The sequence below is a fragment of the Nannobrachium achirus genome (genome assembly GCF_963921795.1).
Source record: "Nannobrachium achirus genome assembly, chromosome: 12".
NCBI lineage: Eukaryota > Metazoa > Chordata > Actinopteri > Myctophiformes > Myctophidae > Nannobrachium > Nannobrachium achirus.
The window spans coordinates 56,118,031-56,190,119 of NC_137832.1; the positions used below are offsets into that span (position 1 = coordinate 56,118,031).

At 43.3% G+C, this 72,089-nt stretch overlaps 2 protein-coding genes and 1 pseudogene across 6 annotated transcripts in view; 2 read left to right on the plus strand and 1 right to left on the minus strand.

The window, feature by feature from the left end:
• LOC308296408 (scavenger receptor cysteine-rich type 1 protein M130-like) overlaps positions 1 to 6,433 on the plus strand; it is a 19,702-nt gene extending 13,269 nt beyond the window's left edge. Inside the window, exons 10-17 of the mRNA XM_080739687.1 lie at positions 1,242 to 1,535; positions 2,463 to 2,768; positions 2,966 to 3,256; positions 3,395 to 3,700; positions 4,071 to 4,364; positions 4,544 to 4,849; positions 4,940 to 5,256; positions 5,403 to 6,433. Coding sequence (XP_080595813.1) covers positions 1,242 to 1,535; positions 2,463 to 2,768; positions 2,966 to 3,256; positions 3,395 to 3,700; positions 4,071 to 4,364; positions 4,544 to 4,849; positions 4,940 to 5,196 — 2,054 coding nt within the window. The 3' untranslated portion in view covers positions 5,197 to 5,256; positions 5,403 to 6,433. The remainder of the gene's footprint in view (positions 1 to 1,241; positions 1,536 to 2,462; positions 2,769 to 2,965; positions 3,257 to 3,394; positions 3,701 to 4,070; positions 4,365 to 4,543; positions 4,850 to 4,939; positions 5,257 to 5,402) is intronic.
• A 1,071-nt stretch (positions 6,434 to 7,504) lies between these two features.
• LOC308296409 (scavenger receptor cysteine-rich type 1 protein M160-like) lies at positions 7,505 to 25,535 on the plus strand. Of its 4 annotated transcripts, XM_080739688.1 has the most exons (15): positions 7,507 to 7,694; positions 9,180 to 9,473; positions 10,277 to 10,582; positions 11,603 to 11,902; positions 12,572 to 12,877; positions 13,096 to 13,305; positions 13,409 to 13,732; positions 19,746 to 20,048; positions 21,071 to 21,376; positions 22,110 to 22,388; positions 22,510 to 22,815; positions 23,203 to 23,496; positions 23,663 to 23,968; positions 24,054 to 24,371; positions 24,518 to 25,535. In XM_080739688.1, exons 1-15 carry the CDS (start codon positions 7,616 to 7,618, stop codon positions 24,529 to 24,531), a joined length of 3,945 nt encoding a protein of 1,314 aa, XP_080595814.1. In that variant the 5' UTR covers positions 7,507 to 7,615; the 3' UTR covers positions 24,532 to 25,535. The 4 variants fall into 4 exon arrangements, with proteins under 4 accessions (XP_080595817.1, XP_080595814.1, XP_080595815.1 ...); XM_080739689.1 differs by lacking the exon at positions 13,096 to 13,305 and having other exon boundaries at positions 7,508 to 7,694; XM_080739690.1 differs by lacking the exon at positions 9,180 to 9,473 and having other exon boundaries at positions 7,508 to 7,694.
• Positions 25,536 to 32,313: 6,778 nt separating this feature from the next.
• LOC308295183 (disabled homolog 2-interacting protein-like) lies at positions 32,314 to 57,001 on the minus strand (annotated as a pseudogene). Its single transcript has 18 exons — positions 56,936 to 57,001; positions 55,554 to 55,726; positions 52,850 to 53,121; positions 51,413 to 51,621; positions 50,807 to 50,951; positions 49,930 to 50,074; positions 48,814 to 49,050; positions 47,791 to 47,980; positions 46,940 to 47,181; positions 43,586 to 43,677; positions 41,383 to 41,733; positions 40,028 to 40,115; positions 39,178 to 39,465; positions 37,762 to 37,869; positions 37,509 to 37,631; positions 36,412 to 36,491; positions 33,272 to 33,359; positions 32,314 to 32,484 (listed from the first exon to the last, which is right to left on the minus strand). The product of its transcript is annotated as a disabled homolog 2-interacting protein-like (transcript).
• Positions 57,002 to 72,089: the final 15,088 nt, after the last annotated feature.

Genomic DNA, 72,089 nt, shown 5'->3' on the forward strand with positions numbered 1-72,089 from the left:
CTAAGGACATATTGAGGATACAAAATCAGTTGAGTTTGCTACTATTGCAATTTGTTTTAGGTTTAGCCTAATTTTGGCCTAAAATTACTGGACTATAAATGCACTTGAGTCCCCATCCGGGATCAACGGGGGTACATTCATTGTAATCAAATTATTGTCTTAGGAATGCAACTAAAAAATATTATTGAACTCAAGTCTACATGGCACGAGTAATCAATAGGGGGAAAAAGTCATTTTGGGGGTGAACTACTCCTTTAAGTAAAGAATGTGAATACCTTTTTTTCCACCGCTGGAAATAGTTCTGCATGCTGGTGAGTAGATGACCAGGCTGAACCTCTTGTGTTGATCTAACCACTCCAGACTACACCAGCTGGACTGGGACAGAGGCCAGACATCCTGTAGAGCAGCAGGGTTCACATTGTTCCATTAGGACCAAAGAGCCACAGCCTATAGTCTGAAAAGGGAGAAAGAAAAGGGAACATGGCCGATGCACGAGCTCACAATCTGTCATGCGACTGGTTGTGACTTGTGAGCTCGCAGATGGCTATTTTCACCATTTTTTAAATGCCTTTAACCATTTAAAAAAAAGTCTCTGTCGGATGGAAAATTTACTTTTCAGAATTCAAATTCAGCAAAAGCAGCAGATCGACAAGCTCAAAACGCGTTTTGCGTCACGTTTCGAGCTTGTCGATGTGCTACTTTTGATGCTTTTGGTGTGACGCTTTAGCAGAGTCCTGCAACGGGCCGGGTATCCACGGATATCCGACGGGGACCCACGTTTGACGCTCCACCTCGTATCTCCATGTAAAGGGCAAAACGGGGGGAATCTGCAAAACTTGTGATGTCATGGCTTATGTCGGCTCACGGTGCAGAGCCGTGGAGCCACGCTGCATTGGTGAATGCAAACACCCTGCTGTGGAAGTGTGTCACTGGTCTGTCTGGCACTGTGTCACGGCCAGCTAGCCACATGGCTTGCACTTAAGGTGTTTTCAATCACTGATGCGTCTCCGTGTAGTATAAAAAGTGACAACGCACCGGCACTTTGACGTTTTCTGTTCTGCTCATTGCCATGTAAATGAGCCGCTCTCTGTTAGTTTAAAACTATTGCTTGTCTTGAATATGTGAATTGCTGTATACATGCTGTGTTTTGATAATGAACAAACACACCAAAAAAAGAAATAAACAAAGAAATGAATACATCACAAAGTGCCCCGTCCCTCTCTACCCCTCTCTCTGTACAGAGCCTGATGAAGTCAGGTTGGTGGGAGGAACCAGTATGTGTGCTGGTAGACTGGAGCTGAAACACGAGGGAGAGTGGAGACGAGTGGATGGTCGCTGGAACAGAAAGAGTGCTTCTGTGGTGTGCAGACAGCTGGGCTGTGGCTCCGTTGCTTCAATAGAATGGATCCATAGTTCTGAAGATGTGGATAATTGGATGGTTAGATCTTCCTGTGACGGCTCCGAGTCTTCACTGAGCGAGTGTGCATACGCAATAGACGATGATTCCCAAAACAGTGTGCAGGTGAACTGTTCAGGTAACACAAACTATGACATTTTATTCTCATGTATCAATGGTGTTTTCAAAGCGGGGGCTGCCAGGGAGAAATATACAGATTGATTAACAGATCTGCTGCCGTTGACGATCCTCACCGGCATTTAAAGGGTTAAAATCATGGTGTCGTTGATGGTGAACACCGTCAATCTTACTGTATTTACAGTAAAAGTATTATTACTTACTGTACGTCGCTCCGGTCCCGCCCGCATCGGTAATGTCCGCGATTTGTTTACAGCGCACGTTGGACGTGCACGCGAAGTGAAGCTCCGCCATAGTAAATCCATTGAGAGGCCCATAAAGAGACTTCATTTACTCAAAAAGAGACATTTTGATCCAAAGGGTGGTCTGTTTACAGACACAAACTGCACTCGGCCGGGGCGCAGCCATGTTTCTTTTCTGGGCCCACACTGTCATGTGACTAGATGATAAACATTGACGTCAAGTGATAATCCATCTGCGCAAAAAAAACCCCCGCCCGGCCCTTCAAAATAATAGCTGCGGCCTACGGAGGAAGCGGCGCGGCACCAAGGCACCAAGCATCCCTTCAAATTAAAAGGCAGTAGTAGTGTTAATTAATAAATCATTGATTGATTGATTGATTCATTGAAATTGTGAGATTATTGTGCTAGTTTAACAACTTTCTATCTGGTGTGTCTATTTTGATCATGTTATTATTGTCAAGAAAATACAAAAAAATACAGTAGAAAAAATAGGAGACCTACAAGCTCGCAACACATCACACTGTTTTTGTTTAAGTTTACGTTTTTGTGATCGGAAGGCCACGTGCAGCCAGAGCCTATGGCTGTGTGTAAATACAGTATAATATTTGGTGTGTTATTTTCCTACAGTACTGTATGTACTAGGCTACTTCTAAACTGCGCCTCTCTCTCTCTCTCTCTCTCTCCAGAGTCTGTGAGGTTGGTGAATGGGACTAATTTGTGTTCAGGCAGAGTGGAGGTGAAGTCTGGTCAGTCGTGGGACTCGGCGTGTGAAGGTGACTTTGGTCAGCAGGATGCAGAGGTGGTGTGTAGGGAGCTTGGCTGTGGGGCTCACTCAGCCCTCCAGGTGGCGCTCTATGGAGAAACGACAGCACCAGTGTCGACCAAAGAGTTCCAGTGTAAAGGCAGCGAGTCTGCTCTCCAGGACTGTAGAACCTCAGACTCAACTAGAAACACCTGTTCAGCTGACAAGACTGTTGGACTCACCTGCTCAGGTAAAAGACACACTTTAGGTTTAGATTATTATGTTTATTATTGTGGTTCTTAAACGTTCTTCTTGTAGATCTGCTATTTTCAAATAGCCAATATATACAGTATATAGGGTTAACACATTTTACTGGAGAGTGGAGACCCCCAACGGGTTCCTCAGACCCCACTTTGAGAATTGGCTTATTCTATTGTCTCTGTACAGAGCCTGATGATGTCAGGTTGGTGGGAGGACCCAGCCACTGTACTGGTACACTGGAGATCAAACACCAGGGAGAGTGGAGACCGGTGAATGATTACAGCTGGGAAACGTCATCTGTAGCGTGCAGACAGCTCAACTGTGGCTCTGTTATCTCATCCAAAAGGACGTATGGTCCTACAAAACGACCTGTATGGTGGATCAGATCCTCCTGTGAAGGATCGGAAGCTTCATTGAGGGAGTGCAAAATAATTAGGTCCAGTGAAGAAGAAGACAAAGTGGAGGTGGTCTGTTCAGGTAACACAAACAATTACTTCAACGATGATGCATTTCCTTTCCTGCACTTCTTCAACGATGATGCATTTCCTTTCCTGCACTTATAAACTCTCTCCCTCTCTGCTGCCCTCTGCTGCCCCCCCCCCCCCCCCTCTTCAGAGTCTGTGAGGTTGGTGAATGGGACTAGTTTGTGTTCGGGCAGGGTGGAGGTGAAGTCTAGACAGTCGTGGGTCTCAGTGTGTGAAGGTGACTTTAACCATCAGGATGCAGAGGTGGTCTGTAGGGAGCTTGGCTGTGGGGCTCCTTCAGAAATCGACCGGGTGCTGTATGGAGAAGGGAAAGCTCCAATGTCGACTAAAGAGTTCCAGTGTAAAGGCACAGAGTCTGTTCTCCTGGACTGTGAAACCTCAGACTCGACTAGAAATACCTGCTCGCCTGCCAAGACGGTTGGACTCAGCTGCTCAGGTAAAAGACACTTTTGGTTTGAATTATTATTTTATAATGGCTGTAATATTACATTACATTACAGGGCGGCAGTGGCTCAGACCACTTGGGAATCGGAAGGTTACAGGTTCGATCCTAGACTCCCCCTATGTTGGTGTCAAAATGTCCTTGAGCAATACACTGAACTGCTCCTGATGAGCAGGTTGGTGCCTGGCATGGTATCCTCCACTATGAATGTGCAAATGTAATGCACATTGTAAAGTGCTTTGGATAAAAACAATATATCAGCGATTCCCAACTTTTGGGTCACAAAGAGATTTTCAAAACCGCTGCACGATTGAAATGTACTAGTATATGTATATTTTTACTGCTTACTCTTATTTCCGTACAGAGCCTGAGGATCTCAGGATGGTGGGAGGAACCAGTCACTGTTCTGGTATACTTGAGATGAACCATGAGCTAGACTGGAGACCAGTGGATGGTTCTGACTGGAACCTGAAGTCATCATTCTTAGTGTGTAGACAGCTGGGCTGTGGCTCCGCTCTTTCAAGTGAATTGATTCGGTCTACACTTACACCTGGGTTTAAGATGACATCTTCCTGTGACGGGTCAGAATCTGTACTGAGCGAGTGTGGTACAAAAATATCTATTCCTACCAGCCATAGACTGAAGGTGATCTGTTCAGGTAACAATGGCAATCTGTTCTGTCTGTCTGTCCTAATGTCTGCGTGATTCGTGTCTAGTCTGCTCTAGTTCTTATATATTATCTGCAATCAGTCTGTGTGTATAAAATATATAGTGTTATTTATCTTCTTACAGTAACTTAGAAACTTGAACTCTTTCCCGCTCTCTCTCTCTGTCCAGAGTCTGTGAGGTTGGTGAATGGGACTAGTTTGTGTTCAGGCAGAGTGGAGGTGAAGTCTAGTCAGTCGTGGGACTCGGTGTGTGAAGGTGACTTTAACCAGCAGGATGCAGAGGTGGTGTGTAGGGAGCTTGGCTGTGGGGCTCCTACAGCCCTCCAGGGGGCACTCTATGGAGACACGACGGCACCGATGTCGACCAAACAATTCCAGTGTAAAGGCAGCGAGTCTGTTCTCCGAGACTGTGGAACCTCAGACTCAACTAGAAACACCTGCTCAGCTGACAATGCCGTTGGACTCACCTGCTCAGGTATAAGACACACTTTAGGTTTGGATTATTATTTTATCACAACCTTATATTATGTTTCATTTCACTGCTTGCTCACTCACCTCTGTACAGAGCCTGCTGATGTCAGGTTGGTGGGAGGAACCAGTCACTGTGCTGGTAAGCTGGAGATGAAACACCAGGAAGAGTGGAGACCAGTGGATGGCTGGGTCTGGGAGCATTCTGAACTGGACCTGAGGTCCTCATCTGTGGTGTGTAGACAGCTGGGCTGTGGCTCTGCTGTTTCCATTAAGAAGAGTGAGTGGAAGTGGTTAAATGAAGTACCTGTATGGTGGTTCCACCGGCCTGCCGTGGGTCTGAGCCGGTGCTAAGGGAGTGTGGACTGAAGAAGGCTGATAATTCCTCATACACACTGGAGCTGATTTGTTCAGGTAACAAAAACATTGACAGTGATCTGTATCAATCAGTCTGCCTCTGTATCTCTGTCTATATAATGTTTTGCACAATTTTAGCCTTCACTCCAGACTTAATTTTAGAGGCTGAAATTCTTTTGGACTAATCTCTTTTTGAACACCAGGCATCACACGTTAACACGTCTCCCCCTGCATAAACGGGGCTTCTGAGGGCCAGCAGCATGGAGCTGCAGGGGTTGGAGGCTTCAAGCTCCCTCCAGCCACAGTACCCAGGAGGCTCCTCCCACCTTCACCAGATCCAATCACTCTGCCAGCTTCATTTTTCCTGCACCACCACTAACATCAAGGGAACTACAACTGTTTATCACATCCATGTATTTGATCGACAGAGAACGAGCTCCCTTCCTCCCTCCCTGTCTAGTCTCACAACGTGTTGCATCAGGAGTCAGGACACGTTGTGAGCACATAGTATATTGTGAGCTTATAGATCCGCTATTCTTGTGACACTGTAGTATGTCAAAGTAGGGCATTCATGTATGAAAGAATAAACTTTAGTTGACAATATTTTATCACTATACAGTATTTTGATTATGCACTGTATCAATCATTTGCATGACTGAGTTATACCCAGGGTTCCATTTGTGGACGGGATTTTCTTAACCACTTAGGCCTTATAATAATAATAGTTATTCATATGACAATGGTGAGAAATACGCAATCTACAAGCCCACAATATCATGATGCAGGTTTGTAGTATTTTTGAAAAAATAAAATAAATAAAATATTAACAGAGGGGGATATCAAATGGAGATGCATGGATTTATCCCCCCCCCCCCCCCCCCCCCAATGGACACCATGCTATATATGAGCCATGAGTGTTACTTTCTTTTGATTCACTGGGAATATTGAATGATGATGAAGATTAAAAAGGCTATTGAATGGCATGATGCTTTATTAGATCAGCCTTATAAATTATAACATTAAACTTGATAAATAACATCCCATAGTTTCATGTTGACAAGTATACAGAAGAACACAGGTTGTGGTACAGTACACAGCAATACAGTAGAGTTTTTTGGAAAACCTCCTTTGTGAAGTGCACTAATTTGCCCACAAGGTGTCTCTCTTTTACAGAATGAAGCTTCTCTAAAGCACAGAGATCCAGTTGTTTATAATAAATTGACCAGTTCTACAATGAGTTTCTGGAGTTTTCTCTGATGCGTCAAAGACACAAACATCCAACGTTCCAAAGTGAACTGATTGCAATAACGTTATCATTTTTCTTTAACAAATTATTCGATAATACAGTAAAATACAGTGTCTATAGCCAGCCTCTTCCGATCGCCTGGGTTTCCGAGGCTAATAGCCAGCAGGCCATCAGTCTGAATCAGTGGTTCTCAAACCTTTTGGGACCCCCAGTTTTGTTATTAGGCCACGGACCCCCATAAGCAAAAAGAACCAAATGGACCCATTAAGGTCCATTTGGTTCCATTTGTACACTCTCGGAGGACTTACAGAACTGTACGGGTCCATTTGCTTTCCCAGCTATCAATCATTTCGCTCAGGACCCCCTGGAACACCCTCAAGGACCCCCTGGGGGTCCCCAGACCCCACGTTGAGAACCATTGGTCTAAATGAACCACAGAGATGGTAGTAAACAGTTAGTCATAGTATAGTATGTCTTCCATAACATCTCAACTGGTTAACATGGACAACATTCTACAGGTAAACTACAAGGTAATCACTGGTTACTGAGGCCTTGCTCAGAGCAGACTGCCATCAACCAACAAGTTTGTGTCCAGGTCAGTCGGTAGAGCACTTGCCGTTGGACTGCAAGGTTCTGGGTTCGATCCTAGTCAGCGTATGAGTAGCACGGCTTGGGTAACTAAGTTGGGCGGTTAATACTACTGCTGGTAGGTGTTGTTGCAAGTAATGGGCGTGCTGATGGTAGGTGTTGTAGTAAGAACTGGTAGGTGTTGCTGTAGTGGGTGCCAATGGTCTGTGTAAGTGTAAGGACTGTGAGCTGATGGTAGGTGTTGCTGTAGGTATACTGGGAGCTGATTGATAAGTGTGAGAGTAAGAGCTGGGAGCTGATAGTATGTTGTTGTAAGCACTGGGAGCTAGCTGATGGTAGGTGTAGCGCTGCACCACAGGACTTTATCCCTCAGCCAATCCAAATATAGTTTGCAAACACATCACGTTCCCTTGGTCGAGGAGGGGACCATAACCCACTTGTATAAATCATTGAGCAACCATTGTCCTTGCCAAACATAATTTGCCAATACGTACATGTTCCCGTGGTCGAGGAGGGGACTAAACACACTTGTATAAATCGTTGAGTTTAAACCGCAGTGCAGTAACATTGCACTGCAGTTCAATGAAGAGCAAAATGCATGTAATAACGCTAAGCTTTCTCTTCCTATGGACGCATACTCTGAACTCAGTGCGAGCTGAAGGTAAGTGCATTCTTCATTTACACAGCACATTAGAGCAATAAGTATTTCTTTTCATGTCATGGGCCCACACAATTGGTATGTATTTGGCCACGGACCCACATAAGAAAACATTTTTTCTCCTAAATAATAATAAACAAATAAATAAATCACAAAGTTAGCGGTGCTATTTATATGACTTGGTTTCATTAAGCATCCGCAAATATTGGTCAATATGACCCTGGGCGTACAACACACTTTGGACAAAGCCAAATTTGGGCTTTCAGTAACCTTCAATAAAACTTTGAGAACCACTGGACCACATGTGATATGGTCTTTTTGACTTTTTCACCGTTTTGGAAAACAAACTTGACTAAAAAATACAAATTATCTTTTTTTTTTTAAACCAGTCCTTATGGTAAAATTTGGACCCACTGGGGATTGTAATATTATGGCGGGATTTTTCAAATGACTGTGTGGAATAAACAAACTAAAACAAAACAAGAAACCATTGCAGCTGGTGAGTAGATGACCAGGCTGAACCTCTTGTGTTGATCTAACCAATCCAGACCACCTGTTTCTGGACTCTGTACTGGGACAGAGGCCAGACCTCTTGTAGATCTGCAGGGTTCACATTGTTCCAAGGACAACCTAAGAGCCACAGCCAAAAAGGGATGAAGAAAAGGGAACATGGCAGATCTACAATAGATCTAAATAGCAGATCTATAAGCTCACAACGCGTCGCATTGCAACGCATTGTGAGCTTGTAGATCGGCTGTTTTCAAATAGCCTAGGTATGAAATAGGGCTAAAGTGGTTAATGTATGTTTTATAATATTATAATTTATATCTGAAAAGTAACTAGTAACTAAAGTACGATATTTGTATCCGAGATGTAGTGGAGTAGAAGTAAAAGTACAGAAAATTGGAAATATTCAAGTAAATACCTCAAAATTGTACTTAAGTACAGTACCTAAGTACATGTACTTAGGTACTGTACTTAAGTACAATTTTGAAGGGATGCTTGGTGCCTTGGTGCCGCGCCGCTTTCTCCGTAGGCCGCCGCTATTATTTTGAAGGGCCGGAAGGGGGTTGTTTTAGTTTTTTTGAATTATCACTTGACGGCAACGATTACGTCATCTAGTCACATGACAGTGTGGGTCCAGAAGAGAAACATGGCTGCGCCCAGCCGAGTGCATTGTGTACAGTATGCAGACCACCCTTTGTATAAAAATGGCCTCTCAATGGATTTACTATGGAGGATGTTCACTTCGCGTGCACGCCCGACGTGCGTTGTAAACAAATCGCGGACATTACCGATGCGGGCGGGACCGGAGCGACGTACTGTAAGTAATTATACCTTTACTGTAAATACAGTAAGATTGACAGTCCTCACCGTCAACGGCACCATGATTTTAACCCTTTCAATGACGGTGAAGATTGTCAACGGCAGCAGAACTGTTAAGTACTTTTACACAAGTTACTTTACACCACTGCCCTCTCTGTACAGAGCCTGATGAAGTCAGGTTGGTGGGAGGAACCAGTAAGTGTGCCGGTAGACTGGACGTGAAACACGAGGGAGAGTGGAGACCGTCGGCTGGTCACCTGTACAAAGAGCCCCACTCTGTGGTGTGCAGACAGCTGGGCTGTGGCTCCGTTGTTTCAGTACAATGGACCAGTGGTTCTGAATTTGAGGATAACTGGTGGGTTAAATCTTCCTGTGACGGCTCTGAGTCTTCACTGAGCGGCTGTGCACAACTACGACCACATCATTCCCGATTGAGTGTGCAAATGAACTGTTCAGGTAACACAGAAAATGTAATTTTCGCCCATTTTCATCCCATCTTCATATACCGGTAATTGGACCTCACTAATGCTCACTATAATATGGCACTATTTTAGTCTACTCGGTCTGTGTCTCAGAGGAGGGCTGCGGACATTTTAGGAACCTCCCTACCAATGACATCATCGATGGGGAATCCAAAGCTAATAGAGACTGCAGGCTTTCCATTCCCGGGAAAGTTGGCATGCTATAATGCGAAGCCATTGTTCTAGAGTTAATAAAAAATAAGAAAAAAATATAAAATCTTGTTTGAAAAGAAAAACCTGCCTAATGATAATGTCACTGGTAGTCATAAATTCTGAACTGTCTACAGACCAGGTAGGATTTATTTTGTATTTTTTATCATTTTATCACAAGCATAATGAGGACCAATTATACTATATGAAGATAGGTTAAAATGGGTGAAGTCGTCCACTAATGTACACCAGTTGTTTTCAAAGTGGGAGCTAGGGAGAAGGATTCTTATTTATTTATTTAAATAAATAAAATTCAATACGTGAGATTATGGCAGTTGAATCCCTTTCTACATTGTGTGCCTATTTTGGCCATGATGTTATTGTCAAACATTTTTCCGATTTGATACTAAATAAATGTCAAAAATGTTCCCAAAAGACAAAATAAAGTATAGCAAAAATAGGATCACTCTGCTTTTTTAAATATGTGTATTGTGTGTGTTATTTATTTTCATACAGTAGTAGGCTATTTACTTGCCTTTCTTTACTGTGCCTTTCTCTCGCTGTCTTTCTGTCTCTGTCTCTCTCCAGAGTTTGTGAGGTTGGTGAATGGGACTAGTTTCTGTTCAGGCAGAGTGGAGGTGAAGTCTGGTCAGTCGTGGGACTCGGTGTGTGAAGGTAACTTTGGTCAGCTGGACGCAGAGGTGGTGTGTAGGGAGCTTGACTGTGGGGCTCCCTCAGCCCTCCAGGTAGTGCTCTATGGAGAAACGACAGCGCCAGTGTCGACCAAAGAGTTCCAGTGTAAAGGCAGCGAATCTGTTCTCCAGGACTGTGGAATCTCAGAATCAACTAGAAACACCTGCTCAGCTGACCAGACTGTTGGACTCACCTGTTCAGGTAAAGGAACACACTTGGTTTGGAATATTATGTTTTAATGCTCACAGGGAATGTTTTGAACTGTGGTTCTCAAATGTTCTGCTTGTATATAGGATATTTCCAAATGTGGGTCCCAATGTATGGGGTTAACAGATTTTACTGGAGACCCCCTGGAACCCCCGAAAGACCCCTGGGGGTCCCCGGACCCCACTTTGAGAACTATAGTCTTATGCTATTGTCTCTGCACAGAGCGCGATCATGCCAGGTGGGTGAGAGGAACCAGCAGCTGTTCTGGTAGACTGGAGCTGAATATACAGGGAAACGTTATGGGAAAGTGGAGACCGATGAATAGCCCCATTTAGAACCTCACCCTCCACTGTAGAACTGAGATGGGGTCCTACGGTCCTCTATGCCGGCTGCAGTAGAATTCGTCCACAGCGGTGTAGATCACCCTTTGCGCCACATCTTATTCAAAAAGTAAAGGTGGTTCCACGCTCCTAGATTTTCCGAACACTGGCAGATACAAAATGAACGTTGGGGTGAAACAACCGCTTAAATCGCTTGTTTTGTCAGCCAGTGTCATGTTTTTAAGTCTTGCAGGAAGTTTCAGACAGAAAGGCAGCATTAGCGCCTCCCCTGGTTGAAGAAAGGCCAAAGTATTTTATGTTTTTAGTTCAAGAGTGGTGCTAGCTTGAGGATTGGTCAAGCAAGCTTCACATGACAATTTGGCTCTCCAGACAATAAATAGGCAAACACACTTGCAGTTGATTTCATTAAGCATCCGCAAATATTGGTCAATGTGAACCTGGGCGTCCAACAAACTTTGGACAAAGCCAGATGTTGGTGTTTAGCTCCTTCCAGGAGCACCGCTCAAAATGTGGGCTTTCAGTAATCTTCAATAAAAGTACAGAAAATTGGAAATATTCAAGTAAAGTACAAATACTTCAAAATTGTACTTAAGTACAGTACCTAAGTACATGTACTTAGGTACTGTACTTAAGTACTTTTACAGAAGTTACTTTACACCACTGCCCTCTACAGGTACAGAGCCTGATGAATTCAGGTTGGTGGGAGGAACCAGTAAGTGTGCCGGTAGAATGGACGTGAAACACGAGGGAGAGTGGAGACCGGTGGCTGGTCACCTGTACAAAGAGCCCCACTCTGTGGTGTGCAGACAGCTGGGCTGTGGCTCCGTTGTTTCAGTAGAATGGACCAGTGGTTCTGAATATGAGGATAACTGGTGGATTGACTCTTCCTGTGACGGATCTGAGTCTTCACTGAGCGGCTGTGCACAACTACGACCACATCATTCCCGATTGAGTGTGCAGATGAACTGTTCAGGTAACACAGAAAATGTAATTTTCGCCCATTTTCATCCCATCTTCATATACCGGTAATTGGACCTCACTAATGCTCACTATAATATGGCACTATTTTAGTCTACTCGGTCTGTGTCTCAGAGGAGGGCTGCGGACATTTTAGGAACCTCCCTATCAATGGCATCATCGATGGGGAATCCAAAGCTAATAGAGACTGCAGGCTTTCCATTCCCGGGAAAGTTGGCATGCTATAATGCGAAGCCATTGTTCTAGAGTTAATAAAAAATAAGAAAAAAATATAAAATCTTGTTTGAAAAGAAAAACCTGCCTAATGATAATGTCACTGGTAGTCGTAAATTCTGAACTGTCTACAGACCAGGTAGGATTTATTTTTATTTTTATCATTTTATCACAAGCATAATGAGGACCAATTATACTATATGAAGATAGGTTAAAATGGGCGAAGTCGTCCACTAATGTACACTTATTCTTATTTATTTATTTAAATAAATAAAATTCAATACGTGAGATTATGGCAGTTGAATCCCTTTCTACATTGTGTGCCTATTTTGGCCATGATGTTATTGTCAAACATTTTCCGATTTGATACTAAATGTCAAAAATGTTTATTTACTTGCCTTTCTTTACTGTGCCTTTCTCTCGCTGTCTTTCTGTCTCTGTCTCTCTCCAGAGTCTGTGAGGTTGGTGAATGGGACTAGTTTCTGTTCAGGCAGAGTGGAGGTGAAGTCTGGTCAGTCGTGGGACTCGGTGTGTGAAGGTAACTTTGGTCAGCTGGATGCAGAGGTGGTGTGTAGGGAGCTTGACTGTGGGGCTCCCTCAGCCCTCCAGGTAGCGCTCTATGGAGAAACGACAGCGCCAGTGTCGACCAAAGAGTTCCAGTGTAAAGGCAGCGAATCTGTTCTCCAGGACTGTGGAATCTCAGAATCAACTAGAAACACCTGCTCAGCTGACCAGACTGTTGGACTCACCTGTTCAGGTAAAAGAACACACTTGGTTTTATGTTTTACTGCTTACAGGGAATGTTTTGAACTGTGGTTCTAAAATGTTGTCTGCTTGTATATAGGCTATTTCCAAATAGTCAATGTATGGGGTTAACAGATTTTACTGGAGACCCCCTGGAACCCCCGAAAGACCCCTGGGGGTCCCCGGACCCCACGTTGAGAACTATAGTCTTATTCTATTGTCTCTGCACAGAGCGCGATCATGCCAGGTGGGTGAGAGGAACCAGCAGCTGTTCTGGTAGACTGGAGCTGAATATACGGGGAAACGTTATGGGAAAGTGGAGACCGATGAATGAGTACAGCTGGGCAACGTCCTCTAGATTGTGTAGAGAGCTTAACTGTGGCTCTGTTATCTCCACCAAACGGACATATGGTCAAGAACATGTACAGGTGGTCTGCTCAGGTAACACAAACAATTACTTCAACGATGGTTATGGTGGTGATGATGATTATGATGCATTTCCTTATAAACTCTCTCCCTCTCTGCGTCCCCCCACCCCCTCCAGAGTCTGTGAGGTTGGTGCAACAGTTGGTGAGTGGGAGTTATGGGAGCTTGTGTTCTGGCAGGGTGGAGGTGAAGTCCAGTCAGTCGTGGGTCTCGGTGTGTGAAGGTGACTTTGACCATCAGGATGCAGAGGTGGTCTGCAGGGAGCTGGGCTGTGGGGCTCCTTCAGAACTCAAGGGGGCGCTCTATGGAGAAGGGAAAGCTCCGATGTCGACTAAAGAGTTCCAGTGTAAAGGCACAGAGTCTGTTCTCCTGGACTGTGAAACCTCAAACTCGACTAGAAACACCTGCTCGTCTGCCAAGACGGTTGGACTCACCTGCTCAGGTAAAAGACAAACTACACATTTGGGTTGGATTATTATTTTATAATGCAAGTAATATTACATTGCGGGGCAGCAGTGGCTCTGTAGGCTGACCACTTGGGAATCGGTACCACAAGCTTATTAGATCTTAAAGGAGTAGTTCACCCCCAAAATGACTTTTTTTCTATTGATTACTCATGCCATGGAGAGTTCAATAATATTTTTTGTTTTTTGTCACATTCCTAAGACACAAATTTGATTCGAGTAAATTTACCCCCATTGATTCCAGATGGGGACCCGTTTCGAAACGGGTCCCCATCCGGAACGAATGGGGGTACATTTATTGTTATCACATTTTTTGTCTTAGGAATGCGACAAAAAACTAAAAATATTATTGAACTATAGTCTCCATGGTGTGACTAATCAATAGAAAAAAAGTCATTTTGGGGGTGAACTACTCCTTTAACACATTGACCGCCATTTTAACATACCTCCGTACTCCCACCTGCCATTCGTCTCCATAGACTTCCATGTAATTGGGTGTGCACGGATCATGCACACCCATGCCTAGATAATGCACCACGTGTGTCCACCTTGCTCACAGCTTTCAAACAAAAAAATCCGAATGGAAATCCGTTCAGGCATTCCTGAGATAACAGCCACTATGTTTAACAAAGATGGCTGCCAAAATGGCTGCCATGCTTGAAAGATGGGGTTGCTATGGGGGTTAAACATGAAATTTCGCGATTGCTATCATGCCTACTCCATTTTTTGGGGTCAAAATTTTTTTTTTTAATTCTCGGGACTATCGGGCCTGGCGGGGAAAGACATTGGAATAATCTCGGGACTATCGGGCCTGGCAGGGAATGAGTTAAGAGGTTAAGATAGTTCTTAACCACTTGAACCTCAGCATCCCCAGTCCGGGGCCAATTTACAAGCCCACAAAGCGTTGCAAATTCATATCCAGTTGACTAAGTAAGTATAGAGGGTTAAGTATGTGGTTTTAATTATGGGGTTCACTCTAGGGCAGTGGTTCTCAAAGTGGGGTCCGGGGACCAACAGGGGTCCTAGAGAGGGTAAAAGGGGGTCGTCCCTAGCAAAATGAGGAGCAGTTTAATTTCACTATTATTTAGACCACAGGGTAGAAGTTAGCCCAATGAGTGAATGACGTGTTTTTATACGAATTACTAATTCAGATCTTACATTTCTCCCCACCCACAGTTACAGTTATCTCCCCACCCACACCTACAGTATAGACCCGCGATACCCAAACTGTGTGTATGCCCAAGCATGCATATGGTTGAAGTGGTATGTTTTGTAATAATAATCAAAATCTACAAAGGAATAGTAGCTCAAGTTTTCAAATAATTGTAGTGGAGTAAAAGTACCAAAATATTTGCCACTGCACTGCAGACGCAGTGGAGTAGAAGTAACAATATTGAAAACGTTAAATATTACAGTAAAGTGAAAATACCAAAGAGCAGTCCTTGAGTAAATGCACGTAGTTACTTTACACCATTGCAGCTGGGTAAGTAAGCCGGAGTGGATTGTTGTCTGATTTACCCACTGTTTCAGGGTTGTGGCACAAGGCGCAGCCGAGGGTAAGATTTGACAACATATTGTTTCTGCTGAAAACTAAAAGTGTTAAGTTTGCCACTGGGGGACCCTCAATCCAACCATGTGCTATTCCACAGTTTTTGAAAACAAACTTGACAAACTTTTTGTTTAATTGTTTTTAACCATTATGATCAAATTTGGACCCACTGGGGATTGTAATTAGCCTGACACTCAGCCTGAATTGACATTTCGTTTCACTTCATTATTCAGTCTGAAAGTGGTTTCCCCCAAGGCGATTGCAGGGATGGGCGTTGCCAAAAAGAGGCAGTCTTCAGCGATTGGTTCACCGACCAACACATGACATAGACTATGTCATGTGTTGGTCGTTGAACCAATGTCACATAGTGTGGCTGGCTAGTGGCTAGCCTGTTGCTTGCTAGTGCTACTTGCTAACCAAAGAAACAGTCAGAATAGGAGCACTACGAACTAGTAATCAAACACAACATAACATGCCTGCTACTGGTGTTTAATAGCGAGATCGATACGATCGCATTTTACCGCAATTTACCACATTTTATCACGACGCGATGCGCGGTACGTACGGTACGGTGGCAGCGCTGGTGTACTTGGAAACACACATGAGTTCTGGGAAACCCCCACCCACGCTGATCACAAGACACCGATTCACGACGCTGATTCGCCGTACGGATTTTCAACCGAGGGAGGACTCTTCAATGAGAGCACTTCTAGACCCCTGAATCGCCAAAACAAAAAATTTAAAGGGGTGTGGCTAGCGATTCAGGGTCTGGAACTAGGCTAGATTGTAATATTATTGTGGGATCTTTCAAATTTCTGTGTGGAATACCTCAAAGGTTCTAAATTGTACTTTTTCATCGACTTTTGCATCGTGCAGCGACACGTTGTGAGCTATTCTCAGAGCTTGTACGGTAGATCTGCTATGTTCAGAGCACAACCCCAAATGTAAATCTGGCATTATGTCATCAAGACACTGTATTTCTACATTGCGGTATTGATACTTTTATTTAAGTAGTTCACCCCCAAAATAACTTTTTTTTCCTATTGATTAATCACTTTTTTTTCTCGCATTCCTAAGACAAAAAATTGACTATAGCAAATTTACCCCCATTGATTCTGTATGGGGACCTAAATGCACTTGAGTCCCCATCCGGAAGCAACGGGGGTACATTCATTGTAATCAAATTATTGTCTTAGGAATGCAAAAAAAAAAAGAAAAAAAGAAAAAAACAATATTATTGAACTCAAGTCTCCATGGCACGCAGTGGCGGCCCCAAGGGTGTGCTAGCGGGGCGATTGCACAGGGCGGCACTTTGCGGGGGCGCATGAAGAAGAAAAAGAAAAAAAAAAGTAGAGTGAACGCCGTGCAAAAACATAAGCTCAACCGTCCACTCCCTTGTCTGTTTAAATCAGACCGAATACAACAACACCACCTGGTGGTATGATAGAGGCTGGCAGCTCCAAGCAATACACTCCGCCCCCCCCCCCCCTCCCCTCCCCTCCTTGTGATGTTATATCCACGCGCCAGTATTGAAATATTGAAAACAACAACAGCATGGAGTTCCTCACATCTGTGGACATGACTAGATATTATAATATAGTTGCTTGCCCTGAAACATCACATGGAGAGGATTATTTTGTTCTTGAAAACATAGACCTCAGGCTCTATATCAGCCAGGATATAGGAACTCTTGTCTCACTGTGCGTGACTGTGAAACAACCATTTTTCCTGACCAGAACAAAGGTAAGACAGTCAGATCATAAACCCTATTATATTAAGCCCAAAATGGTTCTGCCGCCGTGTAGAACCGAACCGCTTTTAACTTAAAAAAATGCATAATTTGCCCGCGAATATCCGATTTTTCAGGGCGGCGCTATACTACCTGGCCCAGGGCGCAATATAGGTCAAAACCGCCACTGATGGCACGAGTAATCAATATCAAAATCAAAATTTTGGGGTGAACTACTCCTTTAAGTAAAGAATGTGAATACTTTTTTTCCACCCCTGGAAATAGGTCTGCAAGCTGGTGAGTAGATGACCAGGCTGAACCTCTTGTGTTGATCTGACATTTTGAGGAGGGGGTGCTCAAGTGAAAAAAAGGGCACCTTGTGCAGCACGTGGAACCATCAACTGCCTAGTAGTTAGGGATGGACAGTGTTGCATTGGTGATTCAATGTTTGGGGGGGACGCGATTTGAATGATGTCACATGGACGGTGCTTACACCTACGTTGACATGTTCAGACAATGGCTTATTGATATGCATACACATCCTGCTCTGACATATCTATTGATATGCATGAATCAATTAATTGAATAATCGATTAATCATTTATGAGATCAAAGTTAATTATCAAAAAACATTATTTGTTCTTGGTATCCAGAGACAAAACAAACTGATGAATGAAATGAAATATGAATTTTAACTTTTGGAAGAAAAAAAAAGAAGACTATATTGCATTACTTCTGCAAGTGGTAAATACACACACAGCTGTGCTGAGACTTTCTTCACAACATGAGATGAAATGAATGCAAGCAAGCAAGCAGCATGTATCTAAGAAAGACTCAGCACAGTTGTGTGTGTATTTACCACTTGCAGAAATAATGCCATAGTCACTTGAGTGGACATGAGTCTTTTTTTTTCTTCCAAAAGTTAAAATTCATTTCATTCAGCAGTTTGTTTTGTCTCTCCAGCAGAGTTTCTAGTGTCTCTCTACTCTAGAAGAGAGGTTATACATGAACTCTGCAGCCGCACTGAGGCGCTCCTGCACAACTCAATCAGTGGTTCTCAAACTTTGTTATGTCAAGGACCCCCAAAATGATATGTATTTGGCTGCAGATCTCAAAATATTTTGTTCCAGGGACCCTCAGAAACAAAGATTTTATATTAGTTCATTTGGGTCTTGCCTCAGGCTAGATGCAGAATAGATACATGTTGCTTTGATCACAGATAGCCTACGTGTGTGGCAAGAATCCAGAGCATTTTGGGGCATAAATATATATTAGAAGCTTTTAATCCAGAATTGTCTGATGTCACCGTGGGCCACATACTGAACACTGTACAAAACAAACAAACACTGTACAAAAAACGAACTTCATAAAAAGGGCACATTGATCCAGTAAGGGAAAAAGGCAGGTGCTCCCCTAGTGTCTATGTGGGCACGTCCCTGCCAGCTGGACTGGGACAGAGGCCAGACATCTTGTAGAGCAGCAGGGTTCACATTGTTGGCTATTTTCACAGTTTTTTAAATGCCTTTAACCATTTAAAAAAAAAGTCTCTGTCGGATGGAAAACGTACTTTTCAGAATTCAAATTCAAATGCAGCAAAAGCAGCAGATCGACAAGCTCAAATCGTGTTTTGCGTCACGTTTCGAGCTTGTCGATGTGCTACTTTTGATGCTTTGGTGTGACGCTTTAGCAGAGTCCTGCAACGGGCCGGGTATCCGCGGATATCAGACGGGGACCTGCGTTTGACGGGCGGAAATGGGTGGAAAATATACTTTTATACGTCCACAGGGACGGGCGGTAGGAGACTAAAAAACTTTGGTGCCATGTCATTGTTCCGACTTATGAAATGTCGAACTTATGTGCAGTCCCCAAAATATGTACCACTGAATGTACTACCGCTGAGACTATTGTTGAAGGCTGCTGATATCTTGTGTTAAAAAGTATAAAGTGACTGTAGGCTATTTACTTTTACTGCATGTAATCACGGGTAGTGGGCGGGAAACGGTTCCAGTTTTTGCCGGGCGGTGCGGGTCTGGTTTGGATGTTTTTATAATCATGGGTTGTGGGTCGGGTTGCGGATCTGATTATTGATGGGTGGGGCGGGCACGGGTTGGACAGGTGCAGGACTGATCAAGTAGGGCGTTCATTTACGAAGAAACACAAAGTTAGAATAAGGAGAAAGGAGGTTTCTGCCCGACAACAGCGAATACTAATCTTGATGAAACCTCGTTTTAGGGTAGAAATCTCTGAAGACGCTCCACCTCGCATCTCCATGTAAAGGGCAAAACAGGGGAATCCACAAAACTTGTGATGTCATGGCTTATGTCGGCTCACGGTGCAGAGCCGCGGAGCCACGCTGCATTGGTGAAACGAAACAAACTGCTGTGGAAGTGAGTCACTGGTCTGTCTGGCACTGTGTCACCGCCAGCTAGCCACATGGCTTGCACTTAAGGTGTTTTCAATCACTGATGCGTCTCTGTGTAAATGTAGTATAAAAAGTGACAACGCACTGGCACTTTGACATTTTCTGTTCTGCTCATTCCCATGTAAATGAGCCTCTCTCTGTTAGTTTAAAACTATTGCTTGTCTTGAATATGTGAATTGCTGTATACATGCTGTGTTTTGATAATGAACAAACACACCAAAACAAGGAATAAACAAAGAAATGAATACATCACAAAGTGCCCCGTCCCTTTCTACCCCTCTCTCTGTACAGAGCCTGATGAAGTCAGGTTGGTGGGAGGAACCAGTATGTGTGCTGGTAGACTGGAGCTGAAACACAAGGGAGTGCGGAGACCAGTGGTGGCAGTGGATGGTCGCTGGAGCAGAAAGAGTGCTTCTGTGGTGTGCAGACAGCTGGGCTGTGGCTCCGTTGCTTCAATAGAATGGATCCATGGTTCCAAAGATGAGCATAATTGGTTATTTAGATCTTCCTGTGACGGCCCTGAGTCTTCACTGAGCAAGTGTGCATACGCAATAGACAATGATTCCCAAAACAGTGTGCATGTGAACTGTTCAGGTAACACAAACTATGACATTTTATTCTCATGTATCAATGGTGTTTCAAAGTGGGGGCTGCCAGGGAGAAATATACAGATAGATTAATAAATAAATCATTGATTGATTGATTGATTCATTCATTGAAATTCAATACGTGAGATTATTGTGCTAGTTTAACAACTTTCTATTATTGTAAAGTGCTACCTGTCTATTTTGACCATGTTATTATTGTCAAGAAAATACAAAGAAATACAGTAGAAAAAATAGCAGACCTACAAGCTCGCAACACATCACACTGTTTTTGTTTTAGTTTAAGTTTATGTAATCGGAAGGCCACGCGCAGCCAGAGCTGTGTGTAAATATAATAATGCTCCTACAATCTTTGCCCTAAAATCACACAAATCGGTACACAGCATGTCTACACTCATGTCATCAACATGGATCTGTCCCATATAGCGCCACCTTTAGGCCGATTTTTTAAAACACATTTTTGGACACTGCTCCTACAGATTTTGCACAATAATCGCGCAAATCGGTACACAGTATGTCTACAGTCATGTCATCAACATGGATCTGACTCATATAGCGCCACCATCAGGCCAATTTTTTCAAACACATTTTTGGATACAGCTCCTACACATTTTGCCCTAAAATCACGCAAATCGGTACACAGTATGTCTACACTCATGTCATCAACATGGATCTGTCCCATATAGCGCCACCTTCAGGTTGCTTTTTTAAAACACATTTTTGGACACTGCTCCTACAGATTTTGCCCTAAAATCACGCAACTCCGTACACAGTATGTCTACACTCATCTCATCAATATGGATCTGTCCCATATAGCGCCACCACCAGGCCTATTTCTTCAAACACATTTTTGGACACTGCTCCTACACATTTTGCCCTAAAATCACGCTGCGACCTGACGGTCGCTTATCTCCCTATTAGGGAGTCTTACTGGTATTTGGTGTGTTATTTCCCTTCAGTACTGTAGCTGCGCCTCTCTCTCTCTCTCTCTCTCTCTCTCTCTCTCTCCAGAGTCTGTGAGGTTGGTGAATGGGACTAATTTGTGTTCAGGCAGAGTGGAGGTGAAGTCTAGTCAGTCATGGGACTCGGTGTGTGAAGGTGATTTTGGTCAGCAGGATGCAGAGGTGGTGTGTAGGGAGCTTGGCTGTGGGGCTCACTCAGCCCTCCAGGTGGCGCTCTATGGAGAAACGACAGCACCAGTGTCGACCAAAGAGTTCCAGTGTAAAGGCAGTGAGTCTGCTCTCCAGGACTGTAGAACCTCAGACTCAACTAGAAACACCTGTTCAGCTGACAAGACTGTTGGACTCACCTGCTCAGGTAAAAGACACACTTTAGGTTTAGATTATTATGTTTATTATTGTGGTTCTTAAACCTTCTTCTTGTAGATCTGCTATTTTCAAATAGCCAATGTATATAGGGTTAACACATTTTACTGGTGACCCCCCAGCGGGTTCCTCAGACCCCAAAAGCCCCTTTTCGACTGCAGCTTTAGCACCACACCACACCACACTACACCACACCACACCACAACGCACCACATAAAAATATCTACATTTTCCATTACACAAAAGTACCCCTATCGGTAAGAAACAAATTGACCCTTTTAACTGTGATTATAATACAATATAAATTCGTATTACAACGATCCTAAATTATAATACACTATAATGGATTATAACTGTGATTATAATACACTTTAAAGTATTAATGTATTACTATGATAATTATAATTCACTATAATAGATTATAATAGTGGTCACAACTCAATAGAACCTATTATCATGTATTACAACTATATCCTGGTGGTCTAAATGAAAAGTCAGTGAGTGATCAGTCATTATGAAGTGTTTGGCCCCGTTTGGCCTAGCTCAGACCTACTCTAGAGTGGATACTTTTTAGTACCACGTTTAGTACCACCTTCACACCACTCTACCCAGTTCCTTGTAGTGGAAAACCTGTCACAAGTGGGCGGTGTGGTGTGGAGTGGTGTGGTGTCGGGCCTGTGGAAAAGGGGCTACGGCCATTGGCTTATTCTATTGTCTCTGTACAGAGCCCGATGATGTCAGGTTGGTGGGAGGACCCAGCCACTGTACTGGTACACTGGAGATCAAACACCAGGGAGAGTGGAGACCGGTGAATGATTACAGCTGGGAATCGTCATCTGTAGCGTGCAGACACCTGAACTGTGGCTCTGTTATCTCATCCAAAAGGACGCATGGTCCTACAAAACGACCTGTATGGTGGATCAGATCCTCCTGTAAAGGATCGGAAGCTAGGGAGTGCGGAATAATTAGGTCCAGTGGAGACAAAGTGGAGTTGGTCTGTTCAGGTAACACAATTACTTCAACGATGATGCATTACCTTTCCTGCACTTCTTCAACGATGATGCATTTCCTTTCCTGCACTTATAAACTCTCTCCCTCTCTGCTGCCCCCCCCCCCCCTCTTCAGAGTCTGTGAGGTTGGTGAATGGGACTAGTTTGTGTTCAGGCAGGGTGGAGGTGAAGTCTAGACAGTCGTGGGTCTCTGTGTGTGAAGGTGATTTTGACCATCAGGATGCAGAGGTGGTCTGCAGGGAGCTTGGCTGTGGGGCTCCTTCAGAACTCAAGGGGGCGCTGTATGGGGAAGGGAAAGCTCCGATGTCGACTAAAGAGTTCCAGTGTAAAGGCACAGAGTCTGTTCTCCTGGACTGTGAAACCTCAAACTCGACTAGAAACACCTGCTCGCCTGCCAAGACGGTTGGACTCAGCTGCTCAGGTAAAAGACACTTTTGGTTTGAATTATTATTTTATAATGGATGTAATATTACATTACATTACGGGGCGGCAGTGGCTCAGACCACTTGGGAATCGGAAGGTTACAGGTTCGATCCTACACTCCTCCTATGTTGGTGTCAAAATGTCCTTGTGCAATAAAATACACTGAACTGCACCTGATGAGCAGGTTGGTGGCCTGGCATGGTATCCTCCACTGTGACTGTGTGAATGTAATGCACATTGTAAAGTGCTTTGGATAAACAATATATCAACAATTCCAAACCTGTGGGCCACAAAGAGCTTTGAGATTTTCAAAACGCTGCACGATTTAAATGTACCAATATATATACGTATATATTTAGTACTGCTTACTCTTATTTCCGTACAGAGCCTGATGATCTCAGGTTGGTGGGAGGAACCAGTCACTGTTCTGGTATACTTGAGATGAACCATGAGCAAGACTGGAGACCAGTGGTTGGTTATGAATGGAACCTCAAGTCATCATTCCTAGTGTGTAAACAGCTGGGCTGTGGCTCCTCTCTTTCAAGTGAATTGATTCGGTCTACCCTTACACCTGGGTTTATAATGACATCTTCCTGTGACGGATCAGAGTCTGTACTGAGCGAGTGTGGTACAAAAATGTCTAGTTCTACCAGACATAGACTGAAGGTGATCTGTTCAGGTAACAATGTCAATCTGTTCTGCTGTCTGCATGATTCATGTCTAGTCTGCTCTAGTTTGTATATATTATCTGCAATCAGTCTCTGTATAAAATATATAGTGTTATTTATCTTCTTACAGTAACTTAGAAACTTGAACTCTTTCTCTCTCTCTCTCTCTCTCTCCAGAGTCTGCGAGGTTGGTGAATGGGACTAGTTTGTGTTCAGGCAGAGTGGAGGTAAAGTCTAGTCAGTCGTGGGACTCGGTGTGTGAAGGTGACTTTAACCAGCAGGATGCAGAGGTGGTGTGTAGGGAGCTTGGCTGTGGGGCTCCCTCAGCCCTCCAGGGGGCACTCTATGGAGACACGACTGCACCGATCTCGACCAAACAATTCCAGTGTAAAGGCAGCGAGTCTGTTCTCCGAGACTGTGGAACCTCAAACTCAACTAGAAACACCAGCTCAGCTGACAATGCCATTGGACTCACCTGCTCAGGTAAAAGACACACTTTAGGTTTGGATTATTATTTTATCACAACCTTATATTACGTTTCACTGCTTGCTCACTCACCTCTGTACAGAGCCTGCTGATGTCAGGTTGGTGGGAGGAACCAGTCACTGTGCTGGTAAGCTGGAGATGAAACACCAGGAAGAGTGGAGACCAGTGGATGGCTGGGTCTGGGAGCATTCTGAACTGGACCTGAGGTCCTCATCTGTGGTGTGTAGACAGCTGGGCTGTGGCTCTGCTGTTTCCATTAAGAAGAGTGAGTGGAAGTGGTTAAATGAAGTACCTGTATGGTGGTTCCCACCGGCCTGCCGTGGGTCTGAGCCGGCGCTAAGGGAGTGTGGACTGAAGAAGGCTGATAATTCCTCATACACACTGGAGCTGATTTGTTCAGGTAACAAAAACATTGACAGTGATCTTTATCAATCAGTCTGCCTCTGTATGTCTGTCTATATAATGTTTTGCACAATTTTAGCCTTCACTCCAGACTTAATTTTGGGGGCTGAAATTCTTTTAGACTAATCTCTTTTTGAACACCAGGCATCACACGTTAACACGTCTCCCCCTGCATAAACGGGGCTTCTGAGGGCCAGCAGCAGGGAGCTAGCTGCAGGGGTTGGAGGCTTCAAGCTCCCTCCAGCCACAGTACCCAGGAGGCTCCTCCCACCTTCACCAGATCCAATCACTCTGCCAGCTTCCTTTTTCCTGCAGCACCACGCACATCAAGGGAACTACAACTGTTTATCACATCCATGTATTTGATCCACAGAGAACCCTTCCTATCTAGTCTCACGTGTTGCATCAGGAGTCAGGACACGTTGTGAGCACAGTATATTGTATACAGTATATTGTGAGCTTATAGATCTGCTATTCTTGTGACACTGTAGTATGTCAAAGTAGGGCATTCATGTACGAAAAAATAAATACACTTTAGTTGACAATATTTTATCACTATACAGTATTTTGATTATGCACTATATCAATCATTTGCATGACTGAGTTATACCCAGGGTTCCATTTGTGGACGGGATTTTCTTAACCACTTAGGCCTTATAATAATAATAGTTATTCATATGACAATGGTGAAAAATAGGCAATCTACAAGCCCACAATATGTCGTGATGCAGGTTTGTAGTATTTTTGATAAAATAAAATATGAACAGAGGGGGATATCAAATGGAGATGCATTACCCCCCCCCCCCCCCCCCACCAATGGACACCATGCTATATGAGCCATGAGTGTTACTTTCTTTTGATTCACTGGGAATATTGAATGATGATGAAGATTAAAAAGGCTATTGAATGGCATGATGCTTTATTAGATCAGCCTTATAAATTATAACATTAAACTTGATAAATAACATCCCATAGTTGCATGTTGACAAGTATACAGAAGAACACAGGTTGTGGTACAGTACACAGCAATACAGTAGAGTGTTTGGAAAACCTCCTTTGTGAAGTGCACTAATTTGCCCACAAGGTGTCTCTCTTTTACAGAATGAAGCTTCTCTAAAGCACAGAGATCCGGTTGTTTATAATAAATTGACCAGTTCTACAATGAGTTTCTAGAGTTTTCTCTGATGCGTCAAAGACACAAACATCCAACGTTCCAAAGTGAACTGATTGCAATAACGTTATCATTTTTCTTTAACAAATTATTCGATAATACAGTAAAATACAGTGTCTATAGCCAGCCTCTTCCGATCGCCTAATGAAGCCTGGGTTTCCGAGGCTAATAGCCAGCAGGCCATCAGTCTGAATCAGTGGTTCTCAAACTTTTTGGGACCCCCAGTTTTGTTATTAGGCCACGGACCCCCATAACTCAGAGTGTGCAAAAAGAGCCAAATGGACCCATTAAGGTCCATTTGTACACTCTCGGAGGACTTACAGAACTGTACGGGTCCATTTGCTTTCCCAGCTATCAATCATTTCGCTCAGGACCCCCTGGAACACCCTCAAGGACCCCCTGGGGGTCCCCAGACCCCACGTTGAGAACCATTGGTCTAAATGAAGCACAGAGATGGTAGTAAACAGTTAGTCATAGTATAGTATGTCTTCCATAACATCTCAACTGGTTAACATGGACAACATTCTACAGGTAAACTACAAGGTAATCACTGGTTACTGAGGCCTTGCTCAGAGCAGACTGCCATCAACCAACACGTTTGTGTCCAGGTCAGTCGGTAGAGCACTTGCCGTTGGACTGCAAGGTTCTGGGTTCGATCCTAGTCAGCGTATGAGTAGCACGGCTTGGGTAACTAAGTTGAGCGTTTAATAGTGGGAGCTGCTGGTAGGTGTTGTTGTAAGTCAGGGGTCTTCAACGCTTTCAGGCCAAGGAACCCCTTAGTTGAGAGAGAGATGAAGCAGGGACCCCCACAACCTTTTCATAGATTCCATAATAGTTTCATTGTTTGACAGCACAATCATCAGTGTATTTTGGATTCATGTCAATTTGTGTTTTCAGATATTTAACCTCTGGAACCGTCAATACTTATAAAACTTGACCTTTCACTCTGTACTTAGTCTGCTCTTTTCCCCCTCTACACCAAAGCTCTTTGCCAAAAATAGCCGATCTACAAGCTCACAACGCCTCGCAGCGTGTGAGCTTGTAGATCTGCTATTTTTGGCTAAAGTTTGCAGAATATGGATGCTCGGGTTCAAGTGGTTAATATAAAAAAGTAAAGTTTCTATCACTCAAAGATTTGGAGGACCCCAAGTAGAAACTCTGAGGACCCCCAAGGGGTCCCAGACCCCCTGTTGAAGACCCCTGTTGTAAATAATGGGCGCTGATGGTAGGTGTTGTAGTAAGAACTGGTAGGTGTTGCTGTAAGTAGTGGGCGCTGATGGTCTGTGTAAGTGTAAGGACTGTGAGCTGATGGTACTGTAGGTGTTGCTGTAGGTACTGGGGAGCTGATTGATAAGTGTGAGAGTAAGGGCTGGGAGCTGATGTTAAGTATGTTGTTGTAAGCACTGGGAGCTAGCTGATGGTAGGTGTAGCGCTGCACCACAGCAATCCGTCTCCCAGGGGTCTGGAATGATGAAAAGGGGATAGATAGATACCCTTGTTCTTGGCCGATACAGAAAATGAGCCACTCCAACCTACCGACAGTGTGTGAACACACTGCGGCCTCAATAACCCAGAACATACTATCATTTGTTTGACCGTCTGCTTTCACCAATCAGATTAAGTCCTACTGTAAACAACCGACTGCAAAGTCAGACAGTCAGGCAGATAGAAAGAACTCTGCTTCCATGTACGCGAATGAAGTGGAGAATAAATTGAAATATATAAAATGATGTCGTTAGAATGTGAACAAGTTCATATACACTGCCAACGGAATCCAGGCAGAAAATCTCTCGTATAACATATATAGATATTAATTATACTATACAAATATTGTACATAAAAAATGTGGTTAATATGGATGGGAGAGAAAAGAGCGGACACCACCAAGCTCTGAGGTTTTATCCACACATTATCCTGTCCACTCACTGGAGAGTTAAGCCCTTTGCACACAGGACAGTTGCGTTTTTTTCGTTTGCGGCATGAATAAAACGCATTGGATTTGGTGTGCAAGGCTGTGCGGAATCGGCGCTGCGGATCCAAAAAGGAGTCATAAAAGGAGTGATGAGTTTTTTACCGCATGCGACAAGACGCACGAATCGAACTGGGTTCGATCGAGAAAAAAACGCACGGCGGCAGCCCTTTGCACACAGGCGCGTTTAACCGCACGGATAAAACGGACAATATAATTTTTTGAAAAGAAAACAATGATTCTCTATGACCTCATGCACACCGGCTCCGAATTAGCCGTGCGCCGAGTGGCTGCCGCCGTGCGTTTTTTTCTCGATCGAACCCAGTTCGATTTGTGCGTCTTGTCGCATGCGGTAAAAAACTCATCACTCCTTTTATGACTCCTTTTTGGATCCGCAGCGCCGATTCCGCACAGCCTTGCACACCAAATCCAATGCGTTTTATTCATACCGCAAACGAAAAAAACGCAACGGTCCTGTGTGCAAAGGGCTTAAGACGAGGTGTTTGGCATCCTGCTCACTCATTGGACCGCATGGTTCCAGCAGTTAGCCAACAGTTATACTCTCAGAGCTACAGACCCGTAAGTGTCCATTTTGGGACCCAGCGTTGAGAACCAGTTACCACGGCAACGGATGGATAACAAACATGAAGAAAGCAAGGAAAATGCATGTTCAATCATTTTTAAAACACCGTTGGTAACCATAGCAACTCCTGATCACACATGGGGAGGTGATGATGCAACTTAACAACAAAGCAAAGGGAGGGCGAGAAAGAGAGAGGTAGAGAGACAGAGAGAGAGAGATACAGACAGGATAGAGAGAGAGAGAGAGAGAGAGAGAGAGAGAGAGAGAGAGAGAGAGCGCAGAGAGAGATAGATGCATAAACTGGCACTACTCTTATGTCAGAAACATGGAGTAAACATGAAAACCTGGCTTGTGTGTCCAGGGATTGCTAGCAATCCCAAATCCGGTTAACACGGCTTGGATTTCTGCCAGACAAAACCCGCATTTGTCACAGCAAGCAAAAAAATAAAAATAAAAGAAGTTTGTGAACCATTGCATTATAGGAGACAGTCGGACCCCCTAAATCTAAGATTGTACAAATGTTTTGTGTTCAAATGGTTCCATTTGTAAACTCTCAGAGTTACAGACCCGTAAGGGTCCATTTGGCTCTCGACTATCAATCAGCTGAGGACCACACTTCAAGAGCCACTGCAACGAAGCAACGCTGATATAAATGTCTGAAGATATGTAGGCAGCGATCGCACTGAGGTTTAACACAGAAATTGCTTCTTGTGAGTGTGCAGAAAACAGCAGACACAGACCGTCGCAAAAGTAAAAAACTTAACGAATTCAACAGGCAAAAGCCACTTTGGAGCGAGAACATAATGCATGTTTTAAAAGAAACAAGTCAAGTTTGATTTGAAGAAATCCATTGAAAACCTCACTGGCATCATGGGGATCCATCATGGTTCACATCCATCATTCATATTCATCGTTCATATACAATATTGATGCTCCTTTATACATATATTTTATGACTCTTAATCCTCACGTCTTTAAATTAGCTATATATTATGCACTCTAATATGTCTCCCCTCTTTCTATTTTATGCTCTAATTATCTTACTTCTTCTTTAACACTGACAAGCCTGCACTAATAAGAATTTCACCCATTTTACTTATGAAAAGGATGTGACAATAAAGATTTGATTCAGATTCTAATTGTTGTGGTTCAGATCATCACTATGCCCTGTTATGGCACAGTCACACACATGCTTCATACTGTATGTGGCGGGACAGATGGCCGCCCTAGAGCCTGGGTCTGCCTGGCGTTACTTCCAGTTAAAAAGAGTTTTTTGTTACCATTGTCGCAAACATTCTTGGCTCTATAATAAAGTTGTATTGAATTGAATCGGCTCTATGCACAGCACAGCAGACATATTGGAAAGAAATTGGGCCTCTTCCTACCTATCTTCCTTCACGGGTCATACCAATTATACTAATTATTATAATAAGGCTCTGTTCCATTTAGTGTAGCACAGTGGGTTCACTTTTTAGCCCATTATGGACGGGAACAATTTTTGTGTAGGCCTAGTTGTTGCTATGTACAGTATAGCAACATATTTATTTGTATTTCTATGTTTGAATAAATATAAAATAAAAATAAGAAAACGTTTTTTTCAGAAAACCTACTGTAGGTCAGGACTTAGAAGGCATTTTTTGAATTGGCCTTAGGTCTAAATTTCAAAGACCCCCATGACTCTGAGTGTACATATTGAACCATTGAGCTGTGAAATTGAACATGCAGTCACCTTAATTAGCAGAATTGGTAAGCGGAGTCAACGCATGGCACTTCTGTCTGATTGGTTGGCGGCAATTGTTGAACCTGGCGCTTCACACTATACCAATGTCTTTGCTCCTATATAGTGGAAGTGAACGGGAAGCTATGTGATACATATGACGCACATGTGTGACCATGTCTTTAGATGACCATGTCTTTAGAAGTCTCTGGGCCCACCTACTAATACAGTTTAATCTAATTATCTACATGAAAATGGGAATATCGAAGAAACAATCTATAATCTTTGTAGATCAGCTATTTGTGACAATTTGGGAAACTATCTTAAACTTCCTGAAACTCTTTGTGTATATAATATATTTACGTTATTTTAGCTTGTGTATCTAGGCAACATTAATAACAATCATTTTAGTGTGCTTTGCTTTGCTGCAAACGCTTTTGCAGTTCCTTTTAGGCTACTTCTAAAGTGGTACTAACCGCGCTATACTAGTAAGTAGTATTCACTTCTCTCTCGCTTATCTTATAGCTTTACACACATCATTTTAAATGTCTGACACATTATTTCATTAAACCTATACCACTAGTCATGAATATACTCTCTGTAGCATAGGCCTGTCCCAATCATTACATAATCACTTCCATCTGTTCCTTTCATCTGTGCAACTTTATGTTGACAAAATAGCCAAAAAAAAACTGCCAATCTGAAAGGTTTGGCAGTTTTTTCTGTTGTTTTTGAAAGAAGTTTAAAGAATAAAATTATTAGATATGGCCTTTGATTATTAGTACTGGTCATTGTCAGTCATTTCTCTGTATTGTTTGTCACATCTTCTCTTTCCTTTGCCATTGTTTTGTTTACAAAGCCTAAATGGCAAACGTGAATGCAATTTTGATATATATGTTCTAAACGCAATTAAAATGTTAATGGGCAATTATTTGTCCGACAATGAATCGACAACCCTACCTCTCATCAATCAACAGCCGAAAACATTCTTGAATTCTCCCCTCAAGTGGTGGAGACAATAGTAGTACGTCACCCAAACGTGTGTCCATGACGTTGCCTACTTAACTCATTGCAAAACCACTGGGCTATTATTTATATTATTCAGCAGTTAATACCGTATTATTTGTCCGCTGACTCGGCCGGTTATCCAGTGCTATGTGGTTGAAAGATCTCTTTAACCAGATTTCTCACAGTAACATGGTTTTTGTGTGCATGTAAATATGTATTGAGAGAGAGAGAGAGACAGAGAGGGAGTAGAAGATTTCAGTTCTCTGGATAGGTTTAGATTACAGTACTCTTCCCCTGTTTGACCTGACATTCATGTCTCTTTTCGACTACAAAAACCGAAGTGAGCCGCGCTGTGTTAACGTATTTCACAGGTTTTTGGGTTTGTTTCCATGACGCTACGGCTTGGGTTCCACATGGTTCTTAGAACCTAATGCACAGGGCCCTGCTCAGGAGGTAGCACTAACCCAGAGTTCTGGGAACTCAGCACAGAGAGCTTATACTAAAAAGTAATGTGACAATCTCCTCTCCTCCATAAACCACTCAAACCACAGCATCCGTATTCTGGGAGAAACTTCAGCAGAAAAGAGCAGATCGTCGAGCTCCCAACGCCTCGTGAGCTCACCAAACGGCTATGTTCTGCTATTATAGAGTAGTGAAGTGTGACGTAAATTACACATCCTACCTGGTTCGCGGTTTTCTTCCCCCATTCTGAATTCCCATAGACCTTTTTCATATCGCGTCATATAAGAACAGTGTTCCAATTATAAACAAATTATCTCAGCGGTTTGACTCATATGGATATGAAGAATCAACTGATGGTGAAAAAACGCTAATGTTACTGTCGCCGAATTAGTTACATTTTCGCTAGAAACAGGCTTTATCAAATATGAGTGACTGACTATCATAAACCACACGGAGCCACCTCGCCGACAATATCGCAAAGACCGTTTGTTTATTTTTGGACCGCAATGCTTATATGAGACGATTTTAAGATGACTCAATGTTATTCTCCATAGAGAATTACTTAATTGGAACCGGGGGATGAGCGAGTCACGTCATGACTTTGTTACTCTATATTTAATGTTGAGCGAAAACGGAAAAGACACTAGTATAGAGGCCTGCAGGCGACGCCACTCAGCAACGTACGGGGGTGGTTCTGGTTATAATAGTAGATATAATGCGTAGTCGAAAACAGCCATACGTTGTCATCCAGGACAGTCCCCTTTCCGTTGTGTTCCATCAGGTTCCCCTTCCTGTCAACTCCAGCACATCGCCCAATCAGAATGCACATCCTTCGACATTTGCGGGAATCGTCCAATCAGTCAGCTCATTGTTCAACAGTTGCTGGAGTTGACTTATGGGATTGGTCATTGTTCAAAAAGTTGCTGCAGTTGTCCAATTGCTCTTTGTTTCAACAGTTGCTGCATGTGTCTAATCAAATCAGCCAGCTCTTTGTTTCAACAGTTGCTGCAGTGGTCAGGTCTCTCAATGTTCAGCAGTTGCTGGAGTTGCGGAACTCTCCGTTCTCTGTGATCTGCAGAGAAGACGTGTTGCTGGGCGACAGGCCGTTGCGTTGTGACGTCACCGCGTAGCGTTCCTTTAGCTGGGTTAGCGCTGCCATTAGCCTGCTGTTGGCCGCATCCAGGCTAGCTATCCTCTTCTCCTGTAGGGAGACAGAGAGTGAGACCATTTTCAACCTATCTTCATTTATTTCATGCTCAGGATAAGATGGTACTATTTTGTCGACTTGGTCTGTCTAGGGGAGGGCTGTGGACAGTTCAGAAACGTGCCTACCAGTGACATCATCAATGGGGAATTGACGGTGACAGAAACAGCAGGCTTACTATTCTTGGAAAGTTATCATGCTATATTATATACGTAGAAGCCATTGTTCTCGCATTCATAAACAAAGAAAATACAAAACAAAATGTAATCTCCTGGTAGGCGGGTTTGTCCACAGCCCTCCTCTGAGACAGTGAATAGGTATAAGTATAAGTTAAGACCAGTAAGACTCCCTAATCGGGAGATAAGCGACCGTCGGGTCGCAGCGTGATTTTAGGGCAAAATGTGTAGGAGCAGTGTCCAAAAATGTGGTTGAAAAAAATCGGCCTGATGGTGGCGCTATATGGGACATCCATATTGATGAGATGAGTGTAGACATACTGTGTACCGATTTGTGTGATTTTAGGGCAAAAATTGTAGGAGCAGTGTCCAAAAATGTGTTTGAAAAAATCGGCCTGAAGGTGGCGCAAAATGATATGAATATAAGGTTGAAAATGGGTGAAGTGGTAAATGTAGCAATACCACAATATAAAACATACTGTCACAAGAGGTCTGTATTAAAAGTAGTTTAGTTGGGAAACACTGCACTCACCAATGGTAATCAACGTTTCTTATGGCATAAACTTTGTGAGCTGTGGAATGGCTATACTGACGAACATGTCACAGACCTGAGCTTCGATGATCTTCTGCTTGGAGTCCACCACAGCTTGCATGTCACAATGGTCTTTCTTCAGCTCTTCTTCCACCGACATCAACCTGAACAAACAGCGTTGTTGTTAAGTGTCATCCTCATTCCTCAAAGAGGAAAACACAATGCTCGAGTTCCAACAAATTTAGCTGGGATTTCTGAGACTCAGCAATGATGTTGAAAAAATTATGAATGTTTTGGTGCTGAAAGGGCAAGTGAACTAAAAACGTAAACAAAAGGTTGGCGCTGCTATACGTCTCCAAAGACAAAAAGAGAGGGCGAGAGCATTTACTCGATCAACATGTATTCAACACGTTGTAGCGCGACAGATGAGATGAGATGTGATGTGAGCTTGTCAATCGGATATTTTCAGCGAAAGCTTTCCCCACAATAACAGAAAACACACTAGTTGCGACCGTAGGTCGCATTTAGTATGAACACCTGCAGATCATGTCCATGTCTATGTGCGTCACGCCTCATGTCACACTCCATATATGGCCAAGACATCTCAATATATGGGCTGGCCAATACCTCTACATCTGACCTCACGGACGCCTCATGTCACGCTCCATACATGGAGCTGGCCAATACCTCTACATCTGACCTCATGGACTCCAGATATGGATATAGCTGACCTGTTCTGACATCACAATGGTGACTTGAACAGCCAGATTAATGTTTAACTCCTGCTTCTTAACTGTGCCATATTAAGAAGCTCTGATGTTTGCCCTGATGTTCATCCCTTAGGGCGAGGTCGCTTCTCGCCCTTAGGGCATCTTACTGGTATAAAGCCCAGGTGGGTCAACAATTTGGTTAACTCACCCAAGTGGTTAACTGCTCCTGCATTTTGTCCACCTCTCCTTTCTATCCTGTGTATCCTGTCCTCGTCATATCACATTATTAATGCAATTCTCCTCAGCAGAAAATCTTTTTACACCTTCTCAACTTGTTACATTTGTTTCGTTTATCTATTATTTTTAAAGCGCTACAATTAAGGTGCAACATGTTAATTTCATTAAGCTATATGAACGTTCCATTCATATAGTGTGATGAGAGAAGGCAATGCCAGGCTTTGCCGGGATATACGGACATGCACACAAAGCCAGATGTAGGAGCAGTTAGCACCGCTCAAAAAGTGGAGGAGAATTGCACCATGCTTCCTTTGCATCATCTAAATATGTCCATGTGTGTTTATAATAATTGTCAATTGGCCATGTGTGCTTATAATATGTTGTACATTTTTCTAAAAAATTATGTTTAGAAGGGAACTCCAATGACCACTGCACAAACATGAAGCTGATTGAAAGCATGCTATCACTATGGCAATCGCTGCTTGCATAATCGTTAATTATTTTCCCTCCCTTGTGTGCTATTTTTCACAGTTCTGTTCCTAAGCAATTGATTGAAAGTTCACACTTTGAACAGCCACACTGTGACACACTGGAGACTCTTTCTTCTCTCATCACACCGTTCACCGTGGATTCTTTTGTTTATGCTTGTGCCTCCTAAAATTGGCCGGGTTACGGAAGCTCCTGTCGCACTGCTCGCAGTAGTGTCTCTCGGCGGTGTGGACGCGCCGGTGCCTCCTCAGGCCGCCGGCGTCGGCGAAACCCCTGTCACACTGCGTACAGTAGAAGGGCTTCTCCCCGGTGTGCATGCGCAGGTGAGTCTTCAGGGTGGCCAGCACGCTGAAACTCTTGTCGCACTGCGTACAGTAGAAGGGTCTCTCTCCTGTGTGGACGCGCTGGTGCGTCTTCAGAGCGCCCAGCACAGTGAAACTCTTGTCGCACTGCGTACAGTGGAAAGGCCTCTCCCCGGTGTGCAGGCGGCGGTGCGTCTTCAGGTTGCACAGCTGGCTGAAGCTTTTCTCGCACTGCTGGCATTGGTACGGCTTGTCGCCGCTGTGCAGGCGCTGGTGTGTCTTCAGGTTGCCCACCTCGCTGAAGCTTTTCTCGCACTGTGGGCAACGGAAGGGTTTCTCCCCGGTGTGAAGGCGCAGGTGGGTCTGCAGGCCGTACAGGCGGCTGAAGCTCCTGTCGCATTTCTCACAGTGGTAAGGTCTTTCTCCGGTGTGGACGCGCCGGTGTATCTTCAGGTGACACAGGTGCCTGAATCTCTTGTCGCACTGTTCACAGACGTGGGGTCTTTTTGCTGCGTAGGTCGTCTGATGCGTCTTCTTCGCTTCTCCTGGCTGAGTTGAGGTCTCGGCGGACGGTTGATCCCGCGAGATCTTGGTTAGTTTGCGTCTCCTTCTTGTTGTTTCTGACTGGTTACAGGGCTGGCTATTTGCTGACGAGCTGTCGAGGGGGTCTGTCCGTTCCTCTGGAATCTGGCTGCTCTGCAGGTGTTTATGGAGCAGGAGGAGGACCTGAGGCATGAAGGCGTACGGACACCCAGAACCGAGGACCTGCGCCTGGGTAGAATCTCGGGACGCCACGTCTTCCATGAGTCGCGGAGGTTCATCATCAAAGCTGCTGGTATGCATGGAGGCAGACAGTAGGTCTGCTGTGTTGGAAGATTTGTCCTGTTTTCCCTCTCTCTTTCTCTCCGTCTGTCTTTCTGCCTCCAAGTCTCCTTCCATCTCTCTCTCTGAGACAAGTCTATAAACAAAACTACCTGTTTAATGTAAAACTATCTGCGAGACGATGTTATGGGTATGACACCCGTACAAGAACTACTCGAGTGGAAGTTTAAAAGTATTTTCACATCCTTATAGGCAAGACCAGAGCTCGGGTCTGATGTCATAGAAACACAAACCGTTGCATTCATGCCGACAACAGATTTGTGCAGGCATCGTTGCAGACACATGCACAACCTGAACGTGACACGTTCTTATTTTAATGGGCTCCATCTCCATATTTGGAGCTAGCCCATCACAATCCTGATTTTGATGACCCGTGGACCACAGATTATGGTAGTATATTGTATTGACCAATATGTTTATGTAAAAAAAAAATAAAAAAAAATAAAAAGAAAGAAAGAAAAAAAAAACTGTACTGACTGAAATCTTACTCTAATTAATCAAAGCAGCAATTGAGAATGCAAGCTTTGAACGGGCATAGTGTTTGACCTACAGCTACCTAGATACAGATATAGAGACGGTATGAGGTTAAGCGTCACCTGCTGATGATGCTGTTCATCTGAAGGTCTTTATCGTCCTGAAGTCTCCTCAGTCGACTGTCTGTGTCCTCCAACCTGGACTGTAACACAACACAACACGACAACAATAAGTAAGTATGCCTTGCCAGGTCATGTGGCTCTGCTTGATGTAGGAGTAGTACATCCCCCAGCGGTAATGTACAAGTACGCCTCCTGGTGGTAGTATGTCATACGGCTGGAAAGAATCGAGGATTCGAGGTGTGTCCGAAAATAACTTTCCAAGTTCCCTTTCTTCACCATGTGCATCAGTTGCTGACAAATGCATACTTTACAATACAGATGACAACCCTTTATCCAGTTTCAATCATGGTACACATAATAGTATATAGTCTGAGAAAGGCATGCTGGCCTCTATGGAATCCTCATGACTTAAAATCAGCCATAGCGACTGGGAACTTGAATCCATGGGTCAATGAAATCACACTCAAGTCAATGAGTAGACACCAGTACTGATCTAAATGGTCAATCCTATTGGGGTCAAAGCAGGGCTTTTCTAAAAGCCTGTGCCCACCCTCAGTCGCGGAACCGACACTGCATGTACTGTAAGTCTCGTCTGAGGCAGCATAGCCGACCTTCGGGTAGAAAGCCCAGCTTCCCGCCCAGGAGAGTGAGCACGGACACCAACAGATTCCCCAGCTGCTTCCCCCTCCAGACGCCGCTGACCACCACCTCCTCCACCCGGTCTCTCTTATCACAAGAACGGATAAATTTGCGCGCAGTGAATGGGGTGGCCGTGGCCACTTTCTGCTCTAGGCCCAAGTCCGCGGCCACTACTACATAGTAGTCCCGTGTCTTCCTCATGTGCTAACAGTAGTGTTGATTTTGACAGAAAACTTTTATGTTATAGTCTTTTGAATAAAGTTCCATTAGGTTTTGGGCATATTTCTGTAATCTGAAAAGTTTTAGTATAGTTCTTGTAGAGATTTTACTAAAAGTACAGATTTTGTCGCCAATTTCTTTTGGGCAGTCCTTGATGGCGTCGTAATAGCTGATTTTACACTTGGTTCAAAACGATTGCATTAATAATGTTTAGTTTGTTCTAATGTATTCTATTGTACCTGGTATTCCTGTAACATTCTCTGGTTTTGCTGGTCTTGAACCAACAGTCGGGTTTCACATTCCTCTTGTCTCAACGCTGCAACTCTCAACCTCTCCTGGAGAACAGCGATCTCCTGTTGATACTGCACACACAAGCGCACGTAAAAAATAAGTAAATGTTAACATTGAGTTCGGACCCAGAATTCTTTACATGCCCAGGAAATATAGTGTGGATAAGTGTGGACATGAATAAGAAGTGTTAAACTGTTGAACCTTCTCGGTGAGGGTGTCGTCATGGCGTTCCTCTTCAGTCTCCACATACTGACTGCTAGAGTTCATGTTGAGCAGCCAGGCGGCGGTCCGATCCAACGCACAGGGAGCCTGGAGACACACACACACGTACATGCACGCACACACACACACACACACACACACACACACACACACACACACACACACACACACACACACACACACACACACACACACACACACACACACACACACACACACACACACACACACACACACACACACCAAAAGATGATGATTGAAACATTGCAATATTTTTTTACTGTCAACTTGAATGATTTCACAGAACATAAAAGGACCAGGTCGGCAGTGGTGTAAAGTAACTAAGTACCTTTACTTAAGTACTGTACTTGAGGTATTTGTACTTTACATGAGTACAGTATTTCTAGTTTCCAATACTTTTAATCCTACTCCACTACATCTCAGATCCAACTATTGTACTTTTACTCCACGACATTACATTTGAAAACTTTAGTTACTAATTACTTTGTAGATTTGATACATTAACCACTTAAGCCCTATTATTTGAAAATGGCCGATCTATAAGCTCACAATGCGTCGCGATGCGATGTATTGTGAGCTTGTAGATCTGCTATTTTCAAAAGATTTCAATACATTTTGAAAACTTGAAATGAGACGTTTCTGCATAATGATTACTTAAACTTTTCGTACTTTAAGTACATTTTGATACCAATACTTTTGTACTTTTACTCAACTTAAGTCAATTTTGAATTCCGGGCTTGTAACAGAATATTTCTACATCGCAGTATTGACACTTTTACTTAAGTATAAAATGTGAGCACTTCTTAGACTTAAATCCTAGTCTGAAGATGTTATGCAAGCACGACCACCGCTCACTTCACATTTGGTGTGATTTTTACTCTACAGCCAAACATATGCACTCCTTACTCTCTAATTTTCTACACTGTCCTACAGTATATATGAAATTCTATATATTTATATTTATATATGCATAATGGGGAAACTTGAGTGTTGTCATAATTATGCATTTACCTCGAAGCCAACTGGAATTTAATTAGTTCACAAATCCATCAGCCACTGTTATCAAACTATTTTGACTGCTTCAGACAGAACTTCTCACACCTAGGATACCTAGCAGGTCACACAATGCTTTGTGGGAACGATGCATCTTGTTTGTTTAGAGCAGTGGTTCTCAAACTTTTCAGGCCGCGACCCCCAGAATAATCATATTAGGGGACCCCCCCACTAAGAGTTCGGGTTAATCAGGTTAATCATCTGGGGAAAATAATTTGGGGACCCATCTGGGGGTCCCGACCCACAGGTTGAGAACCACTGGTTTAGAGTATTTCACCAGTCTCCGCTGGTCCCGGGGGGGGGGGGGGGGGGGGGGGTTACCTTGGCAACGGGCCGCTGCTTCTCTGGGCTGTCTCCCTTCGACGAGGACGACGCCTGCCTCAGGCGCGACTGGCCGCTGCTCGGCCAATCGGGGCTCGACGACATCACGCTGCCGGAGGCGGGGCGAGGAGGGTAGACGGCGGCGGCGGCACTGCAGCCGCTGAGCATGCTGGGAGGGGTGCGGCCACGCGGGGGGGGCGGGGGGTGCCGAGGTGGGAGGGGGCGGCTGGTCGATCCGGCGCTGTGGCCCGATGGACGGCCCTGCCGAGTTCTGACGAGGAGGGGCTCCTGGGAAATATGAGATAACGTTAATTATAGAATCTAAAATGATTCATATTAATATTTATATTAATCTACCGTTACAACCTATTTATTTACCTTTATTGGTCGGTTTGTTCGGTGAAAATGACGTGATGAATCTCATTCTGACTGTTCGGCTATTCTAAAGTTGTTTTACAATAACTAATGTCTAGATTTGTTCAAAACATCACAGAGACTAACTGACTTTAAACAATAACTAATTATCTAGCTTCTAAGCCATACTCTCGTCTCTCTCTCTCTCTCTCTTTCTCTCTCTCATAAATAGTATTGTAATATAAATGTCAGTGTAAAAATATCATAATCAAGGATAGTAAGGTCCCCTCATTTAATTTTGGTTCCATTTACTAAAGGGGTTAAATACATTTTACAGGGTAGAATTGGATCCCAGAGGGGGGGAAAATACAAAAAATTGGGGGTCTGTAGCATAATATACTGGGGGTCCTTGAAATAAGAAACTAAAACAGGTTTAGAATCACTGTTTTAAAGGTTACCCGGGGCGGGGCTGGGCTGGGGGTCGGTAAGGGACAACTGTCGCCGGGAGAACTCTCCAGAGCGGCGGGAATATTCCTCCCCACTGCTGCTGCTGGACAGAGCTGAGGTCCGATCTCCTCTCTCTCCTCCTCCTCTGTCTCCTCCTCCTCTGTCTCCTGCTCTTTCGACTCCTCCTCCTCTTTCGACTCCTCCTCCTCTCTCGCCTCCTCCTAAAATGTACAATTTAGTGATTTAGCAGACGCTCTTATCCCGAGCTCAAAAGACACCAACGCAGCGGAAAAAGGCGGCACTCCAAAGTGAAAGCTGTTAGACAGGCTCCGGATGCACATTCTATTTATTCAGTACGCTGTTCTTTTTCCAGTTTTTGGTGGTGTCTAACCAAGATCGGTCTCCATCGTAGCCGTATCTTGGTCAAATTCTATAGCATCAATTGAAAGAAAAGCTGGCAAGAAGGGGTACAGGGAGAGTGAAATGCTAGGGGGTGAGGTGGAGTCTGAAGAGGTGAGTGCTAGGGGGGTGAGGTGGAGTCTGAAGAGGTGAGTGCTAGGGGGGTGAGGTGGAGTCTGAAGAGGTGAGTGCTAGGGGGGTGAGGTGGAGTCTGAAGAGGTGAGTGCTAGGGGGGTAAGGTGGAGTCTGAAGAGGTGAGTGCTAGGGGGGTGAGGTGGAGTCTGAAGAGGTGAGTGCTAGGGGGTGAGGTGGAGTGAAGAGGTGAGTGCTAGGGGGGTGAGGTGGAGTGAAGAGGTGAGTGCTAGGGGGTGAAGTGGAGTGAAGAGGTGAGTGCTAGGGGGTGAGGTGGAGTGAAGAGGTGAGTGCTAGGGGGGTGAGGTGGAATCTGAAGAGGTGAGTGCTAGGGGGGTGAGGTGGAGTGAAGAGGTGAGTGCTAGGGGGTGAGGTGGAGTGAAGAGGTGAGTGCTAGGGGGGTGAGGTGGAGTGAAGAGGTGAGTGCTAGGGGGTGAGGTGGAGTGAAGAGGTGAGTGCTAGGGGGGTGAGGTGGAATCTGAAGAGGTGAGTGCTAGGGGGGTGAGGTGGAGTGAAGAGGTGAGTGCTAGGGGGTGAGGTGGAGTGAAGAGGTGAGTGCTAGGGGGGTGAGGTGGAGTGAAGAGGTGAGTGCTAGGGGGTGAGGTGGAGTGAAGAGGTGAGTGCTAGGGGGGTGAGGTGGAATCTGAAGAGGTGAGTGCTAGGGGGGTGAGGTGGAGTGAAGAGGTGAGTGCTAGGGGGGTGAGGTGGAATCTGAAGAGGTGAGTGCTAGGGGGGTGAGGTGGAGTCTGAAGAGGTGAGTGCTAGGGGGGTGAGGTGGAGTCTGAAGAGGTGAGTGCTAGGGGGGTGAGGTGGAGTCTGAAGAGGTAAGTGCTAGGGGGTGAGGCTAGGGGGTGAGGTAGGGGGGTGAGGTACCTCCTCTCTCTCCTGCTCCCAGGCCGACAGACATCTGCGTGAGGAACGTAGGTTTGGTCGCCGCGGCGGGCCTCTCCTCGGGGTTGCCATGGGAACCGGCAGAGCCGTCGGAGGGCGTGGCGTCCGCCTGCGGGGGTTGCCGTGGCGACGTGGTTGTCATGTGATAGACGGGGTTCTGGAAAGACAGGGGGAGGAGCCCGGTCCTGCGCTGCCATTGGCTGTCGTCGGGGCCCTCGTTGGGGGAAGCGTCCTGCGGGTCCTCATTGGTCAGCTCTGGCCCCTCCCTCCGGTCTGCTTCGTTCTCATTGGCCTCTGAGTAGGAGGAGCTTGGAGCAGGGGAATCCTGGAGGCCTGGATGGATTGAATATAAAAGATGGTATTTCATTTAATGGAATGGAGACCGCAATTTATATTGTAAAATCTAAATGTTAATTTTACTCAGATTGTACAAATGGAACCAAATGGACCCTCTCAAGAGTTACAGACCCATAAGGGTCCATTTGGTTCCTACCTATCATTTAGCTGGGGACCCCCTGGAACACAGACAAGGCTTTTTTCCCCGGACCCCACTTTGAGAACCAATGTAATACTACAGAACCAGGCCACGTAGGGTTTTAGTGGACCTCTGAGTATCAGTGTTAATTGTGTTGGCTAAAATGATGACAAAAAAAGAATAAAAAAAAAACTATGCTATCATGACTAAAACTAAGACTACATATGTTGACAATTTCGACAAATAAAAACAAGACTAAAATATTATGGAGGGCTAGTGGAGAAAAGATCCAGTAGAGTTTATGTTTGGTTGCTGCGATCTGAAAATATCTGATCTACAGTACAAGCTCACAGCACTGTGAGCTTGTAGATCTTTTACGTTCAGCATGCAACCATAATGATGCCATCAAGCCCTGCCAAAATACATGTTTGTAGACAAAATCAACTATAGATTTAGTCAACTAACTTAAAGGGAGACTTCACTTTATTTTATCGTCTTATCAGGCTTTTATGAACACCCTGAACCGATTTTAATTTGCTTGATTCAATATTTAGACATGTTTTGTAAATGTTATCAGGCCTTCCATGACCATTGTAACTTCAAACTCCATTTTGACTTCATTAAATTCATTAAAAACACCAATTATTTTTTTCGGGTGACTCATAATACCTCCCTAATACGTGAGCAGGATGTGTGTTTTCGATATTTCTTTTCATTTATTTTAAATAATACATTTTTGTATTACTTTCTTTTTTTTTTGCAATTTTTCCAAAGAATTATTAAAAAATCAAACCTCGGTTCGAATTGAAGCGGTGGACAGATAAAACTTCTATTCTGAATGTATTTGGAGAGCTGGTATGACAGTTGGTATAATAGGTTTAAAAAATAAAATAGATTAAAACACATACATTAAAATAAGAATTTGTAATTAAATAAATACATAAATAAATATAAAGTGTTTAAATAAGACAGATAAACCCTGAAGGCCAAATTATCATGTGAAGCTTGACCAATCCTCAAAGTATCCATTCATCTGACCGGGAGGGACACCGCACACATATTCTAGATGTACAGGACATATAAAGCCTATTCATTCTGAACTGAAATGACCATATATGGACATGGGACACACATTTTGCTTTTTGAAAAAGCCTATTCATTCTGGACTGATATTTTACACGTACAGGACAGGAAAAACCTGTTCATTCTGGCCTGGAGTGACCATATATGGACATAAGGTAACGGACATTCTGTTTTTGAAAAACCCTGTTCATTCTGGACTGAGATCACCATATATGGTTATTAAACGGACATTCTGTTTTTGAAAAAGCCTGTTCATTCTGGACTGAAATGACCATATATGGGCGTGATACACACAAAGCCATTCATTGGAAGCGGTTTCCACCGCTTCAAAAATAACTGAAAAAGGTTATTGAAAGAAAAAAAAAGAAAAAAAAAAAACGGCCTGCTCACGTATTAGGAGGGTATTATGAGTCACCAGAAAAGATAATTATAAATTATAAATTATAACTGAATGAAGCACATTAAAAACTGTTCAGGGTGTTCATAAAAGCCTGATTAGACGATAAAATGACCAAAAGTTTTTTTGAAAGTGAAGTATCTCTTTAACACTGCTGAGAGACAGAGGTCGTAGGCCAGGGGCTAGGGATAGGTCTAGTCGTAGGTCAGGGGTCAGAGGTGAAGGGTTACCTGTTGCAGGCTGGAGACTGGAGCCTTTGGTGACAAAAAACAACTCCTTGTTCTCTGGGGTCGGAGAAGGTAGTCTGGTGAAGTCTACCAAACTGCACGCACGCACACGCACAAGTCGCACACACGCACACGCACACGCACACGCACACACACACACACACACAGTAAGTAATGACATTGAATTACAGTATGCTACCCATTTTAAGTATTTATTTATCATTTACAACTGTGCAGCAGCTTGATTATTAATTAATAATAAGTAGAAAGATGCAATTTAAAAATTGCGGGTGTGGTTGCTGACGGTTGCTGACTGTATTCTACAGTAAGCTAACTGTCATGTGAAGCTCGACCAATTGATTTCCTATTGATTCCCACTCCTGTTGATTCCCTACTGATTCCCACTCCCATTGATTCCCCACTGATTCCCACTCCCATTGATTCCCTATCCCTGCCATTTCCAATGGCAGCGGAAAAGTTACCCTAGAAGTCTATAAACGGTTACAGAAGTCTATAAATGGTTATCCTAGAAGTCTATAAAGTTTTACTAGAACTATAACGTGTTGCCCTGTCAGGCAACCTGACACATGCAAGTGTGGTTGCCTATTGATAAGCTTCTAAATGTCATGTGAAGCTTGACCAATCCTCAAGCTAGCACCACTCCCCCGTTGAACTCAATGGACTTACTCAATAATGGTGACGTCACAGAGAATGCTGCTTCCTGATTGGCTAAAAGTTTATCCAGAACATCAAGGTGCTCTACAGACGGGCAGCGGTTGCCGCCGGGGCTCCCGCTTGGATCTGCGGGGACCGCGCCGCGGTGAGACACAAACACAATCGCTCAGTGAGTAAACGCTGCGCGGTATTTCACAAAGATGAACGCAATCCATCTCTCGCCGCCCGGGTACGCATGCACAAACGAGCACGCTCGCGGGGATTTTCACGGGACTGCGCCCGCTCACCTCGCCGCCTCTAAACTTTGCTGCGCGGCTGAAATAGCCGCCCGCCTCTCATTGAAAATGAATTACTAGGAGGCGGTGACCGCGTATCGCCTGGAACCTCCTTAAGAAGTATAAGCTGGGCTAGAACTATAGTGTGTTGCCTACAGCAACCACACTTAACTATAATGAAAAATTCAAAACTATTATAACCTTAAACCCTGTTTAAATCTACCTGCCTCACTGGACCCATGGACATTTACAAAAAAGAAAAGAAAAAAATCACACCCAATGTGAAGTGAGCGGTGGTCGTGCTTGCATAACGTCTTCAGATTTGAGTCTAGGATGTACAGGCTATGCTACACACACACACATTTTGCTATGGCAAAACGCTGAGGAAAAAGGCTACAGACACACGCACAGCCACGTATAGGAGCGGTTTACCACCGCTCAAAAAATAATCCACCAATTGATGAAATTGCCATGTCAGTCAGCCAGCTGGTGGGCAACCCATTTAGTGAAGTGTGGAGATGATGGTTTTTCATCTGATTGAAGCTCTTATGTGGTGTGGACCCGCTGGTGCCTCTTCAAAGGCACTAAACTCACTGAAAACCTTGTCACACTGTTTTACACTGGACTTTTCTCCGCTATGGACACGCTGGTGCTTCTTCAGGGTACTGGACTGACTGAAACTCTTGTCACACTGTTTACACACAAAGGGTTTTTCTCCAGTATGGATACGCTGGTGTGTCTTCAGAATTGCTAACTTACTGAAACCCTTGTCACACTGTTTACAGATGAAGGGTTTTTTCTCCAGTGTGGACACGCTGGTGTGTCTTCAGGTGACCTAACTGACTGAAACTCTTGTCACACCGTTTACACACAAAGGGTTTTTCTCCAGTATGGACACGCTGGTGTGTCTTCAGGCTACCCAACACATTGAAACTCTTGTCACACTGTTTACACACAAAGGGCTTTTCTCCGCTATGGACACGCTGGTGTGTCTTCAGGCTACCTAACTCACTGAAACCCTTGTCACACTGTTTACAAACGAAGGGTTTTTCACCAGTATGAACACGCTGGTGTGGCTTCAGGTGAACTGACTGAAACCCTTGTCACACTGTTTACACACAAAGGGTTTTTCTCCAGTGTGGATACGCTGGTGTTTCTTCAGAGTTGCTAACTCACTGAAACTCTTGTCACACTGTTTACACACAAAGGGTTTTTCTCCATTGTGTATACGTTGATGTCTCTTCAGGCTACCTAACTCACTGAAACTCTTGTCACACTGTTTACACACAAAGGGTTTTTCTCCATTGTGTATACGTTGATGTCTCTTCAGGCTACCTAACTCACTGAAACTCTTGTCACACTGTTTACAGACAAAGGGTTTTTCTCCGCTGTGGATACGCTGGTGTGTCTTCAGGTGACCTGACTGACTGAAACCCTTGTCACACTGTTTACACTGGAAAGGTTTTTCTTTGGTGTGGACATGCTGTGTCGAGACCTCAATGGAAGTCTTATCAGATAAGAGGTTTTCTTTCATGTGTAGGTCATCAAATGTGTCTTTACTTCTCCTGGCTGCGTTGAAGTCCTCTGTGTCTCCTTGTTGCTGGCTGGTTACACAGCTGGTGATTGTCCGACAGCAAGATGAGGGACAGTAGAGGTTGTTATGGCTCCTCGTCATGTCTTCATGGAGGGTGACCAGAGACGTGAAGGCGTATGGACACTGTGTCTCGGAAGATTGGTTCATGGACGCAGACGAAGGGTTTTTCTGCTGATGCTGTTGATGCTACTTGGACTGTAAATTGGAAGGCTTGTCTTTGTCTCTTGCAGGCAGGAAAGACTAATATATTCTCTGTCAATCTCTTTCTCCCTCTCTATATATCTCTGACTCTCACAGTACACTCTGTATGTAAATACTTTCTCTCGGCCGTAACAAAACTAAATGTCATTTCTAAAAACTGCGTCACATCTTATCCAGGTTGACCGGAGCTCTGGTTTGATGTCACACAAAACACAAACCGTTGGCATGCAATCCTGACAATGACAACTTGCGCAGCTACCATTTCAATCCATCAGTGTGATGAAATTGACCCAGTTCTCTCATACATAACACTGGATTCACTGAATGTCAATAAATGTTAACATCAAGCTAACATTTATTGACATCATCCAAAAAGGTGCATAATCTCTGTTTGCGTATATTTGTGCGCATCCCTCCCCCTCTGCATATCTCGAGAACCCCTGATGCCCTGTAGAGTAGACCCACGGACAGACCAGTTCAACTAACTAGTACTAGTATTATTAAATAGTATAACCAACCTGGTATCCAGACCCCTGCTGCCCGGTAGAGTAGACCCATGGGCAGACCAGTTTAACTAACTAGTACCTAGTATTATTAACTAGTATAACCAACCTGGTATCCAGACCCATACTGCCCTGTAGACCCATGGAGAGGCTGCAGGCGGCCAGTGGGGGAGAGAGGGGCGGAGACAGCGGGGGAGGAGATGACATGCGCTGTGGTTCTGGAGAGCTCATGGGGTTGGCCTCTGGACTGGCCACTCCTCCCCCAGGGCCGGCCACGCCCCCGGGGTTGGCGAGCGCCGCGGAAACCTCCCGCAGTACGCGTGGAAGAGGGCCGAGCTTGGACAAGCACATCTGGAAAACACACAGACACACACCGGGCATAGCAGTATTAATGCATGTGTTACCTGGTCCACTTTAGTCAGCAGGAAGTTTAATGGTAGTTTAATGCATGTGTTTGTTACCTGGTCTACTTCAGTCAGCAGAGAGTTTAATGGTAGTTTAATGCATGTGTTACCTGGTCTACTTCAGTCAGCAGAGAGTTTAATGGTAGTTTAATGCATGTGTTACCTGGTCCACTTCAGTCAGCTGGTAGTTTTATGGTAGTTTAATGCATGTGTTCCCTGGTCTACTTCAGTCAGCTGGTAGTTTTATGGTAGTTTAATGCATGTGTTCCCTGGTCTACTTCAGTCAGCTGGTAGTTTTATGGTAGTTTAATGCATGTGTTACCTGGTCTACTTCAGTCAGCAGGTAATTTAATGGTAGTTTAGTGCATGTGTTACCTGGTCTACTTCAGTCAGCAGGTAATTTAATGGTAGTTTAGTGCATGTGTTACCTGGTCTACTTCAGTCAGCTAGTAGTATAATGGTAGTTTACTGGTAGTTTAGTGCATGTGTTACCTGGTTCACTTCAGTCAGCTGGTAGTTTAATGGTAGTCTAATGGTAGTTTAGTACATGTGTTACCTGGTCCACCTCAGTCAGCAGGGTGTGCAGTGTGGACAGTTCTCGGCCCAGGTCGATGTAGCCGTCGAAGCCGGCGGTGTGGCTGACGCTCTCTGGGTTGGAGATCTCCTGCAGGAAGCGCTGCATGCTGCTCCACTCCCGCTCCACAAAGTCATTCATGAACAGCATGTACTCCTCCTTATTACCAAACCTACAGCGCGCGCGCGCACACACACACACACACACGCACACACTTTTTGTTTTGTTCTTTTGTTTAAGTGTTTCCCTTTTTTGCTGAAGATATCTACTGCATAGTAGTGTTCTATCTGTCTGTCATTCAATGTTATATGAGTTAAAGAGAAGGATCTCAACGGAAATAAGCTTAGCCTTAGCCGAGTTTACTTTTAGTTTGACTTTGTATCAGTGAACTGTACTGTAATGAAACTGTACCTTTTCCTATGCAATACTTCTAATATATACCTCAATCAATCAATCAATGATTCCCACCAAAGCATTTCAATGAGAATGGAGCAGTTTTTGCAGAAATCCTCTACTGGCAGGAAAAAGCTCCAATCCCATTGAAATGCATTGGCGGAATGGGGAATCCACTCTCAGGCGCCCCACACACATATGCGTGAAACATCTTCTCCATATCGTCTGAGAATGATCACTTGGGGCACCGTACTAATGCATTGTCAATGGAAGGTTGTTTGGTGTTTTGTCGTTGCCGTGTCTCTTGGCCAAAAGACAGGCTGTGGTTGAGCTAGAGACACGGCAACGACAAAAAACCAAACAACCTTCCATTGACAATGCATTAGTACGGCGCGCCCAGTGGCCATTCTCAGACGATACGGAGAAGATGTTTCACGCATATGTGTGAGTCCAGCCCCATACGTAGGTAGCACACAGACCAAAATATGGTCATCAGCAGATAAACTCTTTTGGTGCTGACTAAAAACACATTCTGTTCCAAAGCCAGTTCCAAAGCCGCGCCTGACAGTCACTTCCAGAACCCTCCTACATGCTCCCTGTCTCCCTCCTTACTTGGTGAAGTTGGCAAGGTTCTGGGTGACCTTGGCAATGAGCGTGAGGGTCCGCGCCGTCCTGTCGTCGGGGTACTCCTGCGTCAGTTCGAACAGCGACGGTGACATCACAGCCGGACACAGGAAGCGCAGGAACAGCGACGCGCTGATCAGTCGCTCGCTGATGTCCGGTCGCCCCCGGTTACCGCACTCGTGTCGCCACGACGCGAAGACCTCCTTCAGCTCCCTGGGGAAAACTCTGTGGGAAGGAGAAAGAAATGAAGAAATGCAGATGGTAGATATACAGTATATACTGTATATGCTGCAGCATAGTGTCTAACTGCGGATCTCCCATGAGAACTGCATTTCTCTTGTGGAATCAGTAAAGGCATGCTTGCCTGTCTCTGTCTGCCTGCCTGTCTATCAGAATCGTGACAAGTATGACCCAAGTACGATGCCTGATTTGTGGGTCTGATGTCCAAAAGGAATAATCAATCAATCAATAAACCCATAATCCATGTCCATTTGGCTTGCTGCTGTTTCAGACTTTAATTGGTGTATTTTGTCATTTGGTATGCGAGTCTGAATTAAAGATTGCATTGAATTGAATATGAAGCATGATGTTGCATAATAATAATGTACCGTTATTAGATGGATGAACGCCATCTAGTTTTCAAGATTATTTTGTATATACTGTGCAGCATTGTGCAGTGTTTAAATTGTTAACTAAGTATGTTAATTCGAATCATAACCTCATTCTCACCATAGTTGTTCTTTGAGCTGAGGAGTGTGGAAATCCACATGTTGCATATCGTCACTGTCGGGCTTGTACATGTACGGTGCGAGGCGTTGTGTGCTTGTAGATCTGCTATTTTCACCATTTTAAATCATTTTCAAAATAACAAAAAAGGGAAGGTTTTGGACATACAAGGTTTCCAGCCGACAACGACGATATAAAAACCCACTTGCATTGATCCAAGCCGGAACACATTCACAATCGACTGATTGACCATTAAAATAAATGTGCTCTGAAAACGCAAGCGGCCCACCCATCGGCAGAACGGCTGCCGTGTCGAGTGGTCAGACGGGTGGGCCACAAATACTTCTATAATGTATATAATAATAATTCCATGGGCACCTGTAGGAGTCCAGGATCTTGCAGAAAGCCAGTTCGCAGCACATCCTCAGGTTCTCCTGGTGCTCTGGAAGCTCAGAGGAGGAACATCGGCCAGGGTCCACCTCACAGTTCTCATCGGACTCGTACAACGCCTTGATGAACTCACCTGCACACGCACACACACGCACACGCACACGCACACACACACACACACACACACACACACACACACACACACACACACACACACACACACACACACACACACACACACAGAGAGAGCATTGATTCACTCTGATAATAAACATTCCCCCCTCCTGTCCCAGGCAGGAGGGGGATATTATATTTTATGTTCAATGCAGTTGTCCTCAAAACCACTCGTCATTTATGCTCCCTCCCTATATATAATATATATGCCGCTCTTGGCGCACAATGCCGGCGCGGGGCGAAGCACACATGTGGAGCGTCTCTTCACACTCACAGTCACCAGCCAACACAGAGAGGAGGTTGAATGAACTGAAAACAGCGCTCCCCAAAACAACAGGTTTGGGGATCTGTTGGGAACTGAACGATTATACTGTATGAAACAGGCAGGTGCAGTGTCAATGTTGGAAAACAAGAAATATATCCTGCTGCCTGGCATCAGTGGCGTGGCCACTGTGTGTGCGCCATTTGGCTTTTGGGTTTGTCTTCACACTGTCCACAGCGTATGGAGCGGGAAAGTGTAATATTTGATTGTGTTACATTTAGATACAAAATAAACTGTGGAAAACCAGATTTTGTTTCCGTACGCGCTCGGCGTGTGTGCATGAGCCGCCCCCCACAACTGTAAATGGCGGCATTGCAGACAGGCAGACAGAGAGAGACAGACAGACAGACAGACAGACAGACAGGTTACCCAGTGCATCCTGCAGGTATTTCTGTCCAACCAGCTTCAGGTATTCCTCCACGCTCTTGGTCGCCAGCGTGTTCTCCCGGAAGATCAGCTGATCGTTGTCACGGCAACGATCCACCTCTGACATCATCAGGTCTGTCAGGAAGTCCTGCAAGCCAAAGAAGGGTCCAATTTGTGTTGAGCTCAATCGAATTTAGAAGCAATGGTATAAGAAACAAGAAGGGGAGATCTACAAATCCACAATACGCTGCAGCACGACGTTGTGAAATATATATATATATATATATATATATATTCTTTTTTCTTTTTACGTTTAAAATATTTCAAAAATGTTCACATATGTTTGGCATGCCCAAACATATTTGGCATGCCCAAACATATGTGACAACACGCAATGTTGATAATCGGGAGAGATACCATGAGCATGACTCACGGACATGAGCTGGACGTTTTAACTGCGACCTGATGGTTGCAGTAATCAAATATGCTTGTTTTATTACAACAACAATTCATCTGGTTCCATTTGTACGCTGTCAGAGTTAAGGGGAGACCTTGAAATGTGAAGGTTTGGGGAAACAGTGGTTCATAGGGTTGAAGTGGTTTAGTGACCTTGGCCTTGCCGGTGCTGTGCAGGATGTGGACCAGCGCGGCGGCCAGCTCCTCCTTGGCCCTCAGACTGATGGCCGTCTCCAGCGTGTTGCACAGCAGCAGGTAGTTGGCACTGATGAACTCAGCGAACTCCTTGTACTGCTCCATGGGCAGGATGACCACGCTCTGGTAGCGGCTCTTGATGCGGACCGTGGGGCCCGAGGACTTGGCTGTGCAAAGAGGAGGACCCAAGTCAAAGTCCAAATAGCATTCTTTGAGACAGACATACAGACTTTACACGACTTTTTTTTCACTGAAGAATACAAAATAAAAACTACGCTATGAGGACAAAAACTATGACTTGAATTTTGTCAATGTTAAGGAGGTACTAATGGAGAAGAGATCCAATAGAACCAGTCATTTTATGATTGGTTTGCTCGCGGGTCATCGGCTATTTTAAGCACGGCATTACGATGCCATCACGGCCCACCAAAATATATGTGTGGGGAGGAAGACTAATACTAGACTTGTGGGAAAAGGGGCCAAAAAACGAAATAAAAGTTGGAAAAAAAAAACATACAAATTGGACAAAATAACATAATAATGTATTCACAAAAAAAGGTTTAGTATCATTTACGGTAATTTACTTGAATATTTCTATTTCTTGATAGTTACAGATGTGTCATTTCAAAACCTCACACATTCTGCCATTGGCAAGACTTTCCAGTGGATTGGCAGGACATTGAGCTTGTAGATCAGCTATTTTTGCTATTTTTATGACCTTCTCTGACTTCGAAGTTTACATCTACCTATGAAGGAGGGATCTGCTATTCAATGGGAATGGAGTTGTTTATTGCTATTTGCAGGTTTCACTCCATTCTCCATAACAATTAGAAAGGCAAAACAGGGAAAGAAACGTGGGAAAAAATGCATTTGCAGGATTCCCACACATTTTTACCAATTAATTTCCAAAACGTTTCCAGAATATTTAACCCAATTTCCAGGACTATATAACAATAATTCAGCTCAATAACAGGTCGCTTACTCCTATGCGCAATGCCCAAAGACAGGTAGTGTATGCCAGTGGCCCCCAAAATAATCATATTTTAACTGGGGACCCCCCACCCTTACAAGCACTAAGAGTTGAGGAATTTTGTATAACACGGTTCTATTGTGAAAATATTTTCACAATTTCTGCCTCTAATATTTGACAATTTGGCCCAGGTTTAATTTGTCATGTCAGAGGTATTAACAAAATCAATAACCAAAGACAATGCATAGCAATTTTTCCAGGACCTTCCAGGACCCTTGATCAATTCCAAAACTTTTCCAGTACTGGAAAAATATTTTTCTAATTTCAAAATATTTCCAGGAATTTCATGACCGTGGGAACCCTGATATAAGCACATACACGTGCGTGTAAATACACACACACACACAGCAGACACATACACACACCTCGAAGGGTACTGGGCGTGCTTACTGGGTACCACTTCTCAACCAGCTGCCTGCCCGTCACCGTGGCAACGGGGATGTTGACCAGGCCCACGTAGCTGCTCTTGTCCTTCTTCCTCTTCCTGTCCGTGTCCTTGTAGAGGTGGAAGGTCATGGAGTTGATGGGCGGCAGGCTGGCGAACTCGAAACGCTCGCCCCAGAACACCACGTCCGTCTTCAGCTTGCAGGACGTCCGGGCGTACAGGGTGTGGTCCAGACACAGCTCGCAGAAATACCTGGAACGTGACAACATGGTGCTGTTTGTTAACCCATTTAGGCCTAGAATTATTGAATGCTGTAACCAGTGAAAAATAGAAGATATACAAGCTCACAGCGCGGCACTGAGTGCCGCGCTGCGAGCTTGTAGATCTGCTATTTTTGGAAAAAGTCGTGAAAATGTGTGCAAATCTTTGAATATATGTATTTTCAAAGCAAACGTTTGTAACTCAAATTTTGCCTCTGGGGGGTCCCTGGAACTAAATATGTTGAGATGGGGTTCCGTGGCCAAATAAATATCATTTTTGGGGTCCATTACATGAAAAGGTTTGAGAACCACTGACATAGTAGTCTCTCAAGAACAGACCAACTGAGCTCCGTTTAAGTGAAAAGGACCTTTTCTTTGACGATGGCTGGCCAAATTGCTGACATAGAAACAGTTTTTTTTTTCAAAAAAATCTTAGAAGGATTGAAAAGACAGGTCATTGAAAAGAAAGATCAAAATTCAAATTCTCACAATTTTTCAGTGCCGCGCTGTGAGCTTGTATATCTGCTATTTTTCAATAGTTAAAGCATAAAATAATGATGATGTGTACCTGTTCTAAATGGGTAAACGAAGGAAGGGTTGCGCTCACGGTGCGTTTTAACGGTGGGCAACAGCGGGCGACTGTCGGACGTATTTTCCGGAAGTGCATCGTTTGTCTTTGGGAGCGGGAAACTACTGGCGATAGCAGTCGATGGTAGAAAAGTGGGCGGGGAACGTAGTAGCTGTAGCTATGAAATTTGTTATCATTCTTGGTGTGGACAGTGTACAGAGCTTCTCTTCTTTAGAGTTATAGGGGTCTGTTAAGTCCTAGTGCAGGGGTCTTCAACGTTTTCAGGCCAAGGACCCCTTAGCTGAGAGAGAGATGAAGCAGGGACCCCCACAACCTTTTCATAGTTTAATCGTTTGACAGCAGAATCATCAGTGTATTTTAGATTCATGTCAATTTGTGTTTTCAGATATTTAACCACTTGAACTGTCAATACTTAATAAACACCAAACACCAAAGCTATTTGCCGAAAATAGCCGATCTACAAGCTCACAACGCCTCGCGCTGCGAGGCGTTGTGAGCTTGTAGATCTGCTATTTTTGGCTAAAGTTCTCAGAATATGGACGCTAGGGTTCAAATGGTTAATATAAAAAAGTAGAAAAAAAACTAACTTTCTATCACTCAAAGATTTGGAGGACCCCCTGTAGTAACTCTGAGGACCCCCTATTGAAGACCTCTGTCCTAGTGTATTCTAGACTGGGGGTCTTTGAAACTAAAACATTTGAGAAAGCACTGGCGTAGACAACATCTAGTAGTATAGAGCAGTGAAATGTATTTATTTAAATGTATTTATTTATTGAAATTTATTGAAAGAATTCTGGCAAAGGATAACATCCTCTACGCCAGACTCACAATATAAATAATAATTATTTAAAAAAGGATTCAACATACTTTAGCAATTCATAACATACTACAAGTTCCCAAACGTTTTAGCTTGAGACCTAAAAGGAAAACGACTTAGTTGAAACTAGTTAAAATAGCAGATGTGCAAGCTTCTTAATTAATTAATAATTAATGGAATGTATTCCAGGAATGTATTTTGAAAAATCATTGAGTTTGTTGTTAATTCATGAAAATATTAGCTTTTTTATTTTATTTTTGCTTTAAGAAGATTATGATAACAAATAAAAAGAATATGTAGGGAACAAAATTAAGGGAAATTTACTCTCTAACCATACTTTTTTTCCCTCCACAACCCACAAATGAGTCCCAGGATCCTTGAGGCAGTACCAGGGGGTCCCCAGATAAATGATAGTTTAGCTGGGGGACGTTGTGGGCATGTTCTCTCCTACGTGTCATCAGCGCCCACACCCGAGGTGGGGTTGGCGAAAGGGCCTTTCTGTGTTGAGTTTGCATGTTCTCCACGTGTGCCCTAGGGTAGGCACCCTCACAAAAAAAACATGCAGTAATCCTAGTTTCTATAATGAGAATGAGAAGCAGTCTTATAGAGCAGTGTTTCTCAACCACTGTGCCTGGGGACCTTTGGTGTGCCCCTGAGAAGGGTCAAGTGTGCCCCTTGAAACTGCTTGAAAGCCAGTATTGTATTTATGATTTTAAAAATGATATAAACTAGTGAAAACAGCCGATCTACAAGCACACAACGCCTCGCACCGGCGTTGTGTGCTTGTAGATCTGCTGTTTTCACTACTGTTGTGCGACACCCTTGTATGATGAAGCAGGGCTTTTCTTTGCGAAGAAACGTACAAATTTGAAACTTGGAGATTGGAGATTTCTTCCCGACAGTGACGATATTTACACCCCCATATTATGTTGGTGTGCCCATGGATTCTTGGGACATGAAAAGTGTGCCCATGCAGAAAAAAGGTTGAGAAACACTGTTATAGAGACTGAAGCGAGACCTTTTCTTGGCAGGCAGGTCCTTGCCCTCCACCACCCAGACGGTGAGCACGTTCTCCAGCCGCCGGCTGTTGTCTCTGTTGGGGTGCACGGCTCTCCTCAGGTTCTCCATCCATTTGTCCCGCTCTGCCGCCGAGCGGCACGAGAAGCACTTAGTGCCCGTGGACGTCGTCACCTGTGGGGGAGAGGCCAAGAAAACTGTCATCTACACAGCATTGGTTCTCAAAGTGGGCTAAATGATCGTTAGGAACCAAAATGGTTCTTTGGTTCTTAACGATGGGTATGTAACTCAACGAGTTAAATTAACATTGATTTTACGATATAAATTCTGGATCCCAGAGATAGAAATGCCATTAGATGGGGGTCCGTAGACGAATGTCAAACTCGGGGTCCTTAAAATTAAAATCGTTTGGAATCAATGCTAGAAAAAAATCTTCTCTTAAGGGGGTCCCTGGCATAAGTTTTCAAATGAAATGTCAATTTGGGGGTCCTTGACATGAAAAAGTTTGAGAACCACTGATCTACTGTACATGCATGTGTTCATTTTGTCCACTAAAACTATGACGCAAAATGTTTGTCGACTACCTTTTATTTATTTTTTCCGCTGCGAAAACAAAATAAAAAGACAAATAAAAACTACAACATTTTAGATGTCTAAAATACTATGAATAAAACTGAATGGAATTTTATTCCAAAAACTATGACTAGGCCCAGACGGCTAGGGTAGCGGTCTGGGCCCCTAGTCTGACTGCGCGTCGCGGGTTCGACTCCCGATCCCGACGACCTTTGCTGCGTGTGACTCCCCCCTTCTCTCTCCCCATTTCCTGCCAGACTACTGTAATCTATCAATGAAGGCAAAATAACCAAAACATATCTCTTTCTTTTGCCTCCATTATGATTAATGAACAATCATCAAACATGAATTCTGGGCCCTGGGTACAAGGATTCACTGCGGGCCCCCCATGAATGTTAACTATGGTGCCACGCTGTGAGCTTGTATATCTGCTATTTTTGAAAAATCGTGGAAATGTGTGCAAGAAACCTATGTCAAGGACCCCCAAGATGATATGTATTTGGCCACGGACCCAGATCTCAAAATATTTAGTTCCAGGGACCCCCAGAAGCAAAATTTGAGTAAGAAATGTTCGCTTAAAAAATACATATATTCAAAGATTTTCACACATTTTCACAACTTTTCAAAAATAGCAGATCTACAAGCTCGCAGCGCGGCACTCGGTGCCGCGCTGTGAGCTTGTATATCTGCTATTTTTCAATAGATAACGTTATTAGGGCCCCTCCACCTTGGGCCCCAGTAACTCAGTCCCACTTTCCTACCCCTTGTGACGCCCCTGATTGTGAGCATGTGTGCGTGCGTACTGTATACCTCAAAGCAGTAGTCCTGTCCCAGTAGAGAGGAATGGACTGGTTTAATGATCACTGATTGGTCCATTCTGAGGTCCAATGATGATGTCACACTCCGAGCGCTTAGCAATGAATCCTGGCTGCCGCACTGCAAGCGATGCATCACACACCTAATGATAATAATAATAATGTGAATATTAATAACAATAATAACTAGAAATACTGTTCCTTCGAAACAGTGTGGGCTCGATTCCAACCCAACAAATAGGATACTTTAAGGTACTGTAAGGTACAGTACCCTACAGTATTGTACTGTACCTTACTATACTGTACTGCACCTTACTGTACTGTACTGTACTGTACTGTACTGTACTGTACTGTACTGTACTGTAACTTACTGTACTTTACTGTTCTCTACTGTACTTTACCTTACTGTACTTTACTGTACTCTACTGTAACTTACTGTACTCTACTGTACCTTACTGTACTGTACTTTACTGTACTCTACTGTACCTTACTGTACTGTACTGTACCTTACTGTACTGTACCTTACTGTACTGTACTTAACTGTACTCTACTGTACCTTACTGTACTATACTGTACTGTACTCTACTATGCCGTACTGTAACTTACTGTACTGTACTCTACTGTACCTTACTATACTGTACTTTACTGTACTCTACTGTACCTTACTGTACTCTACTGTACTTTACTGTACTCTACTGTACCTTACTGTACTGTATTGTACTTTACTGTACTGTACTTTACTGTACACTACTGTATCTTGCTGTACCTTACTGTGCTGTACGTTACTGTACTTTACTGTACTTTACTGTACACTACTGTACTGTACCTTACAGTACTGTACTTTACTGTACTCTGCTGTACCTTACTGTACTTTACTGTACTCTACTGTAACTTACTGTACCTTACTGTACTGTACTTTACTCTACTCTACTGTACTGTACCTTACTGTACTTTACTGTACTCTACTGTACCTTACTGTACTGTACCTTACTGTACTGTACTTTACTGTACTCTACTGTACCTTACTGTACTATACTGTACTGTACTCTACTGTGCCGTACTGTACCTTACTGTACTGTACTCTACTGTACCTTACTATACTGTACTTTACTGTACTCTACTGTACCTTACTGTACTCTACTGTACTTTACTGTACTCTACTGTACCTTACTGTACTGTATTGTACTTTACTGTACCTTACTGTACTGTACTCTACTGTACCTTTCTGTACTGTACCTTTCTGTACCTTACTGTACTTTACTGTACTCTACTGAACCTTACTGTACTTTTACTGTACTCTACTGAACCTTACTGTACTGTACATATTCTATGTGTTCTATATCTACATTTTTGATTCTGTGTTTGGGAACCAGCAACTGTCAAATGGACTCCAACTGTAGTGGAGTATATTGAGTGCATATACATATTGGCTAACAATCCCAGATCACATCTGTCCTCCACTATGTCTATAACCAAGGCGTTCTTCTATGTGGCCACTCCAGACTGAGGAGTGGAGCATGGCTTTTATTGTGTTTGTGGATCTGACTTGGAAATGCATTGGTTTTGATATCTCCCTGACAACCAACAACAACCACTAATATGGCTGACTGTCCCTGCGGGCTCTAGGATATATGGCTATGGGATTTACATCCCATCGCCCGGACTTGATTCTTGATCACAGCTGTGTAATCAGTAGAGTGGAGAGGGACATTTATTTATAGTTTTAACTATAACTATAGTTTTATACATCACACAGCTTAGATATTTGGATCAAATCAGAGAGCAGACCTGTGTGAACGCATTGATATAAATAGCATATCTGAAGTGTGAATATTGCAGCCACAGCGCCTTAATATAAACATGGGTCCCTTTCCTCACTAAACCCATTGGAAATGCATTGGGTGCTTAAAGTTAAACATTTTTATTTTTTTATAATTATACTACAAAACATTTCAAAAAGAAAAATACACGCACACTTGTCCTCAGTAAGCTGAACACATAAAAATTTGAATGGTGTTGAAAGGTGTAAGCGTTTAAGAGATGAAGCGCGCCAAAGTTTTGAGGATACTGACTAGTATAGAAATAAATAATGAAGATAACATACGTGTGCTCGCCTTCCAGGCGAGCCCACAATAATATATTCTAGACACACAATCAGTGCAATCAATCACATCCCATTTAGTTGGGGCGAATCCGATACTTCCGTGACCACGAGAGCAAAGGTCCGTTTCTCAGTGGTTTTGTCAACTATGAAGGTTAAATAACAAATTGAGCTCCCATGTCCCTCGCAAAAATGTGGGCAAAATGTTTGACAGCTAGGGTAATTTTCAGTCTCATTCACTTACTATACACTATATACTATAAAGGAAAAAATTACTCCCAAAGAATCTGCTTTAAGTGGGATGTGAGGGGTCAAACTAGGGGTTTTTAATTATTCTGAATCCATTGCAAGCATTTGTTTTGCACAAAAAACATTCCTTGGGCTAAAAACGGCCAACAAAACTATGGTTTAGTAATGAGTCATCACTTTTCACAACTGTGAAAAGTGATGACTCATCACTAAACCATGATTTTGTGGGGGCCGTCTTTAGCCCAAGGAATGTTTTTCGTGCAAAACAAATGAACACATCAGTGAAGAAAGCTAGCTATTGGTAGGCATTTTTTTTCTCCAGATTGGTCAAAAATTCAGCTAACTTTCCCTAACTAGGACCAAAACATAGCGACGCAACTTCTTCTGCCCGTTCCCGGTTTAGGCCACGCCTAGACCGGATCACATGGCCCATTTAAAACGAATACCAGGCTTTCCTCCGAGGTGGAAAGTCTGGTGATGCGAGGTTGGCTCAGAACAGAGAGGCAAGACTAGCACTTCGCTTCTCTGTCAGGGGTAGTGTGTGGATGCTATACTATGCATGCCAGGCTGTCATGGATGAGGGTGGATGAGGGACTGGCATGCATCCTTATTCTGTTTTTAAAGAATGTGTATGCCTCTCAGAAACTCTTCAGTTTGTTTTTACAGCTATTACCTGCAAATACACATATATTACAATAATAGGCAGGTAAGTGGTCACTTAACTTTACCTCCGCCCCCAATGCCCTTAAGAAAACAGTAATGTACAAAGCCATTGCATCCTGGGATGTGCTCCCCCCCACATCTGACTCTAGCAAGAAATACATTTGCTTTTAAAAGGAAGCTTAAGGAAGCAATAATCAGAAAGGAAATTATATTAGATTAGGTTCTTATTATTTTTGGTATTTTCGGACTGACAACCCCGTTTTATTTAACAATTCTTATTTTTCTACTAATGTATTATTATTATTATTTTTATTTTTTCTAAAATTGATTATGCTGTGCTGCACTTTGCATCTTGGTATGCGGTCAGGTTTAGGCCTGGCTCAGGGAAGAGGAGGTGGAGGTGCCATAGGCCCAAGGTCTAGCAGGAAGATCATTTCTCTATGATAAAATACATTTGAAAATGCATTTTATGATTATATTAGAAAGAATAGTCTCCAGGATGGTGTAGACTAATGGGGATCATTAAAGAGGTGGTGCCATAGTTTTGTACTTTTTTTTGTTTTGTCTATGTCTAATATGGATTTAACATAACTCTAATAGACCACCTCCAGGTGTGGTTATACTATGCAAATAGTCTTCCCTGTCTGTGTATGTTTGGTTACTTCCTGAAAGCTGAAAGCCTCAGAGTCAAAAGGCCCAATTGAAATACACCAATTTAATGACATCATAAAATCATCCCCTCCCCTTTTTACCATACAGCAACACTGTGGGTGTGGCTAACTTCATCTGGGTCACCAACCACCTGAAAACTAGGTATACTTCATGAAGAGGTGGGTGTGGCCACATAAAAAACATAATGTACACTTTTTTTGAAAAAATAAAAATAAAAATCTTCCATCAAGCACCCCATCTTTAAGAAACGAATATGTTTGTTCTCGTTGATTTTTTTTTTAAATATATTTTTAACACCAATAAGACAAACTCTTCTAATCTACAAAGCTCTAAAGACACCTATTCAACTTGCTGTACATCAGCAGAAAACTCGATTCACCAGGCTTAGTGCCTACTATGACTATCATTGATCTGGTTTAAACCATAGTTCGTAAAACTGAATGGACAGCGTTACGCCCACATACTCTACAGACCGTAAATGAAGCTTATTTGGCAACCGTGTGCATGCCGCCATCTTTCTACATCCTGTCCTGAAATGGAAATGAAACCAAATTTCTATTGGTTGGGACAGAGTGGGGGTTTGTCAATCAAGCTAGCCACGCCCCTCCTACAGCATACGCTACTTTATCATCAATTTTAAAAGACCATAAAACAAAACTCATATCATGGTGATTGAAAGAAGATTTTAAACTAGCGACTGGAAGCATACAAGGTTTATTAAGGTAATAAAATTGAGAGTAAAGTTCGGCAAAAACCCATCTTGAATAAGTTATTGTTTCTAACACCGGCACTGGGGAAACAGCGAAACTAGCAGCCGTTCATATGAACTCTCTCTTCCTATTTCACCTCAACTTACAGGCCCAGATCCTTGTATTGCCCCTTGGTTTAAACATATGACAAATCAAATATGGTAAAAAGTGGGGTTGCAGGTTACAGCACTAAAGTGACCATTCCATTATATTTTGCACGCAAAAGATCACATTTTGATTGTCATATCGTCTCTGTAGGGTGGAAAAACTGTTACTTTTCAGGATTCAAATTCGAAAACAGCCAAAGTAGCAGATCTACAAGCTGGAATGGTTTCGAGCTTGTATATAAGGCTGTCACAATTATTACATAATCGTCTAATCGCAATTATTTGACATAATCGCGATTATTTGAAACAATCGCGTCATAATCGTTTCCATGTTGAAAAATTTACATATATATTTTTTTAAAGTAAAAACTAGTGGAAATAGCAGATCTACAAGCTCACAACGTGTCGCATCGCGGCGCGTTGTGAGCTTGTAGATCGGCTATTTCCACTATCAATGTTCTTTTTTTAAGTATTAAGTTGTCAAATGTGTCAGTAATTTCTTTGTATATTTAGGTTATGTGTCATATCTACCATGTGCAACTTCAAAGCCTAAAAGCCAAACATAAATGTAATTGTCAACGACAAAAACACAATTAAAGGAGATATAGTCAACTTTTTCTTGAAAAACGGATGCTAAAATAAAAATAATGTTTCGAAAATATTTTATAAAAAAATAAGCTTCATATATGTGTTTCTATTCAAAAATGACCACAAAAAGCGTAAAATAATGATAAAATAATCATTTTGGCCATTGTCAGACCGACACTTTGTTTACATTCTAGTCTATAGACTAGGATGTAAACAATGTGTCGGCCCTACAATTAAAAAGTTGACTATAGCTCCTTTAAATCGTTAATCGCAATTATTTGAGTGACAATTAATCGTTGTGTAAAATATCATAATCGTGACTGCTTGTATATCTGCTACTTTCCATACTTTATGATCAAGTAGGGCATTGATTTACTGCAAAACAAAAAAAAGTTGAGATTTCTGCCCGACAGCAACGATATATAAATCAAACCGGGCCTGGAGGATTAGAGCAGCGAGGCATTGACGAGATCTCTGGAGATTAGAATATGGATCGGTCTCCTGCCTTTTAACTGTGCAGCAGTGGGCAAATCCTGAGGCTGTTTGAACTCATCGTTTTCATCAAAAGCCCGTCAAAACTGTCAGGATATAAATTTAGAACAGAACCCTGATTCATGCAGACATTTTTAAAAGCCATTAAGTGAAGAAATAATGGCCTTTTGAAAATCTAGGGATGAACAGTAGCCAAAAAGAGGTAATAAATAGAATGATATGAACAACATCAAAGACAGACATCTTCAGTGAGAAGGCTGCAGAAAATAAGAACAACCAGTGGTGTAAAGTAACTAAGTAGATTTACTTAACTGTACTGCAGTGTTTCTCAACCACTGTGCCTGGGTACCTTTGGTGTGCCCCTGAGAAGGGTCAAGTGTGCCCCTTGAAACTGCTTGAAAGCCGGTATTGTATTTATCATTTTAAAAATGATTTAAACTAGTGAAAACAGCCGATCTGCAAGCACACAACGCCTCGCATTGCGAGGCGTTGTGTGCTTGTAGATCGGCTGTTTTCACTACTGTTGTGCGACAGCCTTGTATGATGAAGCAGGGCTTTACTTTGTGAAGAAACGTACACATTTGAAACTTGGAGATACAAGGTTTCTTCCCGACAGTGATGATATTTACACCCACCGTATTATGTTGGTGCGCCCATGGATTCTTGGGACATGAAAAGTGTGCCCATGCAGAAAAAGGGTTGAGAAACACTGCTGTACTGTACTTAAGTACAATTCGTTGGTGTGAACTCTGCCATCCACTTGACTTTCAAAACTATATTTTTGAGCGGCGCTAACAGCTCCAATACGTGACTTTGTGTGTATGTCCATGTGTTTTCCCAAGTGTTTTTCCATGATATCAAATACTGATGTTGTATGTCCCTATCCTGGGACATCATGTGTGTCTATCATCAGCACCGCTCACTTCACCCTGGTGTGATTTTGACCGTAGGTCGCATTTATTGTAAGATGAAAACCTGCTGATCATGTGCGTGCATGCGTCATATATGGACATATTTGGGATTTATTTTTATTGTCTTAAGTACCAGCTCTTATGCATTAACTTAATGGCCTGTCCATACCGTCTCCGACCACCGAACATTTCTTCGGAGAGTTCAGACTTTCCGACGAGCAGCTTTCCAAACTCTAATTCGGGGTAATGCTTTTCAGAAGATGCGAGTGATGTAATTTTGTAGTTGAACCTGACCTTCCCGACGAAGTTCGGTGGTCCGAGACAGTATGGACAGGCCTTTAAGTTAAGGCATAAGAGCTGGTACTTAAGATAATCAAAATAAAGCCCATTGTGTCAGTCTCATGTGGTCTATGACGTCAGACATCTATGATGTCAGACATCAGTCATCTCCATATTTGGGAAAAGATGGACGTATTTTGGGACAGTCATCTCCATATTTGGGAAAGGATGGCCACATTTTGGGAACATTTTGTCCAACTTAAACAACCAACCACGACACGAGTCACACTTGAAAATGAATTCCGTCCTTGTTCCTTTTATGCCCATATATGGAGATCCCCGATGTCATCCATATTAAGCCCATTTCTGGGAATACCCATATACTGTATGGATGGACATATTGTGTCAGTCTCTGTTGTAATTCAAATGGTGGTCTGTGGCTCAAATGCTGAATAAATAATGGGCCTTCATATGAAAAAGGTTGAAAAAACCACTGTTGCAGAGTAGTGTATCATGGTAGTATTTTTTAACACAGTATTGTATTACTGTAGAGTATACTGAATTATTGAACAGGGTTATATTACTGTATTGGCTCTGTGCGCTCAGAGAGATGTTGCAGTGGATTCTTCCCGTAATATCTTCACAATATATTCTGTGTTACTTGTCATTTTGATTGGTTTTGGCCTGTATGTCTCTATATCTGTCTGTCTGTCTGTTTTTGGGTCAGGTTGTCTGTCTGTATATCTGTCTGTCTGGCCCATTAATTAGCTTGCTTTACGGTTTCTTAATGAGGCATGTATGCTGAGAGCCTTGTGATGTTTTCTAACAAGACAGCATTCACCGTTCTGACGGCTGACACCATTGAGCTAATGCACATCACACACACGCACACACACACACACACAAGCAGCAAAACCCTGCACGATGCACGCAGTCTATTCTATCATTCCCCACCACCCGTCTCTCTCCCCCTCTCCCCCCTCTCTCTCACACACACACACTCTCACTCTCCCACGCACGCACGCGTGCACACACACACGCTCATCACACATACATATATTCATGCACACACATACATACATATATAGATACGCACACGCACACACACGCACGCAGAGGACAAAGGCAGTTAATTCATGCAACACTCACCAAGCATCCTGGGTGAATGGGGAGCAGAGGAGAGGAGTCAAGCATCCATCTTTTCTTTTTTGCAGAACGCAGGAGGAGGAGGAGAGGATGGGGGGATGAGAGGAGGAGACAGAGAAGAGGATGAGAGGAGAAGATGGGTGGAGAGGATGAGAGGAGCGGAGGAGAAGAACGATGCTGAACAAATGACTGAATGTTAAACAAACAAATAAAAGCAATGAAATAAAAACCTTGTTGTGGCTGCAGGAGGAGGGTTGGAGCTCCTAGCTGTGGTTCAGTGTGTGTGTCTGCTGCTGTTAGCTTGACGTGGTGCTGGATGCTACGGCTGAAAATCCTCCGGCTCCGGCAGCAGCCAGTCGCCCCTCCCCTGCAGTGAGGTTGCCCTACTTCCTCTGCTCCCTCCCCTCCCCTGTGTCTACCCTCCATCCCTCTCCTCTCCTCTTCTCTCCTCTCTCTCCTCTTCCCTCCTCACCAGGCACGTGCACACACAAAGACATCAAAGGGGGTCTCGAGCCCCTGCACTTGTATCCGCCTGTAAAAAAAAGTGCCCTCTCCAGACCATGAATGCAGTTTTGACTATGGCAGGGGGTCTTCAACGAGAGATGAAGCAGGGACCCCCCACAACCTTATCATAGATTCCATATAGTTTCATTGTTTGACAGCACAATTGTCAGTGTATTATTATTTTTTTTGTGTTTTCAGATGCTTAACCACTTGAAGCGTCAATACTCAATAAACTTGACCTTTCACTGTACTTAGTCTGGTCTTTTCCCCCTCTACACCAAAGCTCTTGCCGAAAATAGTCGATCTACAAGCTCACAACGCCTCACGCTGCGAGGCGTTGTGAGCTTGTAGATCTGCTATTTTTGGCTAAAGTTCTCAGAATATGAACATTAGGGTTCAAGTCGTTAATATATATATCACTCAGAGTTACTACAGGGGGTCCTCCAAATCTTTGAGGACCCCCTAGGGGTCCCAGACCCCCTGTTGAATACCCCTGGACTATGGTGAAAGAAATGCAAATGCCCCTCTTTCCATGCCATACCTGCATTCAAGAGAATTGAACTTGAATGCAGCGTCTCATGTTGAAAGAACTGCTCACACAACGCGTAGCAGCGCGACAAGTTGTGAGCTTGGAGGTCTGCTATTTTCGATATTTTCACCAAAAGCCCCTTTCAGAAATGTCAGCCCCTGCCTCTCTAACATTCTCTGCACGTCCCTGCTCTGCTCCTCTCCTCTCTCCTCCTCACCCTTCTATTCTCTCCTCTCCTCTCCTCTCCATTCTATTATCTCCTCTCCTCCCCTCCCCCTCTTCTCTTCTCTTAGCTTCCACTGTCTCTTCTATCGTGTTTTTTTGTTTAGTTTTTTTGTACACAGACACACAATCACTTCACAGTGAGTGTGTGTGTGTGTGTGTGTGTGTGTGAGTGTGTGTGCGCACGCAAACATGTGTGTGCACGGCTGCATGCATGTGTGCATTTGCGTGCGTGCATGCATGAATGGGATTAAAGAGGCCTTGCTCCTGACAGGAGAAAGAGAGAGAGGGAGAGAGAGGGAGGGTGATCGTCTTTTAACCACTTATTGAGTCCTCTAGATCAGGGTTTCCCAAAGTGGGTGCCGTGGCACCCTAGGGTGCTGCAATGCCAGTCAAGGGGTGTCCCGGAATAATTTGATCATATTTGGAATTCATCAATATCACTTCAGTAAGTTTAACCACTTAAACCCTCTCTCTATGCTTAGTAAAACAGTCCTGATTTGCACTGTACTTGATGAGTTCTTTTCCCATCTACCCCATCTCTCTTCACCAAAAATAGCCGATCTAAAAGCTCACAATGCGTCACGTACTCATGTTGTGACGCATTGTGAGCTTGTAGATCGGCTATTTTTGGTGAACGTTCCCCCCAGAATAGGGATGCTGCATGGGGTTCAAGTGGTTAAACATCAAGTAAATCATTTCTGATGGAAACGGATATTTCTCTGTGACATACCATATCTCAGGTGGAAAGATGTGCATATTTACTTAGCGTAATATTATAAGTGACGACAGTGACGACACCTTCATGTTCGCATGTCTTTCTTAAGCATGTCTTTCTTAAAGGAGTAGTTCACCCAAAAATGTTTTTCTATGAATTAAAAAAAAAATTCAAGGCTTCATGGGGTGTGTGATTGATATAATAACTCCTTTTTTGAGTTCAAGGAGTAGTTCACCCCCAAAATGACTTTTTTTCGATTTTTTTCCGTAATTGCCGGACTATTAAGCCGCGGCTTTTTCCCCATGTTTTGAACCCTGCGGCTTATACAAAGGTGCGGCTTATATAACGATTTTTTACAGCTAACGGCCAGTTTGTTAGTTTTACAATGGTCTTTAACAAGGATTTATATATTGATTTATACAGCTAACGTCCACCAGGGGCGCTTTAGCAGGAAGCAAGAAGGACCCCTGCGGCTTATAGTCAGGTGCGGCTTATATATGTAAAGATTTGTTTTCTTTTCTAAATTTAGCTGGTGCGGCTTATATTCAGGTGCGGCTTATAGTCCAGCAATTACGGTACTCATGCCATAGAGACTTGAGTTCAATAATATGTATTTGTCGCATTCCTGAGACAAAAATGTGTTTATAGTAAGTTTACCCCCATTGATTCCGGATGGGGACCCGAATACATGGCCCTGGATGGGGACCCAAATGCATGGCACTGGATGGGGAAACTGTCCTGGTATGTTTACTATAATCTATTTTTTCTTAGGAATGTGACAAAAAAATTAAAAATATTATTGAACTCAAGTCTCCATGGCGTGAGTAATCAATAGAAAAAAAGTCATTTTGGGGGTGAAGGTGAACTACTCCTTTAACTCATTGAATGCCCTTTTCAAGATGGCCGCCAAGTACCAGGATGCCACGTTCCTAAATTTCTAGTGCACGGATCAATTTTTAGTGCACGGATCGTGCACGCCCATGCACCATATATGCACCATATGTGTAGTACTTTTTAACAGCTTTCAAACAAAAAAGTCCGCTTGGAAATCCGTTCAGGCATTCATGAGATAGAAGCCTTCAAAGTCAGACAAAACAAACACTGCCACCTTCCTAAATTTCTAGTGCACGGATCAATGTTTAGTGCACGTATCGTGCACGCCCATGCCTAGATCATGCACCATATGTGTAGTACTTTTTAACAGCTTTCAAACAAAAAAATCCGCTTGGAAATCCGTTCAGGCATTCATGAGATAAAAGCCTTCAAAGTCAGACAAAACAGCCATTTTTGACATTTTGAAAGATGTGTTTGTTATGGGGCTAAACATGCAATGTCGCAATTGCGATCATGCCTAATACATTTGAGGCATTTTTAGAATTTTTTTTATAAAAAAATGTTTTGATTTTATTTTATTTTTTTCAAAATGGCTTCCAACTCGGGAAACTCGGGCTGTGGCAGCCTGGGACTACTGTAATAACTCGGGAAACTCGGGCCTTGGCAGTCAATGAGTTAAAAGGACAACTTTGTTTTTTTTACAACAAGGGTTCATATTTTAGATAGTCATTAGAGAAAAGAAAAGATGACTGTTTTCATTTACTTCTATTATTTTAGTGATTTTAATGATTTTGATTTGCATGCATGCCCCCAGTGGCTAAATATGTCTTTTTAGACACAATAAGCCCATTCCCAAGATGCACCAAAGTCTTTCATGGGCAGATGTGACTTATGGGGGCTCGTGTAAATAGTGACAAAGAAATTGCCGGCTTATTGTGTCTAAAAAGACACATTTAGCCACTTGTATGAATGTCCCCACCCACTGAAATCAAAATACTAAAATCGCTAAAACGATAGAAAGCAGTATATGAAAACATTTTAACAGTCATCTTTTCTTTTCTCTAATTACAATCTAAAATATGAACCCTTGTTGTAAAAAAACAAAGTTGTCCTTTAAGGAGCATGTCACTCATTTTCAACCTAACTTCATATACTCACTAATGCTCATTCAGGGTTCCCACACATTTTTACCTATGAATTTCCAAAACTTTTCCAGACTATTTAACCCAATTTCCAGGACCATATAACAATAATTCATTGCAATAACGAGTCGCTTACTCCTATGCCCAAATACAGGCAGAGTAGCAAAAATGGATCATGGCGTGCATGATGCGGATCATGTACGATAGACACGAAGGTGCTCACGTACGAAAATCGTGGCAGGGAACCCTCAAAGTCGATTTATGGTGGCAGTAAATGAGTTAACAAAATGAAACCAAAAACAATGCATAGGTATTTTGTCCAGGACTTTCCAGGACCCTTGACCCTTCCAAAACTTTTCCAGTACTGGAAAAATATTTTTTCTAATTTCAATATATTTCCAGGAATTTCATGACCGTGGGAACCCTGTCATTAGAATAACTACCATTTTTGTCTACTCACTCCGTCTCTCAGATGAACAGCTGTGGACAGTTCAGAAACCTGCCTACCAGTGACATCATCGATGCGGGGGGAATCCAACTCCAAGCTAATAGAAACAGCAGGCTTTCTATTCCTGGAAAGTTTTATCCCGCTGTAACAGAAGCCATTGTTCTTGCAGTCGTGAAAAATAAAATGTTCGATCAAATCTGCCTACAACACACACACACACACACACACACACACACACACACACACACACACACACACACACACACACACACACACACACACACACACACACACACACACACACACACACACACACACACACACACACACACACACACACACACACACACACACACACACACACACACACACAGTAAACAAAATCATCCCTCACACATGTCAGTCATCAGTTTGGTTATTTATATGAAACTCAATACTTGCATAGATTTTTGTTTTTTTTGTCAATAGTGCAATAATACAGCAAATGGAAAATTCTCTTGGGGAAATAACAAGATAAGAAACACTGTCAGTTTGAACATATAGCTGAAAGATGTTTGGTAGAAGGCAGCATTACCAACAACAGACATGCAATAATATGCTATTCTTAAACCATATCAACATCAACAACATACAATCAGCACAACCTATAAACATATTCAACTATTATCACATTTTTACATCTGGCCAACACTCTTAAAGGGGTATATCAACCCAAAAATACTTTTTTTACCACCCCTTGTCGCGTTCCTGAGCCGATAATTCAATATTTGACAAACTGAAATGAATGGGAGGCCAGTCTTAACAAAACAATGTTAAAACTGTTCTCATTGGACCTGGATCATCCGTAGGCTTCTATCAGTGACAACCGCGTCATCAGGAGTAGCAGGAATAGGCGCTATGCTCGGCAGACATATTGTAAAGAAACTGGGCCTCTTTCTTACTTCCTTCACGGGTGTTACCAATGATACTAATGAACAGAGTCAGGGTGCTGATATTGTGCATGTCGGCTCTGCTACACCAGTGGGTCTCTCTCAAAGTGTGGTCCAGGGACCCTCATGTCCTTGAGGGGGTTCCAAATAGACCCTTACGGATGTGTAACTCTTAAGAGTGTACACATGGAACCAAATGGACCCGTACTTGGTTCCATGTGTACACTCTTAAGAGTTATGGGGGTCCTTGAAAAGAAAAGGTTTGAGAGGGTTTGGCTGTGCTGCACTCAAAAGGAACAGAGCCTTCATTGTGGGCTCGCCTGAAAGGCGAGAAGTTCCGAGAACACTATGTTATCTTCATTATTTATATAGTGAGTTCCGTCGCAGACAGTACACAGTCAGTTATTTATAAATAATAACTATATAATTATATAGTGAGTTATGTCGCAGACAATACAAAGGCAGGGCCCTTAGCCAATGAGGTGCAATTGAGGTGTGGAAAATCTGGGAGTGGTGTTAGCTGAAGTATTGGTTGAGCTTCACATGACAGTTAGCACACGGTAGAATATAGTCACGAGCGAGCCCACACTGTTTCGTAGGAACAGTATTTCTAGTTAGTATCATTGGTAACACCTGTGAGGGAAGTCGAAGAAGAGGCCCAACTTATTTCCAATATGGCTGCCGCGCATAGAGCCTATTATTGGCTCAGGAATGCTATCCAATGGGGGGGTTGCGGGGGCGGGGTGATCTACCCCTTCAACCAGATACCAGGTGAAGGCACTTTGACACGGCTGCGGCGGGGATTTCAACCTGCAACCTTTTGTTATGGCCATGGGCCTGTGGCCCTTAAAGGGATAGTTCACTCCCAAAAAAATATATTTTCCTCCGATTGATTACTCACCCCATTCGCATTCCTAAGCCAACAATTTGAGGAAACTCGTGTCTCCATAGGGAACAAAGCAGGCTCTTTGTGTCCCCATAGGGAACAAAGCAAGGCTCTTTGTGTCTCCATAGGGAACCACAGCTAGTCATCAAATTATTGGCTTGGGAATGCGGCCAAAACTAAAATATATCCATGAATTCAAGTCTCCATGGGGTGAGTAATCGATATAAAAAAAGAAAAAGAAATATGATTTTATTTGGGGTGAACTATCCCTTTAATCATCTCAAAGAAAAACTGAGGAAAAGAAAGTGACAAGAAAATGGGGGGAAAAAAGTAAATAAATCTATAAATTAAATAACTATATCTATTGTGAATCTTCTACTATATCCATACAATTGACATAGTACTATATAGATTATGATCTACATAGCACAAAACAGATATTGTATTATATAGTAATATACAGTATACACTATTTAGTATTAACATATAGTGCTGCATCTATTTAAGCACTAGATATGTCATATAATACACCTGTGTATATTATACTGTTTATAGTGCTGGAATAGCTGTTATATTTACTATAAGTGCTTTAATACATGTTATATTTACCATATAGAAGATACAGGGGGTGACGATGATACTACATCTACTGGAGCAGTGGTTCCCAAAGTGGGGGTCGGGACCCCCAGGTGAGTCTTTTTGTGGGGTCCCCAGATGATTAAAGCTTAATGTGCAACACTGTTTTCTGACTCAACAGCAAACAAACCAACATACAGTATAAATGACATACAGGGTATGCCTGTACATTTCTAAAGTTACAATTTAAGGACTCTTAAGACCTTTATAATAACACCAAATTGGCCGACATTGTCAAACATTACGAAAGGAAAAGGCAAACATTGTGAAAACAGCCGATCTGCAAGCTCACAGCGCCTCGCAGTGTGAGCTTGTAGTTGGGCTATTTTCACAATATTTATCTG

Coding starts and splice junctions, on each gene's coding strand:
- LOC308296409 (XM_080739688.1), top strand. CDS start 7,616: ATGAAGAGCAAAATGCATGTAATAACGCTAAGCTTTCTCTTCCTATGG. Junction 13,733..19,745: donor GGTTGGACTCACCTGCTCAG/GTAAAAGACAAA, acceptor CTCTCTGTACAG/AGCCTGATGAAGTCAGGTTG. Junction 23,497..23,662: donor ACTGAAGGTGATCTGTTCAG/GTAACAATGTCA, acceptor CTCTCTCTCCAG/AGTCTGCGAGGTTGGTGAAT.